Source organism: Beta vulgaris, chromosome 7 (genome assembly GCF_026745355.1).
Source record: "Beta vulgaris subsp. vulgaris cultivar EL10 chromosome 7, EL10.2, whole genome shotgun sequence".
Lineage (NCBI taxonomy): Eukaryota > Viridiplantae > Streptophyta > Magnoliopsida > Caryophyllales > Amaranthaceae > Beta > Beta vulgaris.
The window spans coordinates 47882214-47934622 of NC_079208.1; the positions used below are offsets into that span (position 1 = coordinate 47882214).

At 39.4% G+C, this 52409-nt stretch overlaps 1 protein-coding gene and 1 non-coding gene across 2 annotated transcripts; both read right to left on the minus strand.

Moving 5' to 3' along the window:
* Nucleotides 1-9559: 9559 nt before the first annotated feature.
* On the minus strand, nucleotides 9560-9666 carry LOC125492183 (small nucleolar RNA R71). Its single transcript, XR_007268627.2, has one exon. It is a non-coding gene; the product is annotated as a small nucleolar RNA R71 (small nucleolar RNA).
* Nucleotides 9667-38671: 29005 nt separating this feature from the next.
* LOC104884446 (hypothetical protein) lies at nucleotides 38672-52153 on the minus strand. The gene is made up of 5 exons (XM_010669094.4): nucleotides 51336-52153; nucleotides 46910-47367; nucleotides 43881-44505; nucleotides 40490-40962; nucleotides 38672-39370 (listed from the first exon to the last, which is right to left on the minus strand). Exons 1-5 carry the CDS (start codon nucleotides 51853-51855, stop codon nucleotides 38753-38755), a joined length of 2694 nt encoding a protein of 897 aa, XP_010667396.2. The 5' UTR covers nucleotides 51856-52153; the 3' UTR covers nucleotides 38672-38752.
* Nucleotides 52154-52409: the final 256 nt, after the last annotated feature.

Below are 52409 nucleotides of genomic sequence, written 5' to 3' on the forward strand. Positions count from 1 at the left end.
GTGTAGGGAGGCTAGGGTTTTGTGGTTGGGCAGAGAACATAGAGATTTTTTTAGGGTTTTAACCTACTTGATTTGTTGTTACACTATAAACGTTCAACTTTTTTTTTGACGTTATTATATTATATTTTGTGATTTAATAGAAAGCTGAAAACTATTATAGGGCTGTGAAGTTTTATGTTTAATTTGTTAGAAAGATTTATAAGTTAAACTTATTAATTAAGAATAATCATCAATTTCTACATAAAATAGGCATTCTTGGAATTTAATGGTCAAACTTGATAAACAATCTATACTAATATATGAAAAGGCATTCTTAAGTTCTTATACAAGAAACGGCGCCATATGGTGCTTGTCATTAGAGTGTTTAAGATCATGTAATCCATGCACAATAGAAAAAATAGAAGATGCGTTGTATAATACGATTCGACCCCGTGATCACAAGTATATATACTAAAGTCTTAACTACTAAATTAAGTGATAGTACTACCAAGGATGTCTTGGCCTAAAGGTTAAGATTGAGGTGCTGTGAACGATAGGTCATAGGTTCGAATCCCCCCCCCCTTCTTTGTAGTTTGTGCTGCCTTCGTGGCTCATATGGATAAAAATAATAATTAAGTGATAGTACTTGATGTTATCATTTTAAAGCTAAATATTAATAAATGAAATATAAAATTACCATGTGCGTAATTCGAGCCTAAAAACTAGTTAGTCATTCTAAAGGGTGATAATTAATCTAGGTGGCTCTTTAATTATTAGGGGCCGAACAAACTCAGGTCGAAAAGTTTATGGACATACTAGAAAGGAAAAATTAATGGGAATAATCCCATCTTTGGACAATCTTTCTAAAACAGTCCTACATTTTGAGTAACTCCATATAATCCCACCTTTGAGTCTTATCTTCTTACACTAGTCCTTTACCTGTTGGTGACTTGCAATTGCAGGTAAAACCTCCCAATTGATACTAAACGATACTAATAACATATTTTCCTCCTTAATTCCCTACTCCCTTTTAGGATCCCCTTCTTCTTCTCCCTTCTTCTGCTTCATTTCTTTCCCGATCCTTTATGCTCTCCTTTCTATCAACTCTATCATCCTAGATTCTTAGCTTTGTCAACTGCCAACAAAAAATATGGTAAGATCACAATGAACCAATGAAGATATTGTATGCAAGAACATAGAAGACAAGGAGTGTCAAACAATACTTTCCATGATTATAAAGGATCAATCAGGAGTTAGAAAAACTTAGAAAAAGGAAATCACTAAAATGAAAGTTCCAATTCTGTATCTCAATATGGGTACTTTCAATTCTGTTAAATAAAGTTCTAATCTTCTTTTTCTTTTCTTTCAATTTTCACCTGAAAACCCGTAAATGTTGTTCGTTTCTTCTTCCAATTTCTACTTTCATATCCCTCCTTCATTCAATCTATTACAAACTATTCTCATATGATGCAATTGTTGGGTTCTCAAATCATCAAAGAATCATGATTTATTCTTAAATTCTCTTTGATAGTGAATGTATCTCAATCTGGTTACTTCCAATTCTGTTAAATTAAATAAAGTTGTCTTCTTTTTGTTCTTCCAATTTTCACCCTGAAAACCCTTAAATTCCAGTAGTATATTTATGTGATTATGATCATTATTAGGCAAACAATAGTATATTGGTGTATAAACTGCATGATGTGAATTTAATTCCATAAGTTAGGAAGTTTGTCTCGATTATTCATCTTTGTATTTTGTTATATCCTACTAACAGCGATGAAAGCCAAAGTCTTGACTTGAGATTCGATATGATTATTATTTGAATATACCAAGAAGAGAGGTTTTTTATATTGCAATTGAAATTGAGTTAGATGTTGATCCTGCTTCATTCTCATTCTTCCCAAAATCCATCTTTTCTCTCCTCCTTGAAAAATCATTAAAAAATCCTTGCTTTGAATTTCAAGATTTTGGAAGTGCCCAAATGTGAAAAAAAAAATGATTTTGAATGATGAGAATCTCATAATTGATGGTAAATTCCAAGAGTTCTCTAACTGAGTTGATTTTTTTTGAAGGACCGAGTTGATTATGGGGAAAGGAAAATGGAAAATGGGAGATATGAAAAAAATGCTTTTTAATTTGTTAGGGAAATTAGTGTGCAAAGAGAAAGAAAGTGTGAAATGGCTTTTGGTTTATCGGTTTCATCAGGTGACAAGTTAACCTCGACCAATATGAGAAGATAAGCTCATAGGTGGGATTATATTAAGTTAATCAATAGGGGGACTGTTTTAAGAAGATTGTTCAAAGATAGGATTATTGCCATCAATTTTTCCTACTAAAAACACAAAGTATTAGGTGTAACTATATATTACACCATGCTATATATAATGGTTTAACAACCCATCCACACATGTGAAATCAATTATTAATCAAGCAAACCTCTACCTCCCTTTCTTTCCTATCCCTTCTCCTCCTTATTCTCTCTCATCCTCCGATCCGCCAATCTTTGCTGGAGAAGCGTATTGGTATATTTTCCTTGAAAATTCCGGCGATCATGTCGGCGTTAGGATTCTAATTTCATGACTTGAAAGCCTAAATTTCTATTGGAACTTTAAATTAACCTATCTTTCGTTCGTAATTTCTTGGTTGCTAATTTCTCGATTTTAGATTAAACTTCAAACTAATTTATTGATTTGAAAACCTAAATTTGTATTCGTCATTAGAGAAGGAGCTGATGAAATTGCTCGCATTTCAAATTGACATTTTTAATTGGTTCTTTAATTTAAACGACATTTCACCTTCTACCATTAGAGCTTAAATTGATCACACAAGATTTGTCGTCGTTGATATCATCTTCTTGCTTCATTGCTATCAATTCTAATATCTCTCCTTATGGACTTATGCGATAAACATCAATTTTTGTACTCGCCATTGGTTTTCGCGCTCTCTTGAAGGATCTCGAAAACCAGCCAACGACGCCGTGCGCTGGTGCTAATTTCGCGAGCTTTGAAGAACGGCATCATGTGATGAAGTTGTGCGGCGAATGCTGGTGTGGCGGGAGGGTGAATAGGCGTGGTAGATAGGTGAAGGTCAGGTGTTCAGGGAGGAAGGAGAGACAAAATGATACTTCCTCCGTTTCATTTTAATATACACACTTACACTCTTCACACATGTTAAATTGCCAATGCAAAGATTAAAGGACATATATCTTTAGTTTTGTATTTGTAAAAATTATAAAAAGTACATATTAATAAAATATATGTTATGATGAATCTAACAAGATCCCACATGACTATATTTTCATCCGCGTATAAATCACAAATGATGGTCAAAGTGAAATTTGTGAATAGTGTAAAATATCAAAGTGTAACAATTAAAATGAAATGGAGGGAGTAATAATTTATCAATGATACATATTTGTTGAAAAATGACATAAAAGTAGTGAGTAATAATGATATCATTTCTTTTAGAAATGATATTATTTGGGTAGATAAGGTATTTAGGTATATGAAGAGTTGATAAATGATAAAAAAAAAAAATACAAGTTTGCTGAAAAATGATATAAATATGTGTAATAATTATATCAATTTTCTTATGAGTGACGTCTTTATGTTATAATGAGAAGGTATATAAAAAGTTGACAAATGGAAATGAAATAGGATAAAATAATAAAAGTTTGCTAAAAAAATGACATAAAAGTGAGTAATAATGGTATTATTTCTCTTATAAAAAATGATATAATTAAGCTTGTGCGATAATGATAAGGTTTATAAAGTGCTGAAAAATGATAATAAATTATATAAAAATGATACAAGTTTGCTGAAAAAGGACATATAAGTAACTAATAATGATATTATTTCTATTATAAATAATATGAGTTTGTGTAATAATGAAATGTCAAGGTTTATTAGGTGTTGAAAATTGATAATGAAATAAGGGAAAATGACACAAATATGTTGAAAAATGGTATAAGAGTGAGTAATAATGACATCATTTCTCTTATAAATGACATATATTTGTGTAATAATGATAAACCATATAAAGAGTTGTAAAATGATAATAAAATAGCGGGAAATGACAAGAAACAGCTCCAAATGATACAAGTTTGTTTGAAAATGACATAGAAGTCAGTAATAATGACAAGAAAGAGTTATACAAATGACATGAGACAACTCCAAAATGATATTAAATATGTCAATAATGACATGAATAGTTTTATAATGATATAAAAGAATAATCTTAGTTCACACATGTAATATGTTGTTACACAATAAATTATGCAGCAACATGTTACACTTAATATGCACTCTCCTAAAAATATTTTGTAACTACTAATGTTGATGTGTAATGATATAAAAACATACATAATATTAATGAGAATCTTTATTTATTAACAAATCTTTAATTGTAAAATGATATGTCATTAAACGCTATCACTTGATTACCGTATCCGAGCTAAGTCAAATTGAGCCTAGCTTGAAAATTTGAGAATGCAAAGGGAACTATGGTTAAGCTTTTGTGTAAATGTAATGAGCCAAACTGATGAGCAACTTTTATGTTCAACATGGGCTTAACTTTCTAGGTTTAATCATGACCAATCACAAATAGTAGGGAGCTTTTCACGATTTTTGTACAAAATCCTCCTAACATGTAATATATTGAAGAACTTTAAGCTAATTATTTCCTCAATCACGACTAGAGGTGGGCATAAGTCGGGCCGGCACGCGAGCCACCCTGGCCCGACCTGAACCTGCTTGAGGTCCGACCCATTTTTCGCTACGTGGGCATGAGCCTGTCACAATCAAGATATTTAGTTTGGTTTCATTTTAGCACGAGCCCGTCTATATGGCCCGTGGGCCTAACACCACTTCTCTTTATTTTTTAGTTCAAAACTGTTAAGAGCCCAAGAAAACAACATAAAATACGAGCCTGACCCGCATGTAATCCCCCATAATTTTATGACTTTTATAAATATATTTTAAAGTATATTTATATATATTTTAGTATTTAAATAATTAACTTCTTAAAGTGCTAAGTATTTTAAAGTCAAAGGGATTATTTAACGTTTTTAAAGAGTCAAATATATTATTTAGTCATACTTTAAAAGTTATTTTATATTAAGTTAGTTGAGTGTAAGTACAAAAGACTTTAAATATTGGGTAGAGGAGTACAAACTTTTATAATGTTTTAATGAGTATCTTCATTAAATTAACCACTAAAGTCCAAACACAATTTTCTAAACCCACAAAGGTTACCTATATAAACCCCATGCGAGTCCAAAAATCCCACCCTAAAATTACTCACCCTAATTTTTCTCTCCTCTTTTTTTTCTCTTCTCTCCTCAACTGGTTTCCCCTCCCTTTCGATTTTCTTTCTCTCTCGATCTTCTTCTCGAACAGCCACGCCACCGACCGACCACCGCCGCCGTGCAGCGCCGCTCCCCCCGTGCCGTCCCTCCCCCTCTTTCCTCTCTTCTTAAATTGGTTTATTTTTTCCTCCTTTTTTATATTTAATGTTAGGTTTATGTTTTAAGTATTGTTTTGATGTTGTAATGATTAGAGTTTGTAACTTTGATGATTTAAATATAAATTTCAGATTATATGATTTGTATAGTAAAGTAATTAAATTTCAATTTTTTGAAAATATATTTAAGTTAGGGTTTTAAGTATCAAAGCATGGATTTTTAATGTTTTAAGAGTTGGAAATTATAGTACTATGTTATAGTTTATGAAAATTGGATACTTTAATATTTATAACTATGTTACATTTACTTTTAAAGGCTTTTAAACATGTCATAAGTTGCTGAAATTTTTATTATTATGCTTATGATGGAGTTTTTTAATATCAAAGTATGAATTTTATAGGATTTTTAATGACTAGTATTGGTAGTACTATACTAGGAGACATTAATAGAACTTTCTGGTTCTTTTTGAATAAAATGATTTTAAACATTTTAAATAGGGTTTAAAATTATTTTAAATTAAAGTTGCTGGAAATTTATCTGGTATTTGGTAGGCAGAGAATTCTCTTTAGACGATTTTTAAGGTTAATAAAGTGGCCTCTAATATTGTCTACACAAGGCACATACATACCTATGTGCGTGTTAGTAGACTAGTATCATGTCCTAAGATTTGGAATGATGTAGTATCATGTATAGGAAACTTTTTATTGTTCATATGTGGTTTATATATATTCAAGTGAAATTACATGTTTTATGCCGTTGTCTGAAGCATGTTGCCTATGTTGGTTATAATATGTTTGTATGGATATTGATGCAATCATGTGGGATTGAAAATATTGATTTATTAATTCACACGAGAGATTAATATTTATATTATTATTGGATCATGTTGTTCTCTTTGGGTTATTATTTTATATATTTACTTTATAAGGATCGTTGGCATTATTTGGTAAGTTGGATATTCATCTATGGAAAGGTTGGTTGATTGTTGACTTAGATCAATAAATAAATATTGGTTGGTGATTAAACTATGTAATGGAATTATTCTTGCATTGTTTGAGTTGTTGTCACCTTATCGAATTCTAAGATAAAAAAAAAAAGAAGTTTCATGTTTCCATGATGTTTATGTTAGTTGTCTTACTATGAGTCACAACAACTAAATAAATTATTAATAACTTAAATTTGAAAGTGAATAGCAATAAGCTTTGGACTTGTGCATGTTTGAAGTGTTGGACTAGTATAAGTTGGAGTACATGACGGTAGCCCATGACTTTTCTTGGGACCGAATTGATCACCGTTTCCTATTTTATTTAATTAGTATTTCGACATCGTTGGTCGTGGGAGTACAGAGTCGCGTCCGTACTTCGTCTTCTAAATTGAAGACTGGTTTGGTGTGGATAACTCTATACATTGCCTATTCAATCTAATTGTAGTTAATTATTGGTTTTGAAGTCTAGTTCATTATAATGAGTCTGTCGTTATTCTATTATATTATTCTTTATCTCTGCTTTAATGCTTATTAGTATCACGTTAGTTTCATATTTTATTTATAATGTAGTACTCAGCTTTTGCTGATTACGTGCTTTTGTGTATGCCGATCATGATTATGCTTTATTGATCTTATGATGACCCATTTGGTGAACAATCTTCAGTATGAATAAAGCATCGAACATTTGATAAGTGCGTTTCTAACGCACTTTATGACTTTCTTTTGGCTTGTTTTAGCTCCCTTTTCCTCCTTTTCTTCCTTCTTTCTCCTCACTTTTCCCTTCTATTTCATTCACTTGATCATACTTGTCATAGTGACATTTTGCTAGATTTTCGATCTATTTTGATCGAATTTCTAGCACATATGCTTTCACCATGTTTGTTCGTGTTTCTATTGCAGGTATTGCCCTTTTCGGGGCCGAGAAATGCGAGACATGGCACAAGGGAACGAGCTAGAGGCTGAGAGGTAGCCTGAGGTGCGCTTGGTATGCCCCGCACACGATGGTGCGCGACGCACAAGCTACTGGTGCGCCCGCACCATCGACCAATTCTGGAGCACAAAACAGACTACATTGGTGCGCCCGCACGAAGCATAAGGTGCGCCCGCACCTATGTCTGGTGCGCCCGCACCAAACCGTGGTGCGCCCGCACATTCTGACGAAGTAATTCAGGCTAAGGCAGGAGACTTAGGTGCGCCCGCACCTTACATGTGGTGCGCCCGCACCTTCATCTGGTGCGCCCGCACCTTCATCTAGTGCGCCCGCACCATTTGACGAGAGATTTCCACCTTGAGGCAGAAGACTCAGGTGCGCCCGCACCTGAGATCTAGTGCGCCCGCACCTCCTTTTGATGCGCCCGCACCTCACGATCCGGACAAAAAAAAAAATCGATCATTAAACCCTCTTTTCGAGAGGAGTTTTAGACTTACGCTTTATTCTATCTTTCAAATAATATTTGAGGGTTTTGTATTAGAGAGAAAACACTTTAGTTTCCATTGATAATTGAGATTAGTGATCATAGTTTGTGATTCGATTTACATTCAAGGTACTTTTCATTCAATTCAATTCAAAGTTTTAGTTTTTATTTCATTCTCTTGGTGTTTGTTTATGTTCTCATATTATTTAAGATCTTCATTCTCTTAGTTTATGAATTGCGATTTTATTAGTTTAATCATTACTTAATCATGTTTAACCTTAGATTAGTCATAGATTTATGTTTAATTGCTTAAACTCCATGATTAGTGAGTAGTTTCATATCTAGGGTTAGGGTGAAAGTATGAATTAGGGTTTTAAATATGTGTTGATGTGATTGTGATGATGGAGAAGTTTATGCATTGATCTTGGTGTTTTGAGACCTTAGGATAGATATTGATCACTTTATACTTTGGTATTTTGATTTCAAAGTTCTTAAATCGGATTTTGAACTCTTTTATCATCCCCAAGAATCAACTTAATTTCTACCAAGATATTGGATGGAAATTAAGGGGATCCTTCATTAGGGGTTTTCCAAACTTATGAATCTCTTAATCAATTAACTAAAGACCATTCGAGAGAGGATTTAGTTGATGATTAAGGGATTACTCTTGAGGACCATTCGAGAGAGGACTCAAGTATTTAGAGGAGAACTAAACCTTGCATAATCGTCTTTGTTGCTTCACAATCGCATTAACAATCATCATCCGTTCTTATTCATACTAGTAACCTTAACTCTAGTGTCTTTTATTTGATATTTAAACTCGTATTATTGCTTGTTCTTGTTATTAGTTAGTCTTAATTGATACCAAAACTCTTTCAAACCCCAAAACTCTTCAATTAGGTAGTCTAGACTTGATAGACTTTAACAATCCCATTTTCCCTGTGGATCGACCCTTGACTTGCCCTTACTATTTCTTAGTAATTGCTTGTTAGGACTTATAAATATTGTTTGGAAAGCGGTTCTTAGTGCCTTAACGACACACTAAAAACCTCTTATCAAAATGGCGCCGTTGCCGGGGAAATGTGCTATTGATTGAAGTATATTTTAGTTTAGTTTGCTTATTGATTTTTCTTTTATTTTCTTTTTGACTGTGGTTGTTATTTGCTAATCCTCTGCTTAGCTTTGTTGTGTTACATGAGAAGAAGAACTCACGGTTCACCCACATTGCCTCTAGATCTTGAAATCGACCGTACTTGCGAAAGCTTCGGAAGAATTTGGAAAATTTGACTTTGGGTTCCGAGCCTTCTTCACCAATCTCAAGTACATCAAGTGAAGTTGAATCAGAAATGGGTGAAGAAATCCACAACTGTTTAGGGATTTGGAAATCCGGGTTCCTATGTTCTTCAAGGTGGAATTCGACTCCCACCACCACTACAAATTTCAGCATTCACCCTCAGTATACTCGGATGGTGAAAGCAGAGCAGTTTTGTGGGGGGTCAGATGAAGATCCTCTAGACCATCTCGACAGGTTTCTTGAGATCTGTGCCATGATAACACAATGATGTCTCTCCTGACTACATCAAGATGCACTTGTTCCGGTCCTCTCTTACCGGAAAAGCAAAGTCATGGCTCAAGAGCTTGCCTGCTAATTCCCTCACTACATGGGAAGAAGTCACAATGGCCTTCTTGAAGAAATACTTCCCGGAGTGGAAGACTGCGGACATAAGGAGGAAGATCTCCTCATTTGAGCAAGAGAACGATGAGACACTTGCCGAAGCTTGGGAGCGGTTCAAGGAGATGATCCGTTCATGCCCACACCATGAGTTCAACAAGAATCTACTCATGCGATTTTCTATGATGGTCTTGATCCGATTTCGCGGCCAACCTTGATGCTGGAGCGGGAGGTCAACTATCTAAGATCCCGCAAGAACAACTTGAGTCCACAATTGAGGAAGTATCAAGAACTACTCATGGGGTGGAAGACGAAGAGGTGCTCAACCTAAGAAGAGCGGAAAGTTTGAAATTGACCCCATGGATCAAATTCAAGCAAGATGGACCAACTCGACAAGAAGCTCTCCAAGATCAATCTTGCCTCGTCTACTCCTTCACAGGTAAACTCCTTTTCTTGTGATATTTGTGGTGGTACTAACCATGATACTTCTTATTGTGGAGGTACCCATTCGGAGCATGTGGCGGCAATTAATTCAAGAGGAGATGGATATCAAGGAAACCAAGGGTATAGGAACAATCAACAAGGAGGTTGGAGACAACCTCAACAAAACTACACCCAAGGATTCAACCAACCTCAACAAGGATGGAATCAACCTCAACAAGGGTACAACCAAGCTCACAACCAAGGGTTTGCGCAAGGGTATAACCAAAACCAAAACTATAACCAAGGTGGTTCCTCCTCACAAGGGTCCAACACATACCAAGCTCCACATCAAAGGACCAACAACCCAAAACCTCCCTCCAATCTTCCATTCCCCAAACAAAATCCCGAACCTACACCATCTTCCGATCCAACCTCTCTCCAAATTCTCCAACAACTCCAATCCATGAACCAAATTCTCCAAAACCATGAGCAAAGGTTTCAAGAGCTACAAGCCCACAACAAAATGCTTGAAACCCAAATTGCCCAAGTAGCTGAGAAGAATCCCTCCACCCCCCAAATCAACTTCCAGGCCAACCCATCCTAACCCAACCTCCATCAAGCCAAAGCCATTCATTTGAGGTCGGGAACAAGTTATGCGGGTCCTAAGATGCCGAATGGGGAGTTAGAGAAGGATGGAGAAGCTGAGGTTGTTGAGAAGGAGGATGGAGCTGAGGAAACTGAGAAAGAGGAAGTTGAGGAGAAAGATGAGTCACATGTTCAAGTTGGTGACAAAACACATTGCCATCACCTCCACCAACCAAATCCTATGTGCCTCCGGTTCCCTATCCTCATAGGTTGGTAGAGAGAAAGTTGAGTGACAAGTTCACTAAATTTCTAAATGTGATGAAGAGCCTGCAAATCAACATCCCATTCCTTGAGGCTATGTCTCAAATGCCAGCTTATGCTAAGTTCTTGAAAGAGATCCTCTCCAATAAGCGAAAACTTGAAGATGAGCTTATCTCCCTACCTTACCAAGTGAGTGCTCTTGTGCAACGAACTATCCCAAGAAGCAAAGAGATCCCGGGAGTTTCACCTTGCCGGTGAAGATAGGTGACTTAGAGCCTAAGGGTGCACTGGCCGATCTGGGAGCAAGTGTCAATTTGATCCCCTTTCTATTGCAAAGCACCTAAATTTCCTCTTCATCCTACGCGCAAAACGATTCAATTGGCGGACCGCACTGTGAGAGTCCCTTGTGGTGAGTTGGAGGATATACCGATTCAAGTTGGGCATGTGTTTGTACCATGCGACTTTGTGGTGATGGATATGGAGGAAGATCCTGAGACTCCTCTTATTCTGGGAAGAGAAGCTCTAAAGACTTTGGGTGCCGTGATAAACTGCAAAAACGACACAATCACGGTTGAGGTAGCTAATGAGCGGGTGGTGTTTGAGTTCTCTAAGACACTGAAGAGACCTATGATGGAGTTTGCCGGGTAAGCCTAGTGGAAGATGAGGTAGAGGACCCATGAGTGTGGATGATTCTGGGGACGATTGTATGCTGACTTTACCGACCCCTTAGCTTGGACATGGAAGAGGAAACGCAAGATGAGGCGTTTGAGGTTCTAGCTCATCATCCACTGATAAAGAGGAGTGTTCTAAGCCTCCTCCCAAGGTAGAGTTCAAACCCCTTCCCTCCTCTCTTAGATATGTTTTTCTTGATGATGCATGTACTTATCCTGTTATTGTCAATTCGAGTCTTGATGACATTTCTATATCAAACTGATTGGAATTTTGAAAAATATAAAGATGTCATTGGGTATTCGATTGATGACCTTAAGGGGATAAGCCCTTCTCTTGCTATGCATCGTATCCATCTCATCGATAGTAATGCCTCCTCCATCGAGCATCAGAGAAGGCTCAATCCCAACCTCAAAGAGGTTGTGAAAAAGGAGATCTTGAAACTACGTGACGGGGAATCATCTATGCTATCTCAGATAGCAAGTGGGTGAGCCCGATTCACGTGGTTCCAAAAAAAGGAGGCATGACTATAGTTGAGAATGAGAAAGGAGAAACAATCTCAACTAGGACTGTCACTGGGTGGAGAGTCTGTATTGATTACAGAAAACTGAACAAATCCACCCGGAAAGATCATTTCCCCCTTCCCTTCATTGACCAAATGTTGAGGCTTGCTCGTCATTCACATCTGTTTTCTCGATGGTTATTCCGGATTCTTTCAAATCCCCATTCATCCGGATGACCAAGAGAAAACCACCTTTACTTGTCCGTATGGGACATTTGCATATCGAAGGATGCCCTTTGGTTTGTGTAATGCCCCATCCACTTTTCAGAGGTGTATGACAGCAATCTTCTCTGACATGCTAGAAGATTCCATTGAAGTCTTCATGGACGACTTTAGTGTGTGTGGTTCGTCTTTTGACACATGTCTGGTTAATCTTGAATGTGTGTTAAAAAGGTGTCAAGAGACGAACCTTGTACTGAATTGGGAGAAGTGTCACTTTATGGTCGAGGAAGGCATTGTACTTGGGCATAAAGTGTCGAAAAAGGGTATTGAGGTAGATCCGGCAAAGGTTTCGGTTATTGAGAAGCTTCCGCCACCGAACTCGGTGACGGGAGTTCGCGCTTTCCTTGGACATGCTGGTTTTTACCACGTTTCATCAAGGATTTCTCTCAAATAGCCAAACCATTGACGAATCTACTTCAGAAAGATGTTGATTTTGAGTTTGATGAGTCTTGTACTAAGGCTTTTGAAACTCTTAAGAAAGCCCTTACTTCTGCCCCCATTGTGCAAGCTCCGGATTGGAGCTTGCCTTTTGAACTAATGTGCGATGCTAGTGACTTTTCAGTGGGAGTTGTTCTTGGGCAACGCAAGGAAGGGAGGCTACATGTGATAGCCTATGCAAGTAGGACTCTGGATGATGCTCAACGGAACTATGCAACTACGGAGAAGGAAATGTTGGCCGTGGTATTGCTTTTGACAAGTTCCGTTCCTACTTGACATGTAATAAGGCGGTGGTGTATACGGATCATTCTGCGGTCCGGTATTTGATGAGTAAGAAGGATGCAAGCCTAGGCTCATTAGGTGGGTGTTGCTTCTTCAGGAGTTTGATTTTGAGATGAAAGAGAAGAAGGGGACGGAGAATGTGGTAGCTGACCACTTTCTCGCCTCCCCTTGACAATCTGGAGGAGATTCCTATCGAGGAGATTTGAGAGAAGAAGCCTTGTTCGCCATTCTGAACAATGAGGTTCCATGGTTCGCTGATTATGCAAATTATTTGGCTTGTGGGATTGAACCTCATGGTTTTACTTCCCAACAAAGGAAGCGGTTCTTTAAAGAAGTTTCGAGGTTCTACTGGGATGACCCGCTCCTTTTTAAGAAGTGTGCTGATGGAGTGTTTAGGAGGTGTGTTCCTAATCATGAGATGGCCTCGGTTTTGCATCATTGCCATACTTTGGCATGTGGAGGACACGGTGGAGCAAGCAAAACTGTTGCTAAGGTGCTCCAATGTGGTATGTTCTGGCCAACATTGCAAAAGGATGCCCGAACATTTGTGGTGGCTTGTGATAGATGTCAAGGAGTGGTGGCATCACAAAGCGACACGAGATGCCTCAACAGAACATTCTTGAGGTTGAGCCGTTTGATGTCTGGGGAGTCGACTTTATGGGCCATTCGTTCCTTCCTGTGGGAATGTATAATTCTTGTTGCGGTCGACTACGTGACCAAATGGGTGGAAGCCATTGCCTCTCCCACCAATGACCATAAGGTAGTCACCAAGCTTTGAAGAAGATCATCTTCCCTCGATTTGGGGTGCCCCGTGTTTGATCAGTGATGGCGGTTCACACTTCGCCAAAAAGTAATTAGAAGCTCTATTGAAGAAATACGGGGTGAATCACAAAGTAGGTCTTCCTTATCACCCCAAACCCAAGGCCAAGTTGAAGTCTCGAATCGCGAAGTTAAAAATGTCCTTAGAGAGTGGTGAATAGGACACGGAAAGGATTGGTCTTTGAAGCTTGATGAGCCTTTTGGGCCTTCGCACGGCTTTCAAGACGCCCATAGGCACCACTCCCTATCGCCTTGTGTATGGCAAAGCATGCCATTTGCCGGTTGAACTAGAGCACAAGGCTTGGTGGGCAATTAAGGAGCTCAACATGGATCTTCACTTGGCGGGAGAAGCTCGAAAGGAGAGGCTAGTCGAGCTGGAAGAACTTGTTTGACGCTATGAGAATTCTAGACTATACAAAGAGCAAACGAAGAAATGGCACGATCACCGGATTCAACAACGAGATTCCGGGTTGGGGACAAGGTCTTGTTGTTCAACTCAAGACTAAAGCTTTTTCCCCGGAAAGTTAAAGTCCAAGTGGTCGGGTCCTTTCTCTGTGTTGAAGACTACTCCATACGGGCTTATATGAGTTATGGGTGAGAAGGTCCATTTTGGGTAAACGGTCAAAGGTTAAGTCTATCCATGATTCCATGCCGTGGTTCCATTGGTTGCTTGATTCTTCGCTACCTGAGCGACTCTTATGATGGACGTATCCTTTTTAGTCAAGCTTAATGACTTAAAACAAGCGCTACACGGGAGGCAACCCGTTTTCTTTTTCTTTCATTTCTTTTATTTTTCCTTGTTTGTTAGTTAACTTTTGATTTATCAGTTAGCCATGAGAGGTACATTGGAACATCTGAATTTTTATGAGAAGTTGAGTGAATTGAGTGTTTTGGAAAAGAAATATGTACAAATCAGACGGGTTAGGTGCTCCCGCACCTGTTCAATGTGCGCCCGCACATGAAAAAATTTTCGAAAAAAATTTTGGTGCGCCCGCACCTAGACAAGGTGCGCCCGCACCAGATTTTGAACACGATTTTCAGAAAAAACAGAAGACTTTGGTGCCCCGCACCTTGTCCATGTGCGCCCGCACCTTATAAAAAAATTTTCGAAAAAAAACAGGTGCGCCCGCACCCACACAAGGTGCGCCCGCACCACTTCTGTCGACTGATTTTGGAAAAAAACAGACGACTTTGGTGCGCCCGCACCTCGACGTGGTGCTCCCGCACCAAAGCCTACGAATTTTTTTGAGAAAAAAACAGAAGGGTTTGGTGCGCCCGCACCTCCTATTGGTGCGCCCGCACCAAACGTTTTTTTTGAAAAAAATTTCGGTTGGTGCGCCCGCACCAGGGAGAGGTGCGCCCGCACCAAACCGTGGGCGAAAAAAGGCACGCTTATCATTTTCGGGCCTCATCCTTCTTCCTCCATCATATTTCGAACACACTCACTCTCACTCACTTTCTCTCTCTTCCTCCTCTCTAGATCCGGCACTTTACACCTTTTCCGGCGACTTTCAAGGCAAATCTCACCAAAATCTTCATCACCATCTTCTCTACAACATTCAAAGCACAAAAATTGGGGGTTTTGCAAGGATTTGATTTCTAGGGTTTCAAAATTGGGGATTTTCATCTCCATGTTGGTAACTCCCTTCTAATCTTTGCTTTTTCATCAATAATCTACTAAATTGGACTTCTAGTGTGTTTTCTTTTAGATTGCATGCTTGTTTTCCTAATTTCTTTGATTGTTCATGAACTTTGTCATATTTGTGTTTGGTGATGTGGTGAACATATGCAATTTTTGTGGTTTGTGATAAATTCATAATATTCTACTTTTGAGAACTACATTGCAAAATTTAGGTGTTGTTATTTGTGCATAATTGTGGGGTTTGGTGAAATTGGCTTGAAAGTCTCTTTGAGTGGTGAAACTCTTGATTGCTAGCAACTTTGTTGCTACTAATTGTGGATGGCTAGCTGGTAGATCTTAGGTTAGTTTTTATTTTTCTTTTTTGTGTGTTTTCCTTTTGTGTGTTGATTTTTCTTTTTGTGTGTTTGTTTTTTTTTCTTTTGGTGTTTCTTTGTGTAGAGAGTCCGCTTTGTGGTTGTGTCTTGCAGCAGATCATCACTTCTCCTTCCCTTTTTGCCAAACAAAAATTCTTTATCACCATGGGAAGAAGTAGTGGTGAAGGCTCATCCAGGTCTAAGCGAGCAAAGACGGGTCCTCTTCACAAGGACCTTCGTCTAGCTCGCATCCCCCTCCCCTTTATGCTCTAAAGTTTCCCAACGCCGCTCATAAACAAATTTTCCAACAACTTTCTGAGCGCACGTTTCGTCCCACAAAGTTCTATGACCACACTACCTGCAACTACCTTAACATCGAGTCGATGATAAGGGAGATGGCAGTAATGTCGGGTTATCGGACTTCCTTGATATTCATGAACCTACTTACGATCAACTCACTCTCAATTCTTGAGTACGTTGAACGTAAGTAATGTGACAGGTGCTCTAACTATTCAATTTCGATGTTTAATCAAGCTAGAGCACTGTCTTTTGACGAATTTGTGAGGCGTTTGGGATGGACCCTCGAGCTCCCTGCGATGCCCCTTTGGGCATCATCTGGCAGGGATACAATGAGCAAGAGTGGTGGGCAAAGATCACCAAGGTACGACTTCGTTTCGACGAACTCGTCCAAAGCGTCGGAGATCATCCACCTTGCTCTCCGATACTTCCATAGGATGTTGGTTTACACCATCTTTCCTAAACAGGAAGTCGGGCAGTTGCGGAAGGACGAGCTGCTGGTTCTCTGGTTGGCCACTGACGGGGCCCACCATAGAGCCCGCATTAACTTTGCTGCTCTCCTCCTCAACCGACTGCAGGAAATTCGGGGGGCACAACGGTGACTGGGGAGATCCTTTGTGGTGGCATGGTCACCCGGCTAGCATCCTACCTTGACTTGACCGATGACCTGGCTCGCTTGGAAGCCAGCATGCCTACTGTTGGTCAGTCCAACAGATTGGATGGTGCCAGCCTGCAGCAGATGAAATTTCTGCGCAATTATAAAAAGGAAAACTGCATCTGGCTTGTGGGGGGGCGACCTTACTGTTATATAGGGCCCGACTTCGTTTGGGACCTCCCAGCTAACGTTGAAAACCGTTGGCGGTTCCCCCTGCCCATGACATCCCACGGGCTATCCCTGAGCCCAATCTTACGGAGCGCATTCCACGCGCTCCGAGGCCCGACCACCGCATTCCTGAGAGTGAGGTGGCCGAAGCTTCCTCCTCTCAATCCTTCGACATGGGCTTTGTCATGACAGCCATAGCCCAGATGCAGGCTTCTCAGGAGGCCAATCACCGTGCGGTTACGGCTACTCTTGCCGGTATCCGCACCAACCTTGACCATGTGTCTAGGGTGGCTTGGCGCACTCACCTCGCCAATGTCCACTCCGGACATGAGCCTCCCTTCCCTAACCATCCCCACTATCCTCCTTCTTTCGACCCTCGAGAAGGGCCGTTTGAGGAGCCTTCTTCCGTCCTTACCCCCACTACCCATCCTACTATCCGATGGGTACTCTGGTGGGTATTTCCCTCCTTACCCCCCTCCCGATGGGGGAATGGTGGGAACTATTAGGAGCTTTTCTAACCCCCCTCCCTCTCCCTCCTTTTGCAACTCCGAGCGCGGAGTTTTGCTTAAGCTTGGGGGACTTGCTTGTATGTCTATATCTTAGGAGTTTGGGGTCATAGATGGTTAGAAGTTAGGGGTCTCATTGGTTTTCGGTTGTATTGGTGATTTTCCTGTCTGTGGTTTGACATCCCCACCCCTGCTGACTTCTCTTCACCTGTACAGCTTTGCTTTGGTAGTTTTGTTTTGCTTGCTTTGCATTTTTATATATAAAAAAAAAAAAAAAACATTTTCCTCTTTATTCTTTTCTCTTTTTTCTGCATTTAGGATAGCTTGGTTGCATGCATGATTTGTGGCTAAAGAGTTCATGACTTGATTGGAAGACCTTCCTTATATTAGACTTGATGATTTTGGAAGCCCTGTTGTGACTTTAGGCGTCCCTTGAAACCGATAACTTTTGGTAGAGTCTCTTTGAAATTAGGCGAGTTGGATGAATGGATTGCCTTGCCCCTTGTGCGATGAATCCCGAAGGAGGGCCAAGAACCTCGTAAGACTCACTCACAACCCTCACCATTGATCGCCTAACTTGTGACTTGCATTTTAGCTCCCCAAGATTACATAAGACGAGCCTCTAGGAGAATGATTTAGGGCGTTTCTTTTGCTAGTAATAGGAGCTACAAAGCCAAAAGCTTGAATACCTGCATAATATTCGCTTCTCAACCCATCTGAGCCTTTCTATCCTATTTTTGCTTAACCCACATAATGAGTCATGGCCAAACTTTCCCCAAAGTGGAGTACATGTGTATTTTGTTGAGTTAAGTGGTTTTGATATTAAGTCTTGGTTGAAAGAGAGTTAATGTGCTTGTATGATAGCAAAAGTTGAAAAATTTTGTGAAAAAGAAAGACAAAAGAAATAAAAGAAAGAAAGTTCTTATTGTTTGATTTGGTTTATTATTGAAAATGAAAAGAAAGAAAGATCAAATTGATGAGAAAAATGAAAAAGTTCACAAAGTGAAAAAGAAACAAGTGAAATTCAAGGCTATGTGTGAGAGTTCTTTAATTGAGAATAGTGTTAGGACTAGCTTGGGGAGTATTTACCCCTAGTTTGTACTCCACTTACCCTTTTTGCACCACATTCCTAGAATATAATCCACACCCCTAACCTAGCCCCGTTACAACCTTAACAAAGTCCCTTTTGACTTCTAGATTGGACTTGATCTATTTAGTAGTGGCGGGTGAGATTTTGTGCAAGTCATGATGAGGGTCATCAAAACATGGTAGAGGCGAGCAATTATGGTTGAGCATCCCTAGGGAGGAGTCAAACTTGGGTCTTGGAAGTGGAGAAGAGTGAGAAATCATTCTTGGAAAGCTTTCTTTCAAAAAGACTCGGTTGATCGGTGGATTGAGACCTTAGAGTCACTCTTGTGCTTCCTAATCATCTTCCCTCTTGTGTTTGGTTGGTCTCCTAAATCTTGATATGAACTCATTTAGCTTGCATGTCATGTTGTAACCTTGCATTTAGAGCATATAGGTTAGTTTGTTGCATGTTTCCCTTTTCTTTTATTCTCCTTTTTTTTTCTTTCCTTCACTCTCATTCTTGGTTTACTTGAGGACAAGCAAAACGCTAAGCTTGGGGAGTTTGATAAGTGCTTTCTAACGCACTTTATGACTTCTTTTGGCTTGTTTTAGCTCCCTTTTCCTCCTTTTCTTCCTTCTTTCTCCTCACTTTTCCCTTCTATTTCATTCACTTGATCATACTTGGTCATAGTGACATTTTGCTAGATTTTCGATCTATTTTGATCGAATTTCTAGCACATATGCTTTCACCATGTTTGTTCGTGTTTCTATTGCAGGTATTGCCCTTTTCGGGGCCAGAAATGCGAGACATGGCACAAGGGAACGAGCTAGAGGCTGAAGAGTAGCCTGAGGTGCGCTTGGTATGCCCCGCACACGATGGTGCGCCGCACAAGCTATGGTGCGCCCGCACCATCGACCAATTTGGAGCACAAAACAGACTACATTGGTGCCCCCCACCAAAGCATAAGGTGCGCCCGCACCTATGTCTGGTGCGCCCGCACATTCTGACGAAGTAATTCAGGCTGAGGCAGGAGACTTAGGTGCGCCCGCACCTTCATCTGGTGCGCCCGCACCTTCATCTAGTGCGCCTGCATTCATTGACGAGAGATTTCCACCTTGAGGCAGAAGACTCAGGTGCGCCCGCACCTGAGAAGGTTGCGCCCGCACCTCTTTTGGTGCGCCCGCACCTCACGATCCGGACAAAAAAAATTAAACCCTCTTTTCGAGAGGAGTTTTAGACTTACGCTTCATTCTATCTTTCAAATAATATTTGAGGGTTTTGTATTAGAGAGAAAACACTTTAGTTTCCATTGATAATTGAGATTAGTGATCATAGTTTGTGATTCGATTTACATTCAAGGTACTTTTCATTCACTTCAATTCAAAGTTTTAGTTTTTATTTCATTCTCTTGGTGTTGTTTATGTTCTCATTATTTAAGATCTTCATTCTCTTAGTTATGAATTGCGATTTTCATTAGTTTAATCATTACTTAATCATGTTTAACCTTGGATTAGTCATAGATTTTATGTTTTATTGCTTAAACTCCATGATTAGTGAGTAGTTTCATATCTAGGGTTAGGGTGAAAGTATGAATTAGGGTTTTAAATATGTTGTTGATGTGATTGTGATGAATGGAGAAGTTTATGCATTGATCTTGGTGTTTTGAGACCTTAGGATAGATATTGATCACATTTATAATTTGGTATTTTGATTTCAAATGTTCTTAAACGGATTTTGAACTCTTTTATCATCCCCAAGAATAACTTAATTTCCATACCAAATATTGGATGGAAATTAAGGGATCCTTCATTAGGGTTTTCCAAACTTATCGAATCTCTTAATCAATTAACTAAAAACCATTCGAGAGAGGATTTAGTTGATAGATTAAGTGATTACTCTTGAGGACCAATCGAGAGAGGACTCAAGTATTTTAGAGGAGAACTAAACCTTGCATAATCGTCTTTGTTGCTTCACAATCGCATTAACAATCATCATCCGTTCTTATTCATACTAGAGCCTTAACTCTAGTGTCTTTTATTTGATATTTAAACTCGTATTAGTTGCTTGTTCTTGTTATTAGTTAGTCTTAATTGATACCAAAACTCTTTCAAACCCCCAAAAACTTCTTCAATTAGGCAGTCTAGACTTGTTAGACTTTAACCAATCCCATTTTCCCTGTGGATCGACCCTTGACTTACCCTTACTATTCTCTTCGTAATTGCTTGTTAGGACTTATAAATATTGTTTGGAAAGTGGTTCTTAGTGCCTTAACGACACACTAAAAATCTCTTATCAACATTCCAGGTCTGTAGATGATGCATCGTGGGTTCGAGTTTCGTGGAGAGCTTGTGCTTAGTTTTTAATACTTTTATAGTTTGATTTTAATTATGGTTTGAATAGTTGAATTTTGAGTTGGTTGACTTTGGTTTAGTTTTGGAGTTGATTTATGATTGACTAAGTTATTAAGTTTCCAAAGTTATTATTTGTTTTCGCTGCAAAATTCTAGATAAGCCGATACGTTATCATACGAGCGATAATGCTTTGATGATTCTCTAATTTTTTTATGAAAAATGTATTCTGGAAAATAGACAATTGTCGAGGTGTTACATGCAGGCCCGTGGACAAAATTTGGAAATTCTAGGCTCGATACGCCAACCACTTACGGGCCAAGCTCGTTAACAGGCCCGACACTGCCCATGCCTAGGTTTAATCATAATATTTAGACTTTCTTTGTAAGAATGTGAATTTTTCACGAGAAAATGAGTCACCACTTATAAAAGATATATATAGCGCCAAAAAAAAAGAGTGTGTCTTATGTAACATGTTACATCATAACTTGTTATGTAACAAAACCCCGCATATACGTAATATTAGATAATGACACAAACTACAACAAAAATGACATGGACTACACAAATAATGACATATTGTCACAATGTCACATAATAATTTATTTAGTCATTTATTTCATGTCATTTAAGTTATGTTTTGTTGTCATATTGTCATCTATTTAATGCCATTATTTGAGTTCTGTTTTCATCACTTGATGTCATATTGTTATTTATTTCACACCATTTTTGATATTTTTTAATATCATTTCAGTTTTATTTGATGTCATTTTGTGTTTTGTGTCATATCAAATTTTGATCTGTCAATGTCATTTCAGTTTTATTTGATGTCATTTTGTCCACTATAAATGAGTTACATGTCATTGTTTTTTAACTCGTTTGATCTTAGGGGGTGTTTGGTAAGATTAATGGAAACGGAATGGAAAGGATTTTGATCAAGAGGGGAAATGGAAATAATAACCGTTACCTTTCATAGTTGTTTGGTATCCTAGTGGAATGGAAACAATTGAGGGGTTTATGATTGAGGAAGGAAACGTGATTTGTTTCCACTAGTTTGATAAGGGTAACAAATGGGGGGATTATTTTTCCCTCCGGTAACAAGTATTTGTTACTTAACACTCATACCAAACAATTAGAAATGAAAACGCTTATTTGAATCCGTTACCTATATCAAAAGTTTTCATACCAAACACCCTCTTAATGTGTCACCCGAGCAACCAAAACCACCACCACCTCACCCCGCCAACCACCCCCACCCTTTAACACAAACTAACCGACCCCACCTGGCCCGAATAACGAAAGCCCACCTCACCACTGACACCCTCATCACCACTACCATACTTTTGCATGGGTCAGTACAACATCATTGTTTTCGCGAGTGAACCCCAACACCACCTTTATCATTTTCACTTTTTATGGAGATTTTTTGTTCTTCTGCTATATAAACCTAGAGATGGCCAACAGTGCGGGCCAATCCAGCCCATCCAACCCAGCCCACCTCGTGGGCCGTGTGGGTCGGGCTTGCAAAAAGCCCGGTCCGGCCCAGCTCGAACCGTGAAATTGGTGGATGGGCCGTGGGCCAGATTTCTTGAGCCCAACCCACTAGAGCCCGCTACTAAAACCGCCCAGCCCGGACCACGAAACCGGTCCAGCCCAACCCATGAACCAGACCAGCCCAGTCCAAGTTATTATTGAACCAAATTGTGTATATTTTAATCAAATTGTATATATTTTAATCAAATTGCATATATTATAATTCAATCAAATTTTAAAATAATGAAATTATTCATTAATTTTAATAATTGTATATATTTTTATTCATTATAAAGATTTTATATAACAAAAATGAATAATTTCAATGATTAAATAATTTTGAAAAAAAATATCTCATGCCAGCCCGCTAGCCTTGTCCAGCCCACTAGACCCACGAACCGCCAGAACCGCTTCTCGAACCGTGAAAACCGGTAACAGACCGGTGTGGGCCAAGACTTTTCAGCCCGCGGACCAGCCCACCCAACCCATGAATTTCACGGTCCGGTCCTGGGCCGTGAAATCTCAGCCCAGCACGCTTCGGCCCACGGTCCGGCCCGCCCAGCCCGCACCAGTGGCCATCACTATATAAACCCTAGATTCACCGCAAATCTGAAAAAGAAAGTTTATGAAAACCAAAATCCTCAACTAAAAAATGAACTTAAATAGGAGATGGAACGCTAGGTTTAGAGAAACAATTACATATAGATGATTCTTATTTGCCGCAACGACACTAACGATTATATAGACGCAAACGATTCCTTCGCCACCAAGCTCGCGACTCCCTCCTCTTTGCTCTCGCTTCTCTCTCCTCTCTCCTCTTCGATCTCGCTTCTTTCTCAACGAGGTTATCTCACAATTTTTCGTTTTGATTGTATTTGTTTCACTTGGTTTTAAAGTTTTGGTTTAATGTTCGATTTTTGTTTCGTGTGTTCTTGATTATGTAGTTGTTTATTTGTTGAAACTACAAACGATAAAATCATTTGGGATGTTGTTAGATTTATCTAAACTTGTATATTTGACTTATCGTTCATTAAATAATTTTTATAATATGTGTATAAAGATTTTAGCGGTCAAAATTGTTAATTGAAGTCCGTGTAAAAGACAACTAAATAGTCATTCATTGAATGGAGGGAATACATCAAATCGATCAATTCTCTTCTAATCTAACAAAATTGTAAATAATAGCTTCAATCCCTCTTAATTCACTAATTTTAAGATTGGAGGGAACAATAGTTCATTTCTAAACAAGGTAAAGGGGAATAAGGAAAACACAATACATTATGAATATGTATACCCTCTAAAAAGAATATGGTAGAGGTGATCAAATGTCGAATATGGCGTGGTCGTATCCAAAAAATTCAGCCAACCATAATGTTATATATACTAGGCTGAGCCAAACTTCATGCCAATTATATCCAAAATCCGCTATATATTTCAAGCCAACATCAGTGAACTGAAATTTAAACTAATAACTCAGTTTTAAGCCACCAAAAACCTAGCTCCAAACACGGGCCCAAAAATTTATCCTGAAACCGGGCATTTTTTGTGCAGGGTAAATAATTTTGAATTATATACATACACTATTAAAACCTACTCCCCTGCAGCTACGTAGTACTCTACCAACTCTTTTGTGTTTTATGCATTTGCCAATATACTATTGGACCTCAAATATCTTTATTGCATATTACTAAAAATTATAAAGATTGAATATTAATAAAGTATCATAGACATGAATCAAACAAGACCCCACATGACTATATTTATTTTCATATCTGAGAAAAACTTAAAAAAATTCTCTAATTGTGAACAGTGTCAAGATTCTAAATGAGTAAGAAATAAAGCGGGAGTAGTTATAATGATTAGTGCTCATTAGCATGACAATCAAGCTAAATTTTTTAAAGTTAATTATTGTTCCTCTTAGTAACTACATGAAACATAATCGTACTAGTTGGAATGAAAGAAAAAGAAAGCAAATATGTTATATTCTTTATAATAATTCTCATGCACTCGAAACGTAATAAATTGATGGATTTTCGTAATCCCTCCTCCCCATATTAATCGTCAAACATCTTTGTATACATAATTATAATAAGTAAAAACTGGTATAGAAATTTAATTATTTTGGTTTCAAAGTTGACTTAATGGCCTGTCAAAAGAAAAAAAAAGTTGATTTAATGGAAGATAGAGCATACGAAGTTCATTTTAGTTTTAAATTTGATTTAATGGTTTGTCAAAAGAAAAAAAAAAGTTGATTTGATATGAAAAATAGTGAGTACGAAGTTCATAATCATAAACAAGCAGAGATAATGATGATTACAAAAGAAAGGAACATACAAATGCGAGCAACATTAGGATCCTTGTCTTAAAGCTGCTCGCGCCGAAGAGTCGGTCGAAATAAGCGCTCCCAATTTTATTGAACCTTCACCATTTTCTCTTCTCTGAAACTTTCGATGCTCTAGCTTAATCAACACATCAATTGCGAAATCTGCGAGTGCTGTTTAATGTTTTTCCACTTATAAGGTAATTTTGTAAAGTAAACGTCATATAAGGTAGTTTTTTTTAAAAAAAAACAAAGTGCCTTTAAAAGGTAGTTAGGCTCCGTTTGGTAGGGCGTAAAACATTTTCAGTGTAAAATGATTTTCATGGAAAACAATTTACAATGGAAAACACAATTCTAAAATTAGTTTTCCGTTGTTTGGTTTCATGTAAGGAAAATGATGAAATGAAAGGGAAAGTAAGGAGGTAGTGAGAAAAGTGGGCAAGAGAGATAAGAAAAACAGTTTTCCCTTCATTTTGAAAGGAAAATGGTTTTCCATCATTGGGAGAGTAATTTTACCCCAAGGGAAAATGGTTTTACACTCTTTTCCCAACCAAACAATGTAAAACTAAAAATGGAGGAAAACAGTTTTCCGAGAAAACGTTTTACGCCCTACCAAACGGAGCCTTAATGAAAAAATTTCCTTGATGTAATGCCTATCTAGAGGCTCTTATCCTTCGTTAATTTATACCAGGCAAAAACGCAGTAGTTATTTTGTTCTGTTGCCAAATTGCTTCCATTATCGTTTTCTTACTTTAATTATTCAACATGGTATTAGAACTTGTGCTTAGATTCTTAATTAAGGTAACCAAAATAAAATTAACATGTAGCTTTTGTGTGGCGAGGTACAATCGAAAGTCAGTCAGACAAAGAGAGACCTGATTACGTTTGTAAGAGTTGAGAGTGTATAGTGTTATGGCAAATAATGGAGTGAATTCATCTTTTTAACCCTTAAATCCAATTATTAAGGGTGAGAAGTCATTTATTGAGTATCAAGATACAAACTATGTTCCAATCCCAATAGTTGTGAGATATCATGAGTATGTATGGGCACAAAGAACCCGTTGTGGCACCAGCAGAACCCGATCAAAATTGTGTGTCGCAAATAAAATGCGAACGAAATCCTTGTTTATCATCCAATCGATAGCGGAAGATGACATATTTCATCCAACAAGATAGCAAAAGAAGCTTGGAAGATACTAAGCAAGAGTACTTGGGTGATTCGAATGTGATTAAAGTGAGGTTGTGAACTCTTCGTCATAATTTTGGAAAGTTAGTTATGGGTGATAAAAAGTATGTGCAAAGTTACTTGTCTAAATTAACCGAAATTTTAAGTCAAATGAGGTATTATGGTCAAAATATTAGTAGTGAGGATGTAATAAGCTAGGTTTTGAGAAGTTTGAATAGGAATTGGAAATATGTAGTTTATGTAATTGTTGAGTCAAAAGATTTGTCTAGTTAAACTTTTGATGAGTTAATGGTCTCCTTTAGCTAATGAGTCTTGGGTAAGTAAAAGTCAGGTCGTAGAGGAATTGAACAAAAGGCATTACATCAAGTGCAATGTAAGTCTTTAAGTGTAAGAGGTTCAGATGAGTGACGATCAAATAGTAAAGGTTGTAAGTCAAGGAAGAGGTGGTTATCATGATCTTGGTTGTGGTTTTACAATAAGAGGTTGAGGTGAAGAGGTCTATTTAGAAGAAAAATCCAATTTTATTATTGTAAAAATTGTGGTGACAAATAAGACCAGTGTTGGGATAAGGAAATGGATGAGCTAGGTCAATAAACCAATTTTGCTCAAAACATTAAAGAAGAAGAGAGCAACTCTTCTAAAATTATGAGTTTGTGTTCATTAGTCAAGTGCTTATTATTGTGTGATCGTGTTTGTGATAGCATGTTTGTGGCAACAATTTGAATTAAAGTCAAGTCAATTAAGTTTTGGTTAATTTTGCCAATGTTGTGAGATTTTGAAGAAATGGCATATGTTGGGAATATTCTTCAAAATAATTAGTGGGATAGTTAGTGGTGTTGACTCCATATCTTTAGGAAATAAATAATGTAGTTACTGCCTTAGTGGTATTGAGTTAGAATTTGTAATCTGACTTGTTTGTTTCATGTTGCTTAGTATGTAAACCATGTTCCAGTAAGTATATTTCTTTGCTTTATTTGCTGTTCAATAATATCTGATTCGAATTATCCGATCTCAAAATAGGTTAATTCGATCCGAAATTTTAGATATCCGATCCGATTTTAAGATTTCGGATATCCAAAAAAAATCGGGTTTCTGGATCGGATACGGATCGGATTTTTTCAAAAATATCAACTGTCCGATCGATCCGAAAATCCAGTGATCCGATCCGAAAACCCGGTATACGACCAGAAAACCCGGTGATCTGTTTCGAAAATTAAAGTTTGGATATCGGAAAATTTCGGATCGGATTTGGATCGCAATTCCTCCGATCCGAAATTTGGGAATCGGATCCGATCTGATATCCGACATTGACCAGCCGTAGATATAATGCCTATTTAAAGGATTTTAACCTTCATTAATCTATATTGGGAAAATATGCAGTAGTTATTTTGTTCCGTTGCCAAATTGCTTCAATTATCTTTTTCTTACTCAATTATTCAACAAAATGAATGGATTGAATTTGAATATGGAGTTGGATCGTCTCAATTATTTGCTTGGTTGATATATTCTCTGCAACTTAATAATAGTATATCTTTTTTAATATAAGTTAATTAATAAAAGAGTCATGCAATATTTACAATAAAAACTAAAACTAATAAATACTAAAGAATTTTATTTGATATATAAAATTCTAAACTGAAAAAATCACGGTGGTTGTAGTTTTTTTTTTTTGATGCAAGCATAGGGCATAAGATTAAAAAAAAAAAACCTCGAAAGTTTACAAGTTAGGGAGGACTATCCTCCAATAATACATCCATAAGGAAATCTATCTAGTGTATGGGGGCTGACTAAGTTCCATACCGGTTCAATTGATACCGGTCTAATAGCTTTTGGGCTTACGAGTCTGGGCTAAGATCCATTTTATATCTACAGCGCCTACGGGCCTAAAAGATATATTTTCAGTAAAGATAAGAATATATCCTAAGGGAATATTCTTGGGAATCTCTCCCGTGATTACCGGGCCCAACAATGAGATGGGCTTAATCAAGTCCCTATAAATACTCCGTTGATCTGAGTCATAAGGTACGTACACGAATCCCAATACATTATACTTGAGAGCTACCGGCTTTAAACCTAATACTGACTTAGGCATCGGAGGGGCGTTCCTCGGATCAACCCCCGAGGCTAGTTCACTTATTCTATTTTGCAGGAATCCAACCCGGCTTGAATACAAGGACTTACCGGTTCAGAACCCTGTGATTTGTCCCATACCGGAAAATTGGCGCTAGAAGGAGGGGAGACAATACCTTGTAGTCTAAGCCATCCCTTGCATCCAAACAACCCTTATGGATCCTAAGCAGCCATTAGGGATGCCGGAAACCATGAGAACAATGTCCCCATTGACCAAGCACCCCCGGGGTATTCAACTCCGCTGCCGGCCGCTAGGCACACTCACCGCCTGTGAACACTAGGAAAACTCCTGAAACTCCCCAGGAAGATATCTTCCACACCTTGCAGAATATGTTCACCCCAAAGCAACTCAGAAGCGCAGCGAAGTGTTTCAGGCAATGGCAAGCGGAACTCCACCGACCGGTCCCCGGCCAAAGCGACCCTTGAGCAGAGCCCACAGTCCGGTGAGAAAACTTCGTACCCATGGACGGGCCGCCAAGGTGAGCGAGACCGGCATGACCAGGATCAGGTGGCGCATTCGAAGACCCCCACAGAGCAGGTGAGGAATGAGGAGGAAGAAGAGGAGGAGGCGCAGGATACCGAGGTTCAGCAGCATTCCTCCCAGCCGAGAAGCCGAAGTGAATACCGGCGTAGAGCGCAGGTGTCATTGCGGAATTCCCCCTTTTCCACTGCAATCTACAAGAGCCCATGGAAAAACTGAAAATGCCGACATGTAAGTATGACGGCAAGACGGACCCAGAGGATCACCTCTCGGCTTATGAGGGCCATATGATGTTGTACACTGATACTGACTCAGTATGGTGTAAGGTGTTCCCATCCACCTTAACCGGTTGGGCAGACCTGGTTTAAAAGCATTCCGCCGGCAACTGTGTTTGATTCCGCAACTACATCCATGTTCGTGACACACTTTGTCAGCAATAAGCGTCGTGAACGAACAACCGGCGAGTTAATGTCTATTAAACAAGGGGAGACTGAAAGCTTGAGGGATTATGTCGGGCGTTTCAATGCCGAAGCCGTCACCATCCCAACACTGCAGCAGGAAGTAGCAGTACTGGCCCTAATGACGGGGTTGAAAGAAGGCACCCCATTTCGCAGTTATCTCGGCCGAAAAAAGATGACATGCCTAACAGAAGTCTGGGAAAGGCTAATGACTTCATTAGGGGGAAGAGTTTGACAAGGAGCTAACGCAAAAAGGCCAGTGGCCATAGAAAAAGACAAAGAGAAAGACAAAGATAAGGATCGCCGGGATAAAATACCGGAAGGATAAAAAATCGGAGTCGACTGGCAGAAAAGAGGAAAGTAACTCTGTGAAAAAGGGGTTCGAAGGAGGCCAGACAAATACAACAATTATACTCCTCTAACAATATCCCGGGCCCGGATTTTTGAACTACATAGTAAGGACGATAAGTGGCAAAGGCCGCGAAAAATGTACTACAAGGGTAGGGATAAGTCTAAGTGGTGCGAATTTCATGATGATTACGGCCAAAAACAGACGATTGTAAGGACCTTAAGGACGGGATGAAGACCTCGTTAGGCGAGGCTACTTTACCCAGTACCTATCAAGGAACGATCGCAAGACTCCTCCAAGGGAGGACGACAATGGCAATAGAAGGCCGGTAAAGGACAGGATCACTGAGATCCACATCATCAGCGGAGGACCAACAAGAGGCGGTAGTATTCACGGGGCAAAAGCCAGCCTCAAAGAAGTCCGTCACCAGGTGAACTATAACAACGCCAGAAAATGGCCGGCACCCCCATCTGTGCCGTCTGTAGCTTTTACCTCAGAGGACGCTAAGGGAATCGTCTATCCTCACGACGACCCTTTGGTAGTATCTCTGCAAATTTCCAATGCGATGGTTCACCGTGTTCTAGTAGACGGAGGAAGCTCCGCCAATATCCTCTACAAAGAGACATTTGAAAAAATGGGATTCGACGAAACATGTCTGAAACCAGTCTCTTACCCGGTTATCGGCTTCACAGGAGCATCTGTTGTCCCAGAAGGGCGGTAAAGTTGGCTCAAAATAGGAGAAGGGTCCCGGTCGAAAGACCTCATGGTGGAATTTCTGGTGTAGACGTCCCGGCGGCGTATAATGCCATCATTGGGAGGCCGCTAATTCATGACGCCCAGGCTGTGGTCTCAACATATCACCTTACCATGATCTACACCTCTAATGACGGTAACCCGGAGAAATCAGAGGCAATCAAGAGTCGGCAAGGGCATGCTACCTTACCGCACTAAAACACTCTGATCATAAAAGACCGGCCGACACGCCGCCGTCGGAAAGAAAACGGAGAAGGCTGGAAAATAAGGTCAGGAAAGACCTGTCCATGGAGAATTTCGAGGGAAGGCCGGCAGATCAGCCGAGACCTAGCCCTGCGGGAGAAACGGAAGAAATAAGTTTGGAAGAAGACAGACCTGACAGAACAGTGAAAATCGGATCTGATTTGGGTGAAGAAGTGAAGGTCAACTTAATTTCCCTGTTAAGAGGGCATGCCGACATTTTGCCTTCTCGGCAGACGAAATGCCGGGCATTGATCCGGATTTCATGGTACATCGCCTGAACGTGAACGAGGAGTAAGGCCGGTAAAGCAAAGAAGCGAAACTTCTCAGCAGAAAAGAACGCGGCCATTAAGGTGGAAGTAGACAAGCTGCTGGCGGCAGACTTTATTGAACCCTGCGACTACCCGGAGTGGTTGGCAAATGTAGTAATGGTGAAAAAATCCAATGGGACATGGCGCATGTGTGTAGACTTTACCGACCTCAACAAAACCTGCCCAAAGGACTGCTACCCACTGCCGAGAATTGACCAGCTAGTAGACTCAACTAGCGGCCATGCATTGTTAAGTTTCATGGATGCTTTCTCAGGGTACCACCAGATAAGCTTGCTCGAGTCCGACAGGAATAAAGCGGCCTTCATCACAGACGCGGGAGTTTACGCCTAAAAAGCAATGCCGTTTGGACTCAAAAATGCCGGTGCTACCTATCAAAAGCTTGTAGACAAGATCTTCGAACACCAAAAAGGCAGAAACGTAGAAGTATATGTGGACGACAGTATAGTTAAGAGCTTAACTGAAGAGGACCATATAGTTGACTTAGAAGAAACATTCGAAACACTCCGGCAACACCAAATGAAGTTAAACCCGAAGAAGTGCGTGTTTGGAGTACGATCCGCAATTCCTCGGCTTCATGGTGAGTGAAAGGGGGATAGATGCCAACCCGGACAAAATTAAAGCCATCAGTGACCTCCCGGAGCCAAAGAGCATCCGGGACATTCAAAAGCTGACAGGGAGGATGGCGGCCTTAACAAGGTTCGTTTCCAAATCAGCAGAGAAGGCCTTGCCATTCTTCAAAATACTCCGAGGAAATAAGAAGTTTGAATGGGGAGAAGAGCACTTCCAACGACTGCCCACCATAACTCGGCCAGAGTTGGGGGAAAAACTACAGCTATATGTGTCGGTAACCGAGAAGACGGTCGCGGCGGTATTACTGGTGAATCGGGAGGGGCAGCAAAGCCCCATATACTTTGTCAGTCACGTACTTGCCGGAGCAGAGCAGAGGTATGAACTGCTGGAAAAAATGGCCTATGCCGTCTTGATTGCAGCAAGAAAGCTGAGACCATACTTTGACTCCCACACTGTCCAAGTCCTCACAAATCAGCCTTTGGAAAAAGCCCTCCACAAACTAGACACCACAGGGAGACTATTGAAGTGGGCAATCGAGCTGTCGGAGTTCGACATAGAATACCGGCCGCGTACCGCGATCAAAGCCCAAGCTTTAGCAGACTTCATAGTGAGACAACTTACTCTGAACCCGCAGAATCCGCCGGCAGGTGGAAAATCGAGGTGGATGGATCAGCAGCCCAGAGTGGAGCCGGAGCCGGAGTGGTCATGACATCTCCGGAAGGGGAAATCTTTGAACATGCCATCCGCTTCGGGTTTAAGGCCTCCAACAATGAAGCTGAATACGAAGCAGCCCTGGCCGGACTAAGTCTGAGCATTGCGGCTGGAGCAAGAAACGTCATTATGATAACGGACTCACAATTAATCTCAAGCCAAATTGAGGGAACGTATGAGGCCCGAGAACCGGTAATGCAGAAATACCTACATCTGGTAAAGAACATGGTAAAGGGACTACAAAGCTTCGAAGTGCAATTGGTCCGAGAGCAGAAAACATGGCGGCAGACGCCTTATCAAAATTGGCAGTTCCAGTCTAAGCGACAAGAAAAGGAACGTCAGGGTGGAGACCTTGGTAGACAGAAGTATAGAAGTTGTCCCAGCATCCGTTAATACAATCGCTACCGAACCAGAATGGTATGAGGGTATACTGGCATATAAGCTCAAAGGTGAGCTCCCGGAAGATAAGATGACGGCACAAAAACTGAGAAGGGATTCTGTCTGGTATTGCATCTTTCAAGGGCAGTTGTACAAGAAAGGGTTCTACTACCTTTACTAAGGTGCGTCACGGCCAACGAAGCGACAAAAATAATTGAGGAAATTCATGAAGGAATATGCGGGAACCATATCGGTGGAAAGCGTTAGCACTGAAAGCACTGCGAGCAGGGTTTTACTGGCCTACAATGCTGACGGATGCCCAAACCTACGTGAAAAAATGCGATAAGTGTCAAAGGTTCGCCCAGTGATCAACCAGCCGCCAATGATCTCCAGCCGATATTAAATCCAATCCCTTTCGCACAGTGGGGGATGGACATTATAGGGCCCTTTACGCCGGCATCCGGGGGAAGAAAATTCTTAATAGTGGGTATTGACTACTTCACGAAATGGATAGAGGCAGAGCCAACGGCAAAAATAACGGCTAATCAGGTAAAGAAGTTTATCTGGCAGAACATTATCACTAGGTTCGGCATCCCGATGGGAATAGTGATGGATCATGGCGTCCAGTTCGATTGCGGTCCGATACGCGACTTTTTGCGCCCTTACAGCATCAAGTTCGCCTACTCTTCAGTCTGCCATCCGCAAAGCAACGGCCAAGCTGAAGCCGTTAATAAACAAATCCTCAATGCCCTGAAGAAAAGGTTGGATGAGCTGAAGGGTGCATGGGCCGACATGGTACCAGCAGTGCTGTGGTCCAACAGGACCACCGAAAAGGAGGCACCGGAGAAACCCGTTCAGATTAGCTTTGGGGCAGAGGCGGTGCTCCCAGTGGAAGTAGGACTACCCAACTGGCGGATTCTGAACTATGAGCCCGTTTTGAATGAACAAATACACAAGGAGGACTTAGACCTCTTACAAGAGGTCAGATTAGCTGCAGAGCTGAGGTCGGCAGCATACAAGGACCGGATAAGCAAAGCCTACAATAAAAAAGTACGAAGCCGTCCTATCTCCAAAGGAGACCTCGTCCTCAGGCGGACGGCAGCAACGGGAAAAGCCCACGTGGACGGAAAGCTTACGGCCAATTGGGAAGGACCTTACTTGGTCAAAGAAGAGATAGTACCAGGGTCATATCGGCTCGAAGACATGGCAGGCAAGCTGTTGAAAAATAGTTGGAACGCCAGTGTCCTTAAGAAATACTATGTTTAGTTAAAAGATGGGCAATGTTGCCAGTAGGATTGAATAATCAGGCGCTGTGCCGAAAATTTTATCAGCTTAATTGTAGGCAATAATTCCGGCATAACCGAGAAGAGCCGTTTTATCTTAATAAAATGAGCATCTTCACAACACATCAGTCAATGCTGCCCCATCCATTAACATTATTGATTAATCAGTCAATGACTTTCGTGGATCTGCTGAATTAATCAATAGTGTGAAACCGGTCAATGACCTTCGTGGATCTGCCGGTATAAAACAAATTAAGCATTATTGATTAATCAGTCAATGACCTTAGCGGATCTGCTGAATTAATCAATAGTGTGAAACCGGTCAATGACCTTCGTGGATCTGCCGGTATAAAATAAATTAAGCATTATTGATTAATCAGTCAATGACCTTAGCGGATCTGCTGAATTAATCAATAGTGTGAAACCGGTCAATGACCTTCGTGGATCTGCCGGTATAAAATAAATTAAGCATTATTGATTAATCAGTCAATGACCTTAGTGGATCTGCTGAATTAATCAATAGTGTGAAACCGGTCAATGACCTTCGTGGATCTGCCGGTATAAAATAAATTAAGCATTATTGATTAATCAGTCAATGACCTTAGCGGATCTGCTGAATTAATCAATAGTGTGAAACCGGTCAATGACAACATGGAAATCGGTCAATAACCACGATAAACATACCAGACAAACATAACATATAATAAAAGACGATATGAAAGTCCATCAAAAAACTGTACTTCATTAATCAATGAAAAATTACAATCCTAGAGCTAAGCAGTCAACCACATACGGTGTGACCGCCAAAAGAAAAACAAAAAAGTCGATCACAGGCGAACGGATTTACAGAACGGTAAAGATAGTTTGGCTGCCCAAGAAGAAAGACGGTATGAGGGCATAAAGCACACCACGCACAAAGTGACCCAATACAAGAAGGGCAAGGAGGAAGGCTGAGAGTCTACTTGGTTTGCTCTTCCTCCTCAGAGCCGTCAACAACAACCACTGGCTCCTCCAGAGTAGGATCGGCATCAGGGTTGGACAGTATCAGCGGCGTCGTTGACAGCCTCTTGCTCCTTCAAATTCAATCTGGGGTCAGCATTGGCGATGTCAGCTTCAGTAACACCGGGATCCAGGTCCTCACCTTCAACTGGTAGCCCATGGACGAGGTTGGTATGCGCCTCCTCGATCTGGACCAGTCGAGTCCGGGAAGGTGTGACGACACATCTCATGGCCGCAGACCAGCCACCGTTGTACCGGTTGAGTAAGGTTACAAGTCCATACCCTTCTGGTACTCCTTAACGGTGGCCGCTCCAGCTCTTGGCTCAGAAATTTGCTCCCGGAGAAGCCTAATCTCCTCATCCTTATTGAACAGGACCAGAGAGTGATCTTCCACCGCCTTGTGAGGGTGGCATCACCTTGCTCTCCGCAGCCAGCGCGTCATTCTTCTCGGTAATTGCCGCAAGCAGCTCTTGCTCTTTAACGGCCATTCTACCTTTCAGCTCCTTATTCTCCTTAACTTCGTTGAAGTAAGAAGTCTGAAATACCGGTAGAAGTCGCAGAGCTCTTTACCGGACTGGGCAGACTGCAAAAGGCAAAGAGAAACAGAAAGGTCAAGACAACGAATAGACCGATAGCAAACTTGCAAAAGAAAGGAAAGGTTGTTGATCTTACCAGGGCCAAATTATGCGCATGCGTGGCGGCAAGCGTATAAACCTCGTCCACCGGAATGTCGTATTTAAGCTGTGTAGCTTTTAAAATACGGTATCCCAGATTCCCGCCCTCAAGAGGACGGTCCAAGAGCAGCGATTCGTCGTCCAAAACAGTCATCTTTGGATCGAACTTCTCGCCATTCTTCACCGGAGAGCGAGCCCACGCCTCTTCAAAATATCCGGCATCTCCATCCGGTCTCGCTCCAGATAGCCCTGCTTTCTGGGCTTGGCGAAGGCTCCAGGCCGGGAACCATATCCGGCAGAGTAAGTTGCTTATAGATCTTGGGCCGCAGGAGGAGGTGCCTACCTCGGCAACCCGGCCGGAAAGCAAGGGGGGGCAGTGGAAACATTAGTTTCCTTGTCCTTGCCCGCCCGAGAGGCAATCTTTTTGGCCGCCGGCTCGGCCACCGACTGCTCCGGCTTCCTTTTCCGGGCCTGGAACTCCGCCTGACGGCGTTGCAGGGAAATAGTATCCCTGACATCGTCGTCGGTACCGGATTACCGGACGGACCCTCAACCGCCTCGGCCTCCTCGGCCGCCACCAGCCGGCAGTTGGATAGGGACGTACTTGCTTGCAGGCTTAGGAGGCATGTTACTCAAAGGCCGATAAGATCTGTCGACGTGAAGGGCTTCAGGGATCAGGAAATCCTTACCTACAAAGAGGACGAGATCGCACCGGGTAAGCTAACAAAAGCAAAAACAAAACACACCGTATGGGTCAGACCGGCAGAAGCCTAAGGCCGACAAAGCCGGGTTAGTAAAAACGTAGCTGGTGTGAGGAAGCCAGTACTTGGGAACTGGTATCCTCTTCTTGCCTCTCAGCGCCGGGATAGAGTCCGACGCGAAGTAATCAAAGGCCACACGTTCCCGGCGGGTTAAACCCCTATCCCTGATATGTTCCATGCGAGAACGGGGTTTAGTCCATTGACGTCTCAAAGGGAAATCATCAGGAACACGCACCCAGAAGAATCGGCCTCTCCAGAGCTTGAGGGAGCTAGGTTTGGGTAAACCGTTAACTTACCCGCTTTCGTGTATATCGACATCCACCCGCCACGGCCCTCAAGCTCGTTATCCGGGACTTCCTTTTCTTCCCGGCCCCTTTACCCTTGGCAGAGCCGTCTTCCTTAATCCAGTGGAGTTTGCGGAAGAGGTTCAAGGTTTCCGGAAAACCCTTATAACGGACAACCCAAGCATAGGCCATCAAATTCCGCCATCCTAAGGGGGTCAGTTGAGCCAAACATATGTTCCAGGCTTTAAAGACCTTGACGAAAAATGGATCCAAGGGATCGCAGTCCAAAAATCAAGCATGTGGGCATAAATAGCCACATGACCGGAAGGGCAATCTGTTACACGGCTTCCTTCAGCCGGAAGGACTAATTTGTAATCGTCCGGAAAAGCAAAATATTGGGACCCTTAATCAGAAATTTGCTTTGCCGGCAGGTCCTCGCCCAGCCGCTATCTAATTGGACACTACCAGCACAGCCCTCATCACTGGGCGGCATGTACAGTTCCGCTAGGGTATCCTCATCAGAATCCTCAGGGATTATCTCGGGAGGGTCCTCTCGGTCAGAATCCGACTCGGCTTCTAAGGTGGTGGACTCCTCATCCGTCCCCACTACATATTTTTCTACACTCTCTACAGCATCTGAGTGGACAAGAGAGGTCGGAATCTCCCTAGGTACCGGTCTATAGGATGTCTCACCCACCTCAAAGGTAGAGCGCCTGGCAGGAGACGAGCCGGAAGGAAACAATTCAGGGGAATGTTCAGCTAGACCTCTCATGGTTCCATACTGACCTAAAGCCCCGGCTTGTCCCAGTACCATCTTTAAGGGGGAGGCATGAATGGCCGGCTCCACATCTTGTCTGCCGGAAGTACTACAATCATTCTGGCTATTTACCCTATGTTCTGAAGTAGGAGTAACCAGGGGAGATGTGGTAACCTCTACAGACCTAATGGAGGTGTTATCAGACTCGGCATCACTCTCACTCATAATAGAAGGAGACTTAGATATGTCTTGGGAATCAGAATTTTCAGAATTGGACGACATTATAAATAAGACGGTATGAAAGATCGGAAAAAGTTTTGATAAAATACCTGGAAGTAAAGACGCGAAGGGAAAATACACCGGAATCAACTGGTAGCGTGAGGCCGGAATGAGAGATCAGATAAATGCCGCCAAGAAAACGAAAGGGTTTTGGAGAGAGAAAGTCCGATATGAGCGCGATCACAAGAGAGAGATTGCAAGAAGTGAGAAGTAGAGGACGCACAAGAGGTATTTATAGGAAAAGTCGCGGTCGAGATTAAGTGACGCTTCGTCTTCCCGACATGATCATGCCACGTGTTTTAGTAGCACCCAGCTGTGAAGCAACACTCTTCGAAGAGCTTTCAATGTAGGTGCGCAGCTCGAGGTGACCGTTGGAATTCCCTGACAACGATTCACATTCTCTCGCTAAAAGTAACTCAGCATTTCCCATAACGATTTGCAACCTATTAAACCGGATACGCCCACAATAGGCATACCGGCTTGGGGGCTAGTTGTATGGGGGCTGACTAAGTTCCATACCGGTTCAATTGATACCGGTCTAATAGCTTTTGGGCTTACGAGTCTGGGCTAAGATCCATTTTATATCTACAGCGCCTACGGCCTAAAAAGATATATTTTCAGTTAAAGATAAGAATATATCCTAAGGGAATATTCTTGGAAATCTCCCGTGATTACCGGGCCCAACAATGAGATGGGCTTAATCAAGTCCCTATAAATACTCCGCTGATCTGAGTCATAAGGTAGGTACACGAATCCCAATACATTATACTTGAGAGCTACCGCTTAAACCTAATACTGACTTAGGCATCGGAGGGGCGTTCCTCGGATCAACCCCCGAGGCTAGTTCACTTATTCTATTTTGCAGGAATCCAACCCGGCTTGAATACAAGGACTTACCGGTTCAGAACCCTGTGATTTGTCCCATACCGGAACATCTAGTTCAGTAGCTATCCAGTTAATATCTAAAAGTTCTGCATTAGTAGTTCTACCCATCTTGGCTAGTCGGTCTACAACCTTGTTTGAAGATCATGGAGCATCCTTAGGTGGTTGTAGTTATATTGAATGATTATCTCTCTCTTTCACACATAAAAGCAAATGAATAATATCACTCGTGTCTTTGTTGGATTATGCTCCAAAATAGTTTTCCTAATAGGTAGGACTAGTTACAAATAATTAGTTAGTGGGCTAACAAGTAGTGGTCTACATAATGGTCTATTTAGTGGGATAAAAGTAGTGGGTTAAGTAGTGGACATGTTATTAGTAGTGTTTTGTAAGCCTATAAAAGGCACTTATTGTATTGAGATTAAGTGAGTAAGTTTAATTCAAAACTTCTCCATATTTTATTCAATCTCCTCTCCACTCTAAAAACTATCAGTCTTTTGGAAAGTTGAAAACTGATTCAAAATTATCCTTAAACGTACGCCACTAGATATATGTTGTGGCTAGATACACTTCACGAAAAATTACAATGGATTTGAAACAAGCATGTGACGACCATGCAAGTTCTTAAGTGAATCAACAATTAGTTCAGGTTCACGAACATGTCGCGATATCTTCTGACCATAAAGAAGTAAAGATCTCCCAAATGGAACCAAATAGGCCATGACAATACGTTTGTCCATAAGAAACAGTAGCAAAGAGCATAAAACCAAAGTGATGATCGCGATCCAAGGACTAACAGGAAATATAGTAGCATACACACCTGCCATAAACGTTACGAGAGTTGTATAGAATGATATTAGGAGCAACGTTATGCTTAAATCCATCAAAACCACGGCCTTTCCCTTGTCGGTACACGCCACGACCCAAAGAAGGCAAAATAAGACCATGGTGGATAGGCACATAGACAAAATGTCTGATATCAGAAAAATCTTGAACGCTGCTTTTTTTATGAGGAAGGGAGTTCCTTTGTCTGGAACTATTCCACCAGGAACAGTGAACGCTGCTGTGAAGGTTATTGTTGTTAGAAGTGCTGCTATTACACCCATTGTATCTGTATATTCTTTCATTTGGGTTGTAGGAACTTCCCACACGCTTCGAATGCCTATCATCGTAGGTTCATTCTTCATGAAATTTTCAAACTGTTACAAAATTAAAAGAACCGATATTAAGGTTTTAGATCAATCTTATTTACTACCTTTCAAAACCCTCAGATTTACACAATTAGATATACTAATAATTAAAAAAACATGTAACTGTTATGACAGATGTGAAAAAGAAACAAATAAAGAATGCAAAACAATGAAAAACAAACAACAGATTTACGTGGTTCACCAATTTGGCTACGTCCACGGCAGAGAGAGAATATTTTATTGATATGAGGAAAACCAGATTACAGAGAGAATTAGACGAAAATTCGTAGTCTAAACAATTAGGTATAAATAACCTATTTATACTCCCGTCAGAAAAACGCGTTTTCGCGTTTACCGGGAACCCACCCGATCGGGTCGGGCGATATATATTATCAATCCCCAAATTTGTTGCGCGTCCGGTTGGGCGAGACTCGCCCAGTTGTAATTTGTGAGCTCGCCCGATCAGGCGACCTGGGCAAAATACATCGGGCGACTTCCCGAAAACTATGTTCTCAAATTCGTCACGCGCCCGATTGGGCGACTTCGCCCGACCCGATCGGGCGGTACCCCAGAAATTATTTCTGACGCATTTTGACGAACACATTCAAGACACTATTCTTATAGTAACATTTTGGAATAATCCCAAGTCTTAAAATAACCAAGATTGTTACTTTTCTTACATACACACCATGGGTTTGAAATAGATCAAAGGAGAGAAAATTAACAATCAGGAGTACTATTTTGGAAAATTTCCCAAATCTTTGGATTATTCTTGAATAATCTAGATTTAGGAACATATTGAAAAGATGGGTTCAAGTTAGCATCATATATATTGCATGTCAATTTGTCAATCAAACAAAGTGCAACCCGGAGTATGAAACATGACTATTTATCAGTGCCAATTTTTCATTTTTGGTTTTGATACTTTTAAAATCATATGATGAACTTAAGACAAGTCCTGCTAGACTAATCATGCTTATATTGCAAACTGGATATTGAAAATTACTTTTTGGGAACTCCATATTTCGAATTTTAACTTCGAAGAAAACTAAAAACACAAATTGATAACGAAATCTTGATAAGATTGCTGAATGAATATAGTAGACCTAGAATGCATTGAAAACTTACATAATCAGGTATTTGTGGTGCGGATCTTATCAAATTGCTAGGAGTGACGCCAACCTTAGTTTCTATCTCTAGAAGTTGCTTCATCCATTTATTTCTATCATTTGGAGATGTTTCAGACTCAAGAAAATGTTGTGCATGTTTGAAACATCGACCTTCAATCGCCAGATGCAATGGCGTGTTTCCTTCATTGTCTTGTATCAATAGCATAGATCTCAAATCGGGTTCCAATCGAAGAAGGCGCCATGTCAAGTACTCCGGAAGATTCACAAGCAGGTGCCATAATGTCTGTCCATTAGTGTCTGGCATTGTCGTTGCTTCTTGAGATAGAGCATTAAGTGTTCTAATTGTGGCCAGGTTTCCAACTTTTACAGCTCTTAGGATTGGGGTGAAACCATCCAGGTCCAGCCAAAACATTGCTTCTTTATTTGCTTTCACCAATGACTCTATCACTTCGCTCTCTAGCGGCTCCAATTCTAATTATTTAGACAGCATAAATTAAGATATATTGTGTTAGGACGACAGCAAGCCTAGTAGTCCAACATGCTAGTAAGATATGAAAACTATAGGCACATAATTATCTGGTGATGAAATATATTGTTGTCCTAATTGATCTGGTTCAAAGGAAAAACAATCCAACAAGCTAAGTTCAAAATCGTTTTAAAAATGACAAATCTATTCATTTATTCCAAGATCAATTTTAAAGGCCCAATTAATTATTTATGCTAATTAGATGTATTTGTAAAGCCCATTTTCGAAAATGTCAATTATTATTCTTGATAATTAATTGTATTTTTAATAATTTTTTTCTAAATTCAGATATATAATGGAAATCAGATTTTTATTCCTTGGGATAATTGATTTCCGATTCCAAAAGATTTATTTAATTTATTGGAAGATAGAACAAATCTTTTGATTTCGGATAACAAATAAAATGCGGTCAGATCTGTTGCCGCGTCAAAAACACTAACATTAAATATATTCCTAAATACTTCGAATACGTATTCAAATACTTCCAAGTTCCATTCATGCTTTAAGACTACTCCTCACGCGGATAATTATTCAAGACCCAAGCGACAAATGTATGAATTCTGAGGGTCAATACCAATTTATTTTTTATTACACTAACAATCTACTTTTCGTGATGCAGATGCTCAAACAATTGACGCTCAATTGTATATTCTAATTACTATTCTATATTTTCTGTTTGTATTATTCATATATTATATTCATATGCATGTCTATTTGTTTAATGCTTTTATCTCCTTCATATGTTTATATTTTTTAATAAATAATTGTTCTAATATTAAAGTCAGATAATTTAGACGATTGGATTAGGTTCCTAATTAATAATTTGATTACTTAAAGAGCCTATCACAAAAATTAGTCTTTTATTACTTTGTTTATTCACAAACCAACATAGAAATTTTTTTATAATGCATGACCTTATTGCTTTGTTGTTTATTTATTTAACACTAGACATAAATCGCATTAAGTAGAGACTGGCAATTGGTGAATTTGATTCATGATCATATTTGTAATTCACCCCTGAACTTAATCTTTGGTTCATAGATCAATTATGAAGTCATAACAGGAAAATCTACATTGTATAAGTCATAGTTAATTAGAAACATTTTCTTCCTTTGCTTTCCTTTCCTTTCCTTTCCTTTCCTTTCCCTTCTAATTCATGCATTATGCTCCCAGGAGCACCATGAGAATTATGCTCTAACAATACAAAATAGAACATTTACGAAAACGAACATTTTACCGTCGAACTAATATTACAAGAAGTCACTTATGAAAACGAACATTTTTTTTATTGTTGAAGTGAAATATTAACAGAATTCAATTACAAAAACGAACATTTAACTGTAGAAAATAAACATTTTCGGAACACGCTGAAAAAATAAGCTTTAAACTAACATTTTTTTCAAATAGAGCATTTGCTTATCGAAAATAAAAACAATTTTCATGGAAAACATAACATAATTTTCTGCTGAAAAATAAGTTTTTAAAACGAAAATTTGTTGAAATAGAATATTTGCTTATTGAAAATAGAACAATTTTACGGAAAATAAAACACATTTTTTTGCTAAAAAATAATATGCTTAAAAAGGACTTTTATTGAAATAATAGAACATTTACTCATCGACAATGAAAAAAATTTACAGGGTGCAATGCACCGTGCTCCTGGGAGCCCAATAGAAATTTCATTTTCCTTTCATCGCCTTCATTTCTAGTAGTGGACCCACAATATCGTTTTCGCGTTGTCCTCATTTATAAATTTTGGGATGACTAATTTAAGGTTGTAGTATTGAAAACGAACTTAATATATTAGTTTTAAAATGGTCAATAGAATGGTACTGCAGATAAAACGTTTTAAATTTAAGGTGTATTTTCTTCTATTGATTTTATCTAAATTGAATTTATAGATTTGATTAGTGTTGGTCACCCTAATTTTAGGCTATGTTTAGTTCACCTGAAATTTTCTGATCTGATTACAAGATCTTATCTTTTAGATTTCTCTCAATATATAAGAAAAAATATAGCCATGTCGGGTCTTGTTTGATTCGTCTCTTGAGTACTTTATTAATATTCAATTATTATAATTTTTACTAATATGTAATGAAAGATATTTAATAGTAAAAATGAGTTTTTAAAACTGACTGATCTGATCTGATCTTATTTTTTCTGATCTGATCTGATCTGAAATAAGCAAAAATAAGGTGAACTGAACATAGCCTTAGTATGTATATACCTAATTAAACATGATCAGACTTGATCATAGTTAATCAATCGTCAAACTAATTCTTTTTAGGTGCCAACACATCCTTAATTTTTAATTTGAGGTGTCAACTAACACGCAATGCTGTCTTTGCATCAAAAAAGAAAAAAATACGCAATGCTGTCTTTGCATCAAAAAAGAAAAAAAATGCAATGCTGTCTCATTGTATTTCCCCACACTCTCACTTAGGCTCCGTTTGGTAGGGCGTAAAACGTTTTCCCGGAAAACTGTTTTCCTCTATTTTCAGTTTTACATTGTTTGGTTGGCAAAAGAGTGTAAAACCATTTTCCCTTAGGGTAAAATTTCTCTTCCAAAGATGGAAAACCATTTTCCTTTCAAAATGAAGGGAAAACTATTTTCCTTCTCTCTCTTATACACTCCTCTCTCTACCTCCTTACTTTCTCTTTCATTTTCCTTTCATTTCATCATTTTTTTTACATCGAACCAAACAACGGAAAACTAATTTTGGAATTGTGTTTTCCATTGTAAATTGTTTTCCATGAAAATTATTTTACACTGAAAATTTTTGACGTCCTACCAAACGGAGCCTTATTCCCTCACCTTTTCCTCCACCATATGTATCAAAACAAAGTACGGTTTGCAACATACCTGTTGAACGTCCGGCTAGAAGATGGAGAGGTGTCTCATTACGTTTGTTGAGTAAGTTAGCAGTAACTTCGATATCTAAATTTAACAGTTTTCTCAAAAGTATTGTATCACTATCAGCTATAAGTGCTTCATGAAGGGGCGTATTTCCTTCCTCGTTCTGCATCAACCATGGCGGGTCATAGTGATTTCCTTCCATATTCGCATGTGCTTCTTCCCTCTGATACATCGCATAACATAGCTCTAATAACTCGGGCAAAAGCCCTAATGTTGACAACGGACACAGCTCACAGTTCTTTGGCTGCATGTTAGTAGGTATACGAAGCATGGTATTGAAAGAGTTTCGCACTAGGATGTGAAGTGGAGTATCCCCATAAATGTCTTTTTGACAAAGAAGATATAGAAACATCTCAATGACTTGTCGGATAAAAGCAACATAGTCAGTACGTATTATAACAGTTCCCCTGTCTATGTGCATTAACTTATGAAGGATATTTCTCCATTTGGAATCTCGTGCCCCTAAAAAGTTCAGCCCAAGCCTTTGCAATCTATCATTTAAAAATTTTATATTTTTAGAATCCATTGCTCTGCATTCCTCTAATGTCATCTCTCTTTTATTTATGCTCATCTGCAGCATCACCAAAGACAAAAACATGCCGTACGTCAATACAAAAAAATAGGCTTTAATGTGACATATTCTCTATTTTTTTTTAATCTACACATTTTAAGTATTTCATGTTTCCCAGGCCAATACGAAAGTTTGACAATTGATATAATAAAGGAAAATTTATCAAAAAAAACCTTTTAAATACAAGAAACAACCATTTAAAAAAAATTTAGCAAAAGAAGACTTTAAGAAAAAAATATATTGCGAGGAATAACCTCGACCCATTTTCTGGCATTGACCAAGCATTTTTCAGCGTTGACTCTTTAAACCCAAACAATTGAAGGACACGTGAACTGCATCTTTTGTGTTTCAACCTTATTTTTCTCCAATTTTCGACATTGACCAAGTATTTTCTGATGTTGACTTTATCAGTATATGAAGGGAAATGTGATTGAAACATAAGAAGTATGGGTTACGTGCCTTGTCATGTTTGGTTTTAGTGAGCTGAAGCTGTAAAATACATGGTCAAGTCCCTTAGAATGGGTGAACGTTGTTCCTCGCAAAAAAATTACTTTTAAGGTCTTATTTTGCCAGTTTTTTTAAAAAGTTGTTTCTCTCCAAAACTTGTATTTCAAAGGATAATCCTGGCAAATATTTCTAAAAGTAATTGGAATTTTTGTTGGAAATGACCAATTAAAATAGGGTTTTTGTGACGAAACACCACTATTTTTTTTTTGGAGAGAAGGACCAATTAAAATACTTCCGTTGGCAACTTAACACTACATTACAATTTCCGACTAAATTGTCAACTTTCCGGCGTTGACAATGTTGGCAATTTCTTTCCCTCTAAAACCTCGATAATTTTGTTTCTCCTCCTCCCCCACCCTTACGCCATACCCACCGGAAACCCCCCCCCCCCTTAGTCCCCTACCCCGAAATTCTCTCACTCTCCTTCTCTCCCCTTTTCCTAGCTTCATCCTAGCTTCTTCTTCACCTCCCAATCCCAGATCCTCCAACTCCTTTTTCGCTGGTTACCCATATGTCTCTCCTTGTGGGTCCGTGCTCTCGTGGTTCACCTATCATAGGGCGTAGGAGAGGAGGATACTGGTGGGGTTTTCGGTGGATAGGGCGTAGGAATGGGGGAGGAGGATTCCGGTGGGTAGAGCGTAGGGCGTAGGGCGTAGGAATAGGGGAGGAAGATTCTGATGGAACTGCCTAGGGGGGAGGAGGATTTCGGTGGGTAGGGCGTAGGGGTGGGGAGGAGGAGAAACAAAAAAAAAATTAAAATCAATGTTTTGGACGGAAAAATAAGTCAACACCGGAAAGTTGACAATTTTGCTGTAAAATCGTAATGTGGTGTTAAGTTGCCAACATAAGTATTTTAATTGGTCCTCGTAAAAAAAAAAAAGTATTTTAATTGGTCATTCTCCAAAAAAAAAAAAAAATTAAGTGGTGTTTCCCCACAAAAACCCTATTTTAATTGGTCCTTCCCCACAAAAAACCCTTATTAATTCCAATTAAATAAAAATTAAAAAAAAAGTCATGAAAACTCTAAGTGGTGAGTGATGACAATTTTTTTTTTTTGGCATGGGAGAAACAAAATATATATTTTAAATTTCTAGAGTGACCTTGTAGTTTGACAGATGTCATTTAACTTGCACTAATTTTGGTTTAAATACCTAATCCATGTCCAAATAAGTTATTTTCCTAACAAATTGAAAGAAAATTACTAACCTACTCATGAGTTAAACAAATTCCTTCCAATACCTAGCTAGTCACTACTATTGTACTACTATTAGAACCTGGTCAGATCATTAATGACAACTCAATAATATGGGCCAGAAATCCCATTGCAAATGCTTTTTGGGATGGTGAAGCAACAAAATTAACGTGGGAACACCCGTCACAAATGCCTTTTACGACAGGCTAACGACGAGATTTTTTATCCATGACAACCCCCTTTCATAACAGGTTCACGACTCGAAATCTCTTCACTCCACTTACGTGCCTCCATCACTTTCCTCTATTTATAGAGAAATTCATTTCTGATTCAACTAGAAGATTCTCACCCGAGATAAACTTCACGAGAATGACAAGGTTTCGAATTCACATGGGGAAGAATTCCGAAGCCAACTCCTTTTCAATCAACTAGTTCTCTTGTTATGAAGCAATCTCTTGTCCACTATATAGGAAAGGCAATCTCATAGGGTCACCATGAAGATTTCCTAATAAGGTAATATTTGAAAATTATATATTAAGACGATTCTAATAAAATTTACCTTAATTATGTTTTTCCTTACGTATAAATCACACAAAATAGTCAGATTAAAGTGATAGCTAGCTTGTGAATATAGTACTAACTACCAAATTATTGAGTGTGAAAATTATTGAAAAGAAACGAATAGATGAAAATGATAGTTCTTACCAACAGTTCTTCTCGAATCATAGCTATTGCGGAGATGCCATCCTTGTTTTTTATGCTTACTTTGACAGCGATATGTGAGAGAATCTGCACCAGCTTAAGGTTGTGATTTACTACAGCCATGTGTAATGGTGTATTTCCTTGTTGGTCCTGATAATCCTTGAGGGCGTATATCACTGGAATTTTGAATAATTCCAGACCTTCATTGTAAGTGGGTATCCATTTCAGAAGGTGTAAGATGGTCTTGCCAGAATTATCACGCACCTCCGCAGACTGTGGGCAATGCTCAAGTATGAGTCTAATAATCGGTAAATTGTAGTCTGACGTGATTGATGCTGCTCTATGCAGAGGAGTAAACCCATTTTCATCGCGCCAACATGCAACACAACTTTCTTTCTCTACCAGCAATTTTATCAAGCTAAAATAAGCCGAAGTGCCTTCTCCTTCCTTGATTGGTATATCTATTGATTTGTTTCACCAAATACAACATAATGGAAAATTTTGCAGACATCAGAATAATTATTACCAATGTGCATATGGAATAGAAGTACTATGTTTACTCATTACAAAAGCAATTTCATATCCGAATTTCGCAAGACGCACAATATATGGGGGACTACTGTTGGAAGAATTCTCAAGATATTGCGTCAGTAAATATTTAAGAAAAAATTAGCACAGTGTGTTGTCTCTTTATGTTTTGATGATGACAAGCAAATTTATATGTTCATGGTTTTTAGTTTGTCCGAAGAATATTAATTAGTTCCTGAGTTGGAACATATTCAAGTGGAGAATTTTGCATTATAAGTTCTAGGAGTGGAACGAGCATCTAGAGTTAAGGAAATTAATCCTAGATTAGTCGCCTATAGCAGGGAAGGATTATGGGGCTATCTTACTCGATACGGTCAAATATGTGTTTAGTTTCCAAGATGGGAAACCCACAAGGTTCCACGCAATTCATCTTATACAATCCGACTTGCGTGGACCCGGTTCACACTAAAAATAGTGTGGACCAGTCCCAGGCACGTGACCATAACACACCCTATATCACTTTAACATACACTATATCATTGTAACACACACTAAATCACTTTAACACACACTATATCACTTTAACATACACTATATCACTTTAACACACACTATATCACTTTAACACACACTATATCATTATAACATACACTATATCACTTTAACATACACTATATCACTTTAACATACACTATATCATTTTAATATACACTATATTATTTTAATATACACTATATAATTTTAACATATACACTATATCATTTTGACATACACTATATCATTTTGACATACACTATATCATATCAATATACACTATTATAAACTCACGTGATATGAATCGGGTGCACACTAATTAGTGTGCACCGGGTTCATATTAGTTTTTTATCATCTTATATAGATAACTCACTCATTAACTCCCCAACTCCTCCAATCAACGCAATATTCCCCTAATTTCTACTTTGTAGGTTAAATCACATATTTCCTTTCTTTATTTTAACTAAATTTTGACATTTTTAGAAAGACAAGATATAGTTAGCCTAGAACCAGCATCCAAGAATTTTTCAAGAGAAGAAGATAGCCAGGAACTCCTTAGTTGCAATTGGTAAATTTCTCATCTTTTAATCATAAATAAAATATTCAATTGATTAATTTTTCATATCATATTATATTATTGACATTTTTTTTGTGCTTTTTGATTATTTACATCGTGAACGTTAAAAAAAAGAAAAGAGAAGTAGATGGAGCCCATGAAGCAAAACAAAGCAGATTTGCCATTTTTACAAGATAAAGAATTACGGTTTGGAAAAATTGACAGTAACAGTTCCAACTATGGACGTTCTGTCATTTCCAATCCCAACTAAAGATTAATTCTGAGCAGTCCTAACTATGTATCATTTTTGCCAAATTTGGTCCCAGTAGGTTAATGACCTGCTACAGCAGGAAAACGAATTTTATTTTATTTTTTCCCCCAAACTTTATTTTCTCTATCATCTAGTAGGCATCCACCCCTCCCATCCCCCACTCTCAAACCCCCCCACACCCCCATCTCCACCCCCACCAATACCTGCCACCCCTACGACACCCCCTCCACAACCCCGATTCTTGGAAGAAAACAGAGGTAACCGACAAAGATAGCGCATGGCAGAAGGTGAGGGTGGCAGCAGTAGACGACCGCGGCGTCTGGGAGGCGACGTGGCGTATCGGGGACAAAAGGAAGTCGTCTAGGTGGCAGCGCAATCGGGTCGAGTCGAAACCACACATAAATACGTATAAAATCTTCTGATTCTCCAAATCATTCTTATCATCTACATCTTATCTTGAACAATTTTTCCCTAAAATTCTGAAATAAGAGAACAATCAACAACACCAAAAATCAACAAAATCTCAATTTTCAAATTGGAAAACAAAAAAAGTAAAAGAATAATCCTTTGTCAGTGCTACTTGCGGTAGTTCGAAAGGGGCAGCGCAACAGCGTAGTTCGAAGGGTGGTGCTTGCGGTAGTTCAAAGGGGGCAGCCCTACAGGGTGGTGTCGTTGTCTTGGTATCGACATAAAAGAGAGGACAGAGTTGGGTAATGAAACTTTGGGGCTTCCCTTGTCGGTGCTTTCCGGCAAGATTTTGAGGGGGTGGCAGGGAGGAATGCGGGAGGAAAGAGGGAGGAGGGGGTGGCAGGGACAAAGGAGGGAGATGCGACTGGTAGAATGTAGTAAGGAGAGATAAAGGGGAGGGAGAAGGTATTAAACCAGGTAAAAAAAAAAAGTAAAAACAAAAATTAACTGATAAAATGGGTCACCGGTCAACTAGGACCATTTTTGTAAAAGATACCTCAAAGTTGGGACTACTTAGAAATAATCTTTAGTTGGGACTGAAAATGGCGGAAGCCCATAATTAGGACTGTTCCTGTCAATTTTTTCTTATGGTTTTCATAGTTTCTTCTTTGAAATTTGGAGCGGCAACGGCTAAGGTTTCTCTCCTCTTCAACGATCTTCAGAAAATTGGAGCGGCGGCTAGGATTTCTACCGCTTAAAACTTTGCCGCCTAGCCCAAGTACAAACAATTTCGTCAATTGAGCTTTTGTGGTGCTTTCGTTTTTCCCAGGTTAAGTGTATATATTTTTTCCTATTTTTAGTTTTTCTTTTGAATATGTTTCCACTGGAGAATTTAGGAAGAATTTTTGGGGGTTTTAATTTGTGGCAAACATTGTAATGTATTGAAAACATTGTAATTTTGTAACCAATGAGACAATTGTTGGTCTAATTTTTTCTCTTTTTGAATAAAACAGAAAATTAAACTTGTTTATTTCTTATCTTTGGAAAATACTTCATTTTATATTATAATTGCTTTGATTTGATGGAGAAAAATAGCATATATAATTGTTGTTTGATTAGTTTGAAAAATGATAGATCTAATTTGTTGTAGAAAATATTTTTTTTAATTAAAAAATATGTTATTTGCGTCAGTTTTTTTACTATATTCGATGCAAATCACGTGTCACAGCCTCCAGCATCCCGTCATCTATCAAATTCTTATCTGCGTCGGTTGGTGATCCCAAATCCAACGCAAATGGTGCACCCTTTAATTTGCTTCAGTTTCGAAACCAAGATAAATGAGTTTTGGACAATTTGCGTTTGAGCCTGTTGCGTCGAACCCGAAACCGACGTAAATGGGGTTCCGCAACTGACATAAACATTGTTTCTCTACTAGTTACTTTATAAGATTAAAGGACTACTCTACTTATTGTTATATGGTTCTAAGATGCATGAACCCCTTTTTATTAGGTACTGCAGAGATGTTCACAATTTGATCTAAGCACCACCAAAGCGTTCACAAATATTGGTTTGGTTTGGTTCGGTTCAGTTCAGAGTAGGGAATAACTAATTTGGTTTGATTTTCCGAAATTTCGAAATCGAACCGCTAAGTAGCCCTTGGTTGCTGTAGTTTACTCCCTCCGTCCTCTATTAGTTTACCCCTTTCTTTTGCACATAGTTTTAGGAGGAATAGTATTATGGGGCATACAAAGAGAAAGAAAAGATTATTTATACTTAAAGTTGAATATATGTGTGATGAAAAGTTTGTGGTCCCATTCCAAAAATAGCAAAAAAAAAGAAAGGGGTAAACTAATAAGGGACACCCTTAAAAGGAATAGGGGTAAACTAATAGAGGACGGAGGGAGTAACTCGTAATGTGGTGTGGTTTGGTTTTAAAAAATCTCAATCTAATTTTGCGGTTTAATTTGGGTTATATCCTTATGACCTTAACCACCCCAAATCAAACCCGGACACCCCTAAGTTGGAGATTTGAAAAAAAAAACACAAGTAGCTAAAAAGAAAAACCCGAAAAGAAAGACAGAATATTACGATAAGTATGTCACTCAGCAATCAGCATAAGAAAGGATTTTTACCAATATCTCGGTAGGTTGCAATATGAAGAGGCGTCTCCCGGGAACGGTTGATAATACGAGCCAGGCAAGGATGTCGCTCCACCAACAATGTGGCAAACTCAACATTGCCATGGATAATTGCAACATGCAATGCCGTGTTGCCATCGTCTGCATTCTTCAACATCCACGGCTCCGCCGAATAAGTGGCCTGTTGTAGGAGTAGCCTACAAATGCCGGTGTCGCCAACCTCGGCAGCAACATGGAGAGGGGTGTTTCCATCGCAGTTGCCCTGAATGATCAGCTTATCAAAGGCTGCTCTTGATACGAACCCGTTCAAAATTGCTGCTTCAATAAACTCAAATTTTACATGCCGGATTGCTAAGTGAAGGATATTGTTTTCCTGAGGGAAACTTTGCCTCAGAAAATACTCCTCACTTCCACTCTCTATGTCTCTTGCATTTAGGATGCTTTGTACGTCGCCTGTTACTGCCGCATTGTAAAGCTTTTTGTCCATTTCTACAATTTTTTCTGTGTTTTCCATCTTATCTTTTTGTTGTAATAAATTATCAATTTTTTAGTTGACTTGTTTAGAAAATTAATTTCCCCGTCAAATTTTATTTTATACTACTAGTGGTGGACCCTGTATTCATCTTTTTTATGTACTGATTGAGCAGTAAGATTGAAGCACTCCCTTTATTCCTTAGCTCCTCCTATAGTTTAAGTATTTGGATTGGCCCGCCAACCAAAACTTGTATTAAAGTAGTGATATTCATCCCCTCAAAAAAAAAAAAAAAAAATAGTGATATTTAGTGGCTTTATATGCTACTAGTCTTATATGCACGTGATGCGTTCGTTAATTTTAAAATTTATTATTCTATTATATACTATATTTGTGTCATGTTTACGATTAAACTTAAAAAGTGAAAGATTAATAAATAGATGAATTTAGATATATTAATTTGCTAATATAAAAACTTAACAAAGGTTTGGAGGGATTTTTTATATTAATCTTGTGTGAATTAATTTTGAATAGAAAGAACAGAATTAATGAGTTGGTTTGACTAAATTAAAGAGTATTATAATGTCGTGAGTGTT

What these genes read in the sequence shown, in the direction of transcription:
- LOC104884446 (XM_010669094.4), bottom strand. Translation starts at nt 51,855, where the DNA reads ATGGAAAACACAGAAAAAATTGTAGAAATGGACAAAAAGCTTTACAAT. An exon ending in TGCAACCTACCGAGATATTG is followed by an intron (nt 47,368 to 51,335) that starts GTAAAAATCCTT and finishes ACAAATCAATAG; the next exon opens with ATATACCAATCAAGGAAGGA. An exon ending in CACCACAAATACCTGATTAT is followed by an intron (nt 39,371 to 40,489) that starts GTAAGTTTTCAA and finishes ATTTTGTAACAG; the next exon opens with TTTGAAAATTTCATGAAGAA.